Source organism: Cuculus canorus, chromosome 3 (genome assembly GCF_017976375.1).
Source record: "Cuculus canorus isolate bCucCan1 chromosome 3, bCucCan1.pri, whole genome shotgun sequence".
NCBI classification, from domain to species: Eukaryota; Metazoa; Chordata; class Aves; order Cuculiformes; family Cuculidae; genus Cuculus; species Cuculus canorus.
The window spans coordinates 101456189-101528277 of record NC_071403.1 but is presented as its reverse complement, the minus strand read 5'-3'; the positions used below and the strand labels follow the sequence as shown (position 1 = coordinate 101528277).

Sequence of the window (72089 nt, the reverse complement as noted above, 5' to 3'; positions counted from 1 at the left end):
GTCCTTCCTCACCCCTGTGTTTTTTTGTTTGCTTCTTATTACGAAACTCAATACACCAATCAGTCTGTTGTCAGGGTGCCAGCCATTGTATTTGGTGGTGGAAGGAGAGGATTATCGTTATCCCTGCATTCGTGTGCAGCTACCCCAAACAAGGATTAGCACAGCATTGTACTATAACATAACCCAGGCAGCACTGCCTAATCTAGGAAGCGGACAGCCTGGCCTTGAGACAATATATCTCACAGGTGAGTAAACAAAGGGAGGACAAGACAGACTGGAAGGCAGGGACTGGAGAGAGGAGAGAGATGCAAACACCTAATCCCAGACACAGCAACCTCAGAAGCCAGAAGTGGAAACCACAACCTGGAGTTATCTGCTTTGACCAGGTCTTATCCAGGAGCATCCCACATTTCCGCTGACCAGACTTTATCTGTTAGCACTCCCATGTCCTTCACTGTCCCAAGCTTTTTCAGGAGCTCCCTCAGGTCTCCATCATGCATCGACCAGAGCTTGGAGCAGAAGGCTACCTCTAGAAAATGTCTTTTTTTCTATGGATAATTTGGGAGCTCGGCATAGAGGAAAGGTTATTTTATCACCCTGCAAAAGCTAGGCCAAAGGGATCTGGCCCTTGTAAAATAATCCTTGGGATCTGCCATTCCTGTCACTATCTACTAGCAAGAACCCAATCATAAAGTAGGCAGAGGTGTCAATGTTCATTAAATTCCTCTGTTTATCAATCTATCTGTGGTCCTGCCAACCACCAGTGTCCCATTAGGTCTGTTGTTCTGAAAAGGCAGAGATTTTATGTAAGTATATTTTCATTGAGATTAAAAAGCCATTCTTCATTAAAGCTTTTTTTGTTATTGTTTTTTAATAAGGTGAGGGGAAAAATTTGACTGTCAAAATAGATGTTGCCTGCTATGATGGCAACATAGCACTGAAATCTGTTTTCAGGATTAAGCTGCTTGCAAGCAGGGGCATGGGACAGAAAAGGAATATTTTTTCCTTCCCCCTGTGCCATTTTTTTTCACAGTTGAACAAGAGTTGTGGAGCAATTTGAATTCATTTCCTTCTGGAATATCAAACACTTTCCAGGCTTTGAAGACTTAGTCTCTTGCCCTGATGATTTTATTTAGAGGACTGTTGAATCATGACAGACTTCCCAGATGAATGTTAAGGTATCTTCGCAGGACTTTTCTGAGGATACAGTGGCAGAACAGTTTCTACCTTCCCAAGAAGAAACTACACCAGCTATGGTGGGGTATGCTTCAGAAAATACCATGAAAGTAAAAATGCAACTGTGGAAAGCAGAAGCTTGGGGGAGCTCAGATTTTGAGGCTGATAGGGAAGCCTTGCAGAGGAAAGGGCGAGGCCGGGGAAGGTCTGTGGTCCCTAGGTTTAACACTTAGGTTTGGTAAAGAGGGACTGGTTTTGGGAACATTCCTGTTTACAGAGAGAAAATTATTTTTGCTTGCAGAACAGATAAGAATCCAAACAAATGAGGCTTATCCAAACCTTGCAGAAATGTTTGATATTCACTATCCTTTTGAGGGACTAAATTTAATCTCTGGCTTGTTTCTTCCAGATAAAACTGGCATTCATGCTGTACCAGAAAATAAGTCTGCCCCCACACCTCAATTTTTGTTTTCTCTGTTTGCAATGCTTTAGTTGAATATGTTTGAGTCAGGACACACTTTCAAATGCAAACAGAAGACACGATCCTGATTCCCTGTGAAAGACTGTGCAAGTTATGTACCTAACACAATTTTTTTGTGCTTAAGAGGTCTCCTTGCTATGATCAGTAAAACACCCTTTGTGCTACTGTTGTGTGAAAGAGTCTTCCTCTAGTTCTTTATTGGGTGAATGATGACTATTGATTATATATGGATAATACAGTCCATGGAGTGTCAGGTCCAAACTGTGACACAAAACAGTATTGAGAGAGAATGTAACACAAAGTTCTCAGTTTAAGTAAAAAAGGACATTTAGGTAAAAGAATGAAATAAAAGTACCACACTCTGGAATTGTCATCTGGCAAACAGTCACCTCTTCTGGTGCCTTTCAAGACCTTCTGGTGTGCCACAAAGTGGAAAGATTGCTTTCACTTATTCTGTACCAGATAATTAAAGGCAAAAACGTGCACACTAAAAGACATGTACACAATTCAAAATATATTTCATCCTGGATACTGGGCTTGTATCCTTAATTGGTGTAAATCCACATGGCTACATCATGAATCTGAACAGGCTGGACCGCTGGGCTGAGACCAAGGGCATGAGGTTCAACAAGGCCAAATGCTGGGTCCTGCACTTGGGGCATAACAACCCTATGCAGTGCTACAGACTAGGAGAAGTCTAGCTAGAAAGTTGCCTCTAGGAGAAGGTACTGGGGGTGTTGTTTGACAGCCGACTGAATGTGAGCCAGCAGTGTGCCCAGGTGGCCAAGAAGGCCAATGGCATCTTGGCTTGTATCAGAAACAGCGTGACCAGCAGGTCCAGGGAGGTTATTCTCCTTCTGTACTCAGCACTGGTGAGACCGCACCTTGAGTACTGTGTTCAGTTCTGGGCCCCTCACCACAAGAAGGATGTTGAGAGACTGGAACATGTCCAGAGAAGAGCAACAAAGCTGGTGAGGGGGCTGGAGAACAAGTCTTATGAGGACTGGCTGAGAGAGCTGGGGTTGTTTAGCCTGGAGAAGAGGAGGCTGAGAGGAGACTTTATTGCTCTCTACAGCTACCTGAAAGGAGGTTGTGGAGAGGAGGGAGCTGGCCTCTTCTCCCAAGTGTCAGGGGACAGGACAAGGGGGAATGGCTTCAAGCTCTGACAGAGGAGGTCCAGGCTGAACATCAGGAAAAATTTTTGATGGAAAGGTCATTGGGCACTGGCTGAGGCTGCTCAGGGAGGTGGCTGAGTCACCTTCCCTGGAGGTATTTAAGGGGCAGGTGGACGGGGTGCTGAGGGGCATGGTTTAGGGATTGTTGGGAATGGTTGGACTCGATGATCCAGTGGGTCCCTTCCAACCTAGTGATTCTATGATTCTATGATTCTATGATTTACAAGTGGACTTCACTGACAGTCAAGGTAGCACCCATTTTTTGCCCATAGCCCACTTTCTGTGAAAGTTTTGTGATTCTCCTTTTGGGAGTGCTCCCAGAAGTTAAATGCATTAGTAGTATTTAGCTGTCATAATTCCTCAGAGCTGTGGTACTACTTGGTCAGCCTATTTTTTTTCATCTGGGGGCAGAACAAAATGCAGCATCCTTAGCTGCTGAGCAATACCTTCCTGCTTCCAGCATTAGGATCACCCATTCCCAAGTCTCATCCTACAGCCCCATTTCTCCTTACTTCCACAATTAAATTGTTACCAGGTGGATGCACTCCTGCAAACTGCCTTGGGGTCAAGACCTCTGGTTTAGGAAGAGCTACGTTAGATGCCAGTTTAAACCCCCTCCCAATACATAATTTTCCAGTCCTTCCCATCTCAAGTCTCACAGTTCACATCAGCTCCAGAACTGTCAGCTCTTTTTAGTAATTCTACAAAATTTGTGGTTTACTCGCATAGTGTGTCATGGGGTTTTACAGGATAATTCCACCATCAATTACAAATCCACACTTTTTCTTAGTCTGAAGACAGAATGGCTGAGTTGAACTTCCCTGCCCCTTTCCATTCTCCATCGTCTAATCTCTCTACCATGCCTTTTTTATCGGTCTCATGTATAGCCTTTTTACCTGTGCATTTTCACCTGATAAGCAACATTAAGGCATTTATAAGTGTACTTATATATATTCACATATTTACATATTTCAAAAATATAAAAATGATCTAACCTCTCAAGAAAAGCCACACGCATGACTTTTTTTGGCTCGATTTTTACTCAACTTCATCTCAGTTATAGTTAGTGGTTTGGCAGATCTTCGTGTATTTTTGGATCAAACACTCACACTAGGGAACACAAAGGGTCCTGGTATGAAATTCAGAGGAAGACCTCAAAGAGGGGTGTTTATTTTTGTTAAAAATAGTTCAGCCCATCTCTATCTGTATTGAAATTGGCAAAAGAATGGGTATGATTTTCATTTTTTTGCAATGCTTCATTTTAAACATTTGATAAAAATAGTCAATAACAAAAAAGGCAGTTTATTTTTACTGCAATGCAAATTTTTTTGTCTGCTGTTCAAGTCCTAGATGACAAATATAGGCCATGGGGATAGCATGCTAAGAGGAAAAGCAGACTTTTCCTTCTCATTTCCACTAAACTGAGCATGTAACCAAAAGCCTACTAACCCCTTCATCTAGTATCTTTCTCCTATGTACAAGGCAACTCCAGTCTCACCTTTTTATGCTCATGTCTGTGCTAGTAACTTTCTCAATTACTCTGTGTTTCTTTCAGAAAGATTTACCTTTGAAAGAGTTCAATAGCTATCATCCCACCAAACGGCACAGTCCAAGCCATCATTTAAGAAGGACATGTCTCAAGTTATTAATGTGTTCCTAAGATCACATTTTTCCCTACTTAATGTGCTGCTACTGAAAACTTTGGTGCATGGCAAGAATCCCACGAAGCTCATGGTAGAGAAAATGGTCTTTCTAGCAATTGATAGGTGTGTGCTTGCCATCAAGGCTTCCTCATCTGCAAGGAAGGTGGAAGGCTAAAAATCCTGGATGCAGGCATTGGCTATCAAAAACCACGTAGGCCCCACCATGTGGCCATGCAGTTCTACACCTTTTAGGGACAAAGCTACCACTCAAAATGAAGTGGTGTTTTAACATGGTTCACAGTTTTTAAGATATCCGTATCTCACCTCAGATCCATAAGAAATTAGTAGTTCTGTCACGAACATCTAAGGAAACTCAAGCTTCACAGTCATCTGTGACCAGGAGCAGCAGCCCTTCAGAAGACCATGAAGGGTTCTGCTATATAGGACCATGAAAGATTGTGCTATACAGGACTGGGAAGGGTTGTGCTATATAGGACCATGCAAGATTCTGTGTAGTGCTGTACAAACACAGCAAAACAAAAGTTAATCCTTGCCCTGGAGGGTTTAGATGAGAGAAGAAAAGATTCTTTGCAAAAAAAGCCTCACCCCAGACATTCAAGTGTACAGGAATGAGTCATCTGGTCAAATGTTGTAGTGGTACCTGAGAAAGAGGTGGTTTCTCAGGACTGTGACAAAACTCCTCCTGCCACAGACCATTTAGAGCACTTGAACTACACTGAAGCACATCTTACATTTAAAAAATAACCCCTATGTTGTTGTTTTCATTTTTTTTCCTAGCAGGCTGCTGTATGCAGCATCACGTGCCTTGACCAGGACACTAGCACTGTACTGGTGGGTGTGGAGGACATCAGGAAATCACTGTGTGTATTTTAGGACACACTTGAGTTTTGGCAGTGGGATTTCAGCTCAGTCAACTTCCAGCTATGCTGTCTTAAGCCATGCTGAAGGAAATGGATATACGCTTCCATTTGATACTTCTCACAATAAAGCCAGGGAAATTCTCATAAACCACATCCTTTCTAGAGCAAACTGTGAGGCTGAAGAAGGTAAAAACTTTGATTTATTTTTCTTTGCCCAGCTAACATTTCTGAATTTCACAAAAGGCCTTAGGAACTGCAAAAAACTTTCCATAACGTAATGCAGTCATCCAGATACAAGAGAAACAAAATCCACAGGATCAGCAGAGAGACCCTGTCTTTCTCTGCTGTGCAAAGAGTTATTTCTTTGTGCCAGGAAGCATATTCAAGAGTAGACCATGCTCACCACACAAAGAGAAGATCACATTTCCTTCCCAGGTTCCTTCTGTTAATAATAATTATAAGCCAACGCTTAGTCTTGGAGTCACATGTCTACTGCTGAGAGATGGGCTAATCCTGGTCCTCCTCTCCCATTATTGTTTCATTGACTGCTATTGACTTTATAGTGTGGCTGGAAGCCAGAGAAGAATGGAAGAATTGGAATGGCAAAACTAGTGGGGCAGGTTTCCCTGGCGAATGTTGCAACAGGCAGAAAATAATAAATTAATTAAATAATGCCGTTTATCAACAGCCATGATCCAGGTCTTTCTAGGGTCACTGTGCACATATTTTGCGGCTTGAAGACAATGGCCTGGAAGACCTATTTGTGTCTTAGAAGTGCAATTACATTTTTATAGCTTCACTTTACATCTGAGGTTAGTCCAGCCTTACCTGGCCTAGACTCACCAGCAAATGCCCAGTGGAAAGTGATTGAACTTCAAATCTGTTTTTTTTTTTTTTCAAATTAGACCTTCAGATCACATCCTCAGATGCCACTAAATCAGCAGGACAGTGGAAGATCTCCAGGAAGGACTTCCTGATGTGAGGAAGTTACTGTCATGTTACATTCTGCATGGAAAAGGCAGAATGGGACACAGAAAATTATCCCATGCTGTGATCTTGCTGCCACTATCTGAAGGACCAGATTCTTAAGCTGTATGAATGGGTCCTTCATATCAGTCATTTAAAGGAATGAGCTGAGATTCTGTCCCAAGAACTTCCTCAGTTTTTTTATTGCACCATTCTTAGTATGATCTAATACATTCCCATCAGATGGTAGTACTGCAAAAGGAGAACAAAGAAATGTAATGCGTGCACCATGAGTGTCACTGGCTTTGCTCCACTGTGGATAGCAAAGGTGCCCCACAGAAGACAAGTAGAGGGTCTGTTCTGCTGAGGCTTCAAAGAAAGCTCTGAATTATCCCACTTTGCCTCCTTGAGACAGCCAGCAGCCACCCCAAGCCATCTACCGGCTTAGACCAAACCATCTAATGGTTTACTCCAAGCATGGAGTGAAGCTGATGGCAAGCATTTCCCTCTACTTTATTGGGTGACTTCCAAGTCTGGGTCAGAGAATGAAGAGAAATAGAGACAAGTAACCAACCTCTTTGAGAGTGAAGGGTCCCAGCAGGTATTCAGCCCCTTCCCTTACAGATGGAGTCCCGTGTATGGCACTGGATAGATAGAGAGGAGAGGTCACCAGTAAGTCAAACTAGTCATGGACACTACAGCTCCCAGGAGAGAAAGCAGCCCGGTGGAGACTGTGATGATACAGCTTTTAACAAATGGCTTGGGAAACAACTCTGATTTAAAAAAACACTCCTGCCAGACCGAGCAGAATTACTTCCAGCACAGTCTGGCTCTACCGTGCTCTAGAAAACACACCTCCTTAAAGGCAGTTGGAGCCACTTACTCAAAAATGAACTTACTTGAAGTTTCGTTTGAGATGTGAGGTTCTCGTAATAGTAACCAATGATCCCAGTAAATGCTTTGGGGTACTTCAATTAGAGTGACATAGAGCGTTAGTCTAGATATATAGCTATCCATGCACTGTTCAGAACTACAAGTGGAAGTCTGCCAATTGAGAAAGCGTTGCATGTTTCTGCATTAATGTCATATATGACATGATCTTGGCAGAGAAGAGGAACTGATCGATGACCGGATTAGTGGTTGCTTACAGCCAAATAATCATTATTTGACTGTACTTTCTATGTTTATGCAAATTAAATCAAAACTCCGTACTACATGTGAATGACTCAAGTACTGCATGTAGATACCTTACTTATGACAAGTTCCATGAACCTGAGGCTGGTTAGAAGAAAGAATTTCAAACACAACAAAATAGTAGTCAGAAACTTGTTCAGGGACTTGCTTCTGGTAACTCTGTGAAATGAACTAAGAGAGATTCTTGAACTCGCCAAGGAAATTAAGTTGCGAAATGAATGAGGACATTGGCATGAAGAAAATGGGGTGGGAAGTCATATCCCTGGAGAAAATAACAGGGATAACTGCAAAATAGGTACTGGATTGTGCATTCTTGTAGCAAGTCTCAATGGTGACTGTAGATGGGAAAACTCCTGATTTAACATCATGTGTAGCAGCACAGATAGCAGCAGATTTGGGGGACCCTTGGAAAGGATCCAAAGAAGAAAAAGCTTCAGATCTCACCTACTCACAATCCCCTTGCCCCTGTCAGTGACAGAATGCAAAGATGAACTAACTACTGGTTAGCTGAAGGAGGTGACATTAAAGGTCTGGGTTTTGCAAGGCACTAAGTCGCATTCCCTGTATAAACAGGATGACAGGCGCATTGCTGGTGAGGAGCGAGAACTAATCTTCCTAGCCTGAGACTAGGCAATCAAGGCATTACACAACACAAGAACTGTGGGTTAAGGAACTACAAACAAGCTTGGCATGTTGCAAAATGATTTAATTGTGTGACAAAGAATGTGAAGAGAAGACATTTTCCATTTGCTTTTATGGAGACATTAGGCGTCTGGGTAGCAGGCAAGAGGAATTGGAAATTCTCATTAGTGAGAAGAAATATGATATAATCAGCATTAGTCAAATCTGCTGGTTTCAATTTGCATGATCGGAATGTTAAAATAACTGGTTATAACCTGCTTAGGAAAGATAGAGTCAGTGAAAATGGACTGTGTGAATCATGCCATAAAATCAGACCATAGAATGGGAATTACTCCACAGCCTCCATGAGAAATGCATGGAAAGAAAGACAGCATTGCAGGGGACTTCTGTATACTAGAAGCTCGAGACAGCCACTGAAAAAACCAGCCTGATTTGGGGAAAACTATAGGCTGTTTTCTAACACAAGAATCCATCATGTGGTAACTCCTCTGGACTTCGTTCCGACAAAGATGAATTAATTACTGGGCTGAGAGTTGACGGTTGTCAAGGGAACAGTGAGGATGACCTGATTATGTTCAATATGGGCAAATAGAGGGCTATCCCTAACAGTTGTATATGCACTAGGACTTCAAAAGAGCTGATTTCTCAAACTTAAAGAAAATTGGGAATTAACTTGATTGTGGGGAAAAACTGAGACAGGAAAAACTGTGAATGAAAATAGGAACATCTAAGAAAATTGCATTTGATGACCAATAGCCGCAAGCCTACAAAAAAGAACTACTGTAGCATTAGACAAAAGCTGTCTGGCAAAGTTTTGAGTAGCAATAAGGAACAGAAAAAGAATTTTCTGTAAACGGATGAAAAAAAGAATTGGTTTTTAAAACTTCAGAGTTTTAAACTCAAAGATTTTAAATGATAAGAGTATTTAGGGCAAAATACACGGCCGGTAGGGTGCAACTAGAAGGACTTTCTCAAAAGAGTATTCAGAACAAAGGAAACTGTGATGAAGACAGTAAAAGCAGTAATGATAACATGAAGAGGCAGAAGAGGTGCAATAAATACTCCTGCTTTGAAAGCGTCTTGTACGATGGGAGATTCCAGAAAATGAAGGAACATTAGAATGATGCCAGTTCAAACAGGGCAAGCTGGATGAGCAAGGTAACTGTAGATCACTTACCCAAACCCCAGTCCAAGCAAAATGGAAAAACTGACATGGGACTCAACTGATAAAGAATAAAAGAACAAAAACAACAAAAAAAAAAAAGCAATTAATTCCTATAACAGATCCTTGTGGAAAGTATGTCTCATTGAATAAATATAATAGCACTCTTGATGAGTTTACAGGAATGGCCAGTAAAGCCACTAGTCAACTGCTACGTGATAGTCCTTGATGAAGTGTCTCCCTTAGCACTGTGCAACAGCCTGGTTGCAAATTAGCATAACCAATCATCAGGAAAGCACATGTGAAATGGCATGAAGAAAAATGTGACTGACAGATTTAAAGCAGCTGTCAACAGAGAGCTCTTACTGAAGGAGGATGCATTGCTGGTGAAAGTGGTAGTAAGCTCTGTGCCAGTCAACATTTTCATCGATGAAATGGGAGCTTAGAATTACAACTGATAATCATTTGTTGACTACACAAAGATTGGCAGATGGGTAAACAATGTTGAAGGCATGGCAATCACACTACCTGAATGTATTACTTGATGAATTAGGCCCTTCAAACAACACATGTCTAATTAAGCAAATGCTAATATATACATCTAGGAATAAGGAACACAGGTCATCCATACAGCCCAGGGATGACATTCTGGTAAGGGATGATTCTGAAAACAATTAAGGGAGAGGAGAGGACAACTGAACTTACCAGGTCTAGGGTTCTCTTAGGGCTAAAATATCCCTTGAGATATAAAAAGGCTTATAGAAGAAGGCAGCCTTTCACTGGCACTACTGAAAAAATGCCAGAATGTTGCAGTCAGTTCTGCTTGCAGTCTTTAGAAGATGTTAGAACTTTGAGGAAGGATGCTTATAAAAGAAACACACAGAAGTCTCTATGGATGTTGAAAATTCTCTTTTAGAGTGCAACTTGGAAAAGGGAAGAAAGGGACTGCAAGGGACTGCTTCAGGCCACTCAAAGCAGGACTGACTTCAAATCTAGCAGGTTACTCAAGGTCTTGTCTGCCCAAGTTTTGAAATCTCTGTCAATCTCCAGTGCTTCACCACACTCCAGAGTGAAGACTTTATGTTCATTCAGAAAATGCCCTTTCTGCAATTTGGGCCCACTGCTTCTCATCCTTCCATAGTGCCCCTCCAGCAGAAGTCTGTCTCTGCTGCCCATTAAGCAGTGGAAAACAGCAATGGAAACCCCCTTAGCCTTTGCTTCTCCAGGCTGAGCAATCCCAGTTCCCTCAACCTCTTCTGACACATCATATATGTCCCAGCTATTTTAGTGGTCCTCCGATGAACTCTTGCCAGTCTACAGGTATTTTTCTTGTTCTCATAGAGGTCCATTTGTTTTGCCTATCTAAAGCCAGAGTGAGAGAAGATTTAAAGACATTAGGCCTATGTTAGCCAGAAGGAAAGGAAGATCAAAGACGTACAACTGAAAACTGAAGCCAGATAAATTGGATTACAGTGCTGGTGCTTAGCTACTAAGCAGCCAGTGCAGGTGCTGGATTCTCTATCTCTTGATGTCTCCAAATCAAGGCCAGATGCTTGTCTGGACATTATTCTTCAAAACAGCACAATCTTGCCTGGGCTCAAAGCAAGACTAACGAGATGGAAAATTGTGAGTTGGTGATATGTCAACCCAGCTGCCTCCAAACTATGAATTGTTTTCAGAACAGTGCATTCAAGGTCCAAACCACCATAAACTCAAAAAAACCCAAACCCTAGACTGACTCATAGGAGAAATAAGATAAGCAAACAAGAAACCAAAGGTACCATATTTTGAATCAAAGAGAGAAATTTGTAATAATGAATGCCCATGATTGAATTCTCCCTGACTGGACACTCACTGAATTTTGGGGGTTACTGTCTCAAGGGGCTTTCTTGGCCTCTCAGAAGAAGATCCTGCTGCTGAACAGCCTTTGGCCCTGAGGACCAGATGCCAAAGACATTCCAGTTCCTCAAAAATTCTATCTTCTGTAATCAAGAACGTGATTAACATGAAGCCACAGTCTGTATTTTCAGGGTTATGTAACAGATGTAAGTACACAGCAACATGCTTTTGCCCATAGATTTTAAACACCATTTGTTTTTATACAAGCAGTAGAGGTGGCACATTCAGGCCTCAAAAGACAACTTGCTGAAAGGAGCACGTTCCCTTGTTGCTCACCCGCAGAGTCATGAAGTGGACCTGTGTCAAGTTAGACTGTAATCTCAGATTTAGGAGTTTGCAGAGTCAGTCAGTGGAAGGAAGAATTGATGTGATTTACCTAAGCTTCTGTGACGCATTTGGCTTTGTATCACACAATATTTTCATTAAGGAAATATGTAATACAAGGCACCCTTGAAATGATTAAGAGTCAACTAATAGCAGGATTTCAAGTATCATTCTAAATGGGGAGCTGTTTCTCACCTATTTCCTGCAGAATTCCCCCAGACATCAGCTTTAGACCCTCTGCTATTTAACATTTTTATTGATGGCCTGGAAGAATGTATAACTTCATTAATAATAAAGTCTCATCCATCCTAAGAGGGGTGTGACAAATGTATTAGGCATGACAAATTGCCCTCTGAAAAAAGTCTATATTTCTCCAAAGCTTAAAGGGAGGCCAGAAAACCAGCTCAGACCAGAGGTGTAATTTTAGGTAGTTGGCTAGGCTAGATAAATCTCATGCTTTGACATTGAGTTGACACTTACGGTGAGCTCCACAAAAAAAAAGGGATGTTTTGGTCAACATCTTTAGGGGGGAGAAAAATCCGACAATTATCCACGAGACTGAAAACCCTGTGAAGACGAAGCAAGATCTTATATTTGGCAAAGAAAGTGGCAAACTGAAAGACAGACCGCAGTCAGACAGCTACTGTGGCCATGGACTGAGGGTCATGATGAATTCTCTGCCGTGGACAATTTTTAAGTCAAGGTTATCTGTTTTCTAAAAGCTTATCTGTAATCAAAGCAAGTGCAGATTCAAGACTTCTCAGTAGTTTATGGTGTGTGTGAATTAATACTAAATGATCCACTTGCAAAACTAAGAATCTTCCTTTGCCATACCACAAACTCTGCAGTTCTTAGCTTCAGAAAGGGTCTCCTTCTGCTGCAGTTTTTATTGGAGGGATAAAAGTGTAACTGCCTGGCTGTTTCTCATGGTCTGGCAAGCAATGTTAACTCATGATGGCTCTGAAGAGGGCATCTTCTTGTGCAGTGATGGTGACTGAGAGCAGAGATAGCCATATAAACACAACAGCTTGACACTGTATTTAGTATGTTTTTCTGTTTGACATATTTGAGACTAAATTATACCTGCTTTGGCTGGCAGGTTGCTGTCTGGGAAAGAAGAATTGGAGTCTTCATCAAACTGTAGAGAAATGAGCACCCAGGACAAAACGCAGTCTGTAGGGACGGCAGGGGGAAGCTGGGCTTTTTATACGAGAGTTTAGAGCTCTGCTAATTGATTGTCTGGCCTTGTGCTTCCTACTCAACAAATAGCTGACTTTGAGAGATCTTCCAGTGATGGCTCACTGCAGGGATGTGATGTTCAGAGAAGAACAAAAAAGCTGGTGAAGGGGCTGGAGAACAAGTCTTATAAGGAGCAGCTGAGGAAACTGGGGTTGTTTAGCCTTGAGAAGAGGAGGCTGAAGGGAGACCTTATTGCTCTCTACAACTATCTGAAAGGAGAGAGGTGAGTGCTGGCCTCTTCTGCCAAGTGACAGGTGATAGGACAAGGGGGAATGGCCTCAAGCTGCACCAGGGGAGGTTCAGGCTGGACATCAGGAAAAAATTTTTCACAGAAAGGGTCATCAGGCACTGGCAGAGGCTGCCCAGGGAGGGGGTTGAATCCCCATCCCTGGAGGTATTTAACAGACGGGTAGACAAGGTACTCAAGGACATGGTTTAGTGGCAGATAGGAATGGTTGGACTCAATGATCTAAGGGGTATTTTCCAATCTAGTGATTCTATGATTCTATGAACTCTCCAGGAGAACAGCTGAGCATTACTGGAGTTTTATTTAACAAAGTAAAGTGGAAGTGAATACGAGCCATAGCTTACACTAATCCTGCTTTCTTGTACTTGGTGCTTGTGACTTTTGGTCCTTTTTTTGTGTTAGTTACAGGTCCTTTTCTAAAGGGCTGTTCTCAGGATGTTTAGGAGGTGTCTCATGGTCATACTATATCTTATGTCTGGTGGTGCACAGAGTACATATGTTCCTACTAGAGAAGGCAACAGTTGTCTAGCTGTTGAATGGTAAGCTTGATGACCAGAAAGACACTATTATGCTCCAGCTCTGTGGTGAGGCTCCCCCTTCCCAGAGCTGGAACTCCAGGCTGCAGTCTGACTTTGAACTGCCGGGGTGATTGCTGAACCAGCCCTTATCTCAGAGACACTCTGGAACGCGGCAGAATCAAATACATCGGAGAAATTTGATCAGCTAAAATAATAGGTTTGCATTGCTATCTCAAACCTTTGTGCTGGGAAGCAGTGACATACACAGTATTAAGAAGAATCATGCAAGGAAACCAGTACCCAGTGGTTCACAGACAACAGGACTAACTACACCTTTTATTTCCCACTTCATGTTAAAATTCCATCTTTCTCTATGAGAACAAGCACACGCATTCTTAATCCTGTCACGGCCACTCCACTAGGCTATTCAGCAGGACAATTCAGAATAGTAATAGCTGGAAAATAACCATTACAGCCTGAATTTACACAAAACTGTAAGCTCACTCTGCAAAGAGGTGACTTTGTTTTCTCCTCAATCTGGTTTTGATGTTCTCTTTCTCCTTCCTTTTATGCAAAGCTCTCCACCCCAGAAGGCAGGCAAGCAGCCAATCCACCTCTCTGCCCCACTCCAAAATAAATGTTAGATGCTAAAGAATGCACAAAAGGAACTGTGAAAGGGTTTGTAAAAAGGGTTGCTGTTTTGATTTTTTTTTTCCTAATTTTGCGAGGCTTTGTGTATTTTCCACAGTGCATTGTACTTTGTTCCAGTGAGGTTCTTAAACTGTGGCTTACCCTGACCATCTGACAGGTCAGAGGACATCTGCCTCACAGATAGGCCTGACACACTAAAATGCCACATGCCTTTCCTCTGTTACATTTCTCCTCTGACAAAAACAAAACACTGTAGGCTGATAAAACAAGCAGTGTGTTGAGAGATTTGTCCAAAATATTGGATAACTCTGTGGTAGATCTGAAATGTGGCTTGTTGGATGTATATCCAGGGTAATGCATATCTGGTATAGCTCCACCCAAGACCAGATTCTCAGCTTGAAATAGTCCCTTGACTGAACAGAGCTAAAATGTTTTACAGCACCTGAGGATATAAGCCTCAGTACACAAAATGGTGTGTGTACACTCTGGATGCTCTGCTCCTCCTGCGCAGTCCAAGGGAGTCTTTGCACTCTGGTGGTTATTCTGTATTGTAACCAGCATATCTCACTGTTATGTGTCCAAAACTTACACCATTATAAGAAATCTTGGAATTCCTGTGCTTGAGTGGTGATTGTTACAGCTCTTACAGCAATGCAGCCCAAAGAGCCTGCATTAGGAACACCAGCCTCCCAGCTAAGCAGGCACCATCCCAGGGCACAGCAAGGAGAAGGTGCGGAGTCCCTGCAGAGCAAGTTGTTTCTCAAAGCATTCTAAAGAGATATCATCGAGGCTGTGCTGTGAAGCATGCGGTCTGGGGACAGGAGGTATGTGTTCCACAGCCCCTCTGAGCTCAGATTGGCTCTTGCAACACTGATGTTACAGTTGCATCTGCAGATGGTCAGTGCCTGGATGGCTCGGATCCAGACTCCCTCACAAATAAAGCATGTGGAGATACTGAAACTCCAGCTGTTGTGCCCAAATTCCACTGTCTGCTGCAAGGAAAGACAGATAGCTCACAGAAGAGCAAGTGTGAGTGACTGGCCACAGAGATCTGTTCTCCCCAATTCATCAAATATTTCCATATGTTCCATTCCAAAATATTGATGTGCCGAGCCTTGAGAGCTTTATATTTAGCAAGGAACATAAATCACAAATGCAAGAGGTCAGCTTCTGTAATGTTTCCTGGCTTATCTACTGCACTACTAATAGCTCAAAGGGGCTTGTAATTTAGACTGTGAACACCACGGCACATGCAGGAAAACAATGTCTTTTACCTCTGGCATAGACTGGGGAGTGCTTTCTAGTGACAGGTTCTCTGGGCCCTCTCAGAGACCTCCTGGCAAGGCTCCCAGGGGGCTGCAAGAAGTCGGTGAAACAAACGAGACCCCACAACTTCACAAACCTGGGAGTGACATGGTCCATGGAATTTCCTGGATTTACACTGAGGATCTGGACATAGACTCCCTGTTACTGCTGCATCCAAAAGGGAGCCATAGGGCAGAAGAGAAGGAGAGATAGAGGGGCTGAAGCGGGCTCCTGGCACTATTTCACCTCCACTGGAGCCCTGACAGATTCAAAGGCATGCTAAGACACCTCAGAGGTGCACAGAGGTTTGCCACATCCTCCTAAAAAATATGGCACATGTTCAAAGGCTGAAAGTGATAAAGAAGTCAGAGGGCTTGCCTGTTTCTTCTTCTTCTTCCTTCTTTGTTTCCTTTGTTTTCTTAGCTAAGGAGCCTCACACAGGTCCTATTCTTTTCATTGGAAAGTGGCTTGTAAATTCAACATTTTGGATTAACAGCCCAAGAACTCAGGAACACTCATGTGAACTGCATCAGCTCTCCCCTGGCTAAGAAGGTCATCCCATCAATCTTCCCAGCACATTAAAAAAGTGATGCACTGGTGTGTTATTGCAAGGAAGGTTTGAGGCCTCCCCCTTTATAATTAATTGGTTTATGCCTCTGAATAACTCTGTGTTTGGTTTAATAATATTGCTTTGCATTCCTGTAGTTGCATCCATCTAAGGACCAAGAATTGGTTTACCAACATCAAAGCATCTGTCCTCTTGCATTGAATTTTGACATCAATTGATTTTCTTAAAATCAACATTCTGACACATTTTCCCTCTAGCAGCTTGTCCTGACCTTTAAAAATTCTTTTAAGCAGAATCTGAGCATGGCTTTTCTGCTTTCCTCTTGAGTTCACAGCAAAACTTGCCAAAAGGGAGAAAGTGTGCATCCAAAACAATGGCAGTAATATGCACGAGGTCCTGCCAAATGCAAGGAGTGAACAGCCTGAAGGAGATAACCAAATACTTGCTTATTCACAGGGCTTGTTCACTAGCAGCCAGATTATAATTTTAGCAATAGGAGGTACCCGGTTTTCGACAGATGGGAACTGTGAGTTGGCATGTCCCTCCCAGAGCTTCATTGTGACCCCATGCAGAGAAGCACTCACATCACTGAAGCTAACACAACTGTACCCAGCCCGAGGATCTGCCTGCTGGGATGGCTTCACAGGAGCTGCTCTGTGAGTATGCAGTGCCATGATATTATTGCATTCAGTTATCACAGATTTAAGCAAAGGCCCAGTCCTCTTTAAGTCCTCTGGGAAAAGAGCCTTCCCATAATTTCCCAAGTCTCTGGAGTTTCTCTGAATTCTCCTTCTTGCCTAAGACCTGTTTTGCCCCATGGTCCAGCCAGGACCATCAGTGGAGCTTTTCTAGATATGTGTGGATACTCTTTTGCAACTGAGTGCAATAATCCCCCCGGATCCGTGACAACTTGCCTGTGCCTATCACAATAAGGGTTTTGTCAAGCCCATTTTTCATTGTTCCTTTAATTGTGCCCAGTCCTTATCTTATTTTAGAGCTGGCCATGCACACAGCAGTAGCATCCACAGTACAAATGTCTATAGGGCACGGCTTCTTTGTCTGTAACATACCCAAATCTCATACTGTTGGCAGGCTGACAGGACTGCGCACTCTGGATACCCTTCTATTGTGCAATGGGATTTTACTCCATTTACTTTCCGTGAACTCTGTTAACATTGTGCAGGGCTATGTTTGCTCTCTTGTGTCTATTTTAAAATGACACACCTTGTGGACTTCTGTCATTCAGAATTTTACAAATACTTCACCCTTTTTATGACATGTTGACTGCTGAAGCTAACAACAACACTTAGTCGTGGTTTTCTCCTTCTCTGTTGCCTCTGGCAGAGCTTATTAAGCTCTTTCTGTGGTAATTGATATCTCCGTTGCAGACTTTCCTTAGCATAGATCTAGAAAGACATCTACCACACACCTATGATCTTATAGAACTTGCTGCTCTAATCCTTCTTCGCTGCAGCCATATTTTTGCCACCGGTGTCTTTCCTGTGGCCACCAGCTTTCCTGGATATCATACTCTCAGCTTGTTAGGCACGGTTTCTTATCTGTAGTATTGCTGTTAGAGGAACCTTAGGAGTTTGGACCCCATGGTGCTGAGAGCTGCATAAAAACAGTCTGGAACAGTGGTCCCTGATCCAAGATAGCTAACAAAGCTTTTTGGGGCTCATGTTATATTTTAATGCTTTGACATTACTTAAAAAAAATAAATGACAGCGACTAAACTAAAAACTTCCACTAGAGGCATTTCTCTGGGTACCTCTTGGCTCTATATTTATTAGAGAGCACAGTTTCATAATTCTGAGTGTCTTAGGGCTTTCAAGATCTGAAGGACAACTTGTCATTCAGAGCCTAACAAAAGGAAATAAGTGCTCCTCCTCTGTATTAATTTGTATTAATTTATGCTCTGAATTTACAAGCTTTTTCCAGGACAATCGCATAATAGAGAAAGTCATTCTCTGTCTATTGAGATTTCTTTCCCAGGAATCTATGTTCCTGCCACCCACAAACATCTAAAAAACATACCTCAGGCACTCAAAAACATAAGTCTGAGCAGAAATTGCAAGATTTCAAAAATGTGTTTGGAATGGAATAATTTTCTTCCTTCTGATGCTGATATCAAGCATTTAGGCACATCAGGTTCAAAGCATTAAACTTTCCTGTGGAGCTTCAAGCACTAGAAACATGCAAGTTGAGGTAATCTCATGATTTAGCAAAACTGTTGCCTGATAATACACCCAATGTCTTTTGATGATATAAAAGGAGCAGCTGGAGGGATGGAAGAGGGTGCTGTCAGCCTCAGGTGAGATGTGTTTAACAAAGATGGCAATAGCCCAGACACTCTGTAGATATAATCTCTCTTGAGGGTGGGGGGAAAGGAAGCAGAGCAAGTCCGTTCAGCTCCAAAGCAGGTAGTGAGGCAGATGGACTTCTTCCAATAACTGCCCATAGTGACTTAGCTGTAGTTCCACAGCCATGTTGCCTCCTCAAGAGATCCCTATCACATTTGAAATGCTCTGAGGCAAAGGAAACTGGTCACTGGGCACAGTCACCATCAGTCCTGCATGATGTTTAAAGGCCAAGGCTGACCCCACAGCTCCATGGAAGAACTTGCCAGAGTGTACAGAGAAGTCCACAAACAAGGCATAGCAGGAAACCCTTGTAGAGGGAGGTGGGAGACAGGCTGAGGACAAGACAGCCAGCCCCATCCTGGTAGAGGCTGCTTGTCCCACCCTGGTTTTCTGCTCTGAATTCTGCCCTGTGCAGCACCCCTGCTGCGAGCTGAAGGCCTTGCTTGGCATCAGATGCCCAGAGGCACTGTATGGCATATTAAGCATCATGTAGGCATGTGATCCTAAGTCTCTGGCAGCATTCCAGCAGAGTCATATTCCCATTGCATTCTTTGGATATCTCCCAGCCACTGGCTTGAGAAAGTCACTAACCTTAGTATGTTTCATTGTTCTGGCAGAGCGCCTCAGTCCAGAGGGTGTCTCATGATCTCTACCACCCACTACACGTGCACTTCATCCCAGAAACAGCTGAGCAGATTGATAGATCTCTTTGGCATCCGCTGGTCCTTAGCACCCACCACCAGGAATCAGAGCTGCTGTGTGACCAGATGAGTCTTTCTAGACTCAGCATATCACCATCAGTCCCACTAACACCTTCTCCCATGAGCGAGGAGAGTGGCAGTGGGCAGTCTAATGGAGTTTGCACCCCAGTATAAGAACTATTCAGAGAGAGGATCGCTTGGGGAACTAGAGTCACAGGAGAATGCTAGCAAGCTGATGGGCAAACCATCAATGCTTGCCTCAGGGCAAGCACTGTTTATTCCCAATGCTCCCTGCAGTCCTCTACCTCCAAAGGCACAAGGTGCCTGGGTACCATGGTGAGGACAGTAACAATACAACAGAGACTTTCTCCTCTTTGGTTCCCCTGCCAGTGGGGCTGACCTGGATGCAGATGCATCAGCCAGAATGCTTTTTAGGGTCTGTTTGCCTTGGACTAAAAGGCACAAGCACTCTTTGTAGCCTGCGGCTCTAACACACAACCATCCACATGCTTTTTCTCCCTAGGAATCCAGGCTGCTGATGTATTCAAGATCCTTCCGTAGATGTCTTGCCAGCATCCACACCCTTATGCCAGTGCACTTATTCAAAATAGGAAATAACCAGGCATGGGTCCTGGGCTGTTGCCGAGGCACAGATCTGCCACTCTGCAGATAGGGCTGGAGGGTTTCTCTTAAAACTCAGATGTGCAGGAACAAAATGCCCAAATATTGATCCACTTGTCTTTTCTCTTTCCTTGCTCTGGCCATGAAAATGTACTGATTCTTTCACCAGACTGAACAGTCCATGGTAATCCAGCACTCTGTGCTAGGGGATATGTTTGAGGACAAAAGGAAGACAGACAACACGAGATTTACAGGTGCATGCGTCAAATAGCTTGATAGACAGACCTTTTGATGAGGAGAGTGAAGAACACTTGAAGAAGAGACTGTAGGAAACACCAGCCAGTGGACAAGAAAGAATATGTTTGCCAGGGAAATGGTTAGTACAGAGGACTAGACCAGCTGCTCCCACAAGAACAAAAGCAATGGCAATGGGAAGGGATACAATCCCCCGGTGCTGCAAGAGCTAGAGCCAGGAAAACAACTGGCTGATTCAGCTTGGGTTGATGGACTGCTCTTCATCATTTACTCCTATCTAGCAGTTTTATTTGTTCTGACTTGGGTTAGGAAGTCAGTAAATGCTTCTCTTTTACAATTATTAATACATGTTTACAAGTGATTAATGAAATGGCTGTAGGCTCCCACGTGTCTGATACTGCTAAACTCTTCATAAGCTTGGAGAAGTAGGTGAAGGTTCAGTGACATTTAGACATTTAGGACGTAGCAGAGATTTCTTCTTTGCCTTTTTTAATGTTCAATAAGTAGCTATTATAATTATACCAAGAATGGAAAATTTCCAGGACACTTGCAGCAGGCAGGTCCATTTTAATTTTATCAAGCTGTTTGATACAAAATGAAACTCCAATATACCAATGATACATACTGCAAGATAACCCTCCAGCTTAAATGCAGTTACTGATACATCATGTTAAAAAGGATCTGTGCTGTCCTTGAAAATATGCAGAAACAGAGACACTAGCATCATCCATTTTCTGAAATACATGGGCTGGAAAAGTTCATATAAACGTCAGAGTCTGTTTCTTACATGCAGTAGAACAGAGAGGCTGAGACAGCAGGAGCAAAACAGCAAGTAGCCAACAAGCCAATCTGCAGGAGTGAGGAAGGTTAAGGCCGATTATTAAACACAGAACGGAGCAACATGATTTGGGATTTTCATTACTAAGCCATTTATTTGTGCTATGATTAACAATAAATAACATAGCACATGAGATAGGGAGGAGACGTGGGGAAAGCATTTATCTGGCGGGAAAGGCAATGTCTTTCCAACATTGGAAGTCTACCCCAGTTCACTTAGTCTTTCGGGGACAAACAACTACAGTAAACAAACATTCATCCAGTGAAGCCAGTCAAAAGTTTGGGTCTACAGACTTCATGTTTTCCCTACAATCTCCATTCACAGCCTTGAACATATGGCATTGTACAGCACTTAATTTCATGAACGTATACTGTTTTTCCATAGGATTTTGTCTGCTTTAAATGTACGTGTGGTTAACGAGCTCAGCTCTTTGCCCTCCTTACCCAGTGCAGGGCCTGCAGGCCTGTTTTCCACATGCAGCCCTGTAAACATCATTACCAAATTTCCTCATGGTCTTACCTTCAAATCAGAGAGCTTATAAAAATTGGTGCAAGTTTCTTCATAGCATGCATAGGATAGGGCATGGTGCAGCCCCATGATAAAAGAGAGAGATCAAAGCTGCCAGAAGTTCCTTGCTAATTGTGGATGCCAGAATGAAGTCTCTTAGGGCTTAATTTCCCAAAGCTGTTGGCAAGCTTACAGCATCTTAGACAGTCAACATGCAACTCCCATCGATTTCCCCTTCAGGTATGCGTGCTCAGCACTGCCACAAATTTTGTCTACAGGAAAAACCACAACACACAGTGAGTGATGAACAGAGAAAGTCTGAATAGACACCACTTCTGCCCAGGCAGGGAGGAGGACATTTGTTTCTCCAGCACACCATCCCTTTGCCTCAGCTATCAGACACTCCTTGTTGCTCCTGCCATGACAGCCACACCAGTGACATCAGTGACATTCAGGACAGTTGACCCAGAGCAGTTTTCTTCTCCACAGCCTGATTCCTTCCCAGATCATCCAGTGTGCTGCAGGAGGCAGAGGTCATACCAAAATATAGTATGTGCTCATGTAACCAGAGAGCAGCAGAATGTCTCTTGAGCACAAGGCAGAGACATTCCTCATGCTTGGCATCTCCTAACCAAGTGATCAACCCTGTAAATTTAACATGAAGTACTGCAACAAAAACTGAATCTTTTAAATAAAATATGGAAAAATATTTTGTCACATGGATTTCTAGTCATCACCTATTTTGGCTGCCATGGGATAGCTATTAATTTCAGTCAAGGGATAAAGGTCTCCAGTGCAGATTTGCTGAGTTCAATAAGCCAATCTGTTCTTTCCTTCATAGACAAGCCATAAGTTAAAGGGAAGGAGGAAAGGAAGTAGTTCTGGGGAAGCCAGAACTCCCATTCTGGCTGGGAGTTTCACAGCTATTTGTGGACAACAGACAGCTAGGAAGACTAAGGTCTCAGTGGTTCACTTCCAGGGTGCTGGTCATCATCAGGATAAGCAGTTGCATACCGTCCTGCTGTTAGGTCTTTCCTCTTCTCTTTGCTTCTGTAAACAAAAGAAAAGATTAAAAAAAGTATTAATAACAATCAAGTCCCCACATCCATCTAAATCCATAAATAAAAAGAAATAGAAACAGTCCAGTACCTCTGCTAAACAGATAATATATATTTCCAATGTGAGTCTGGCCATTGAATCTTGGTCATACTAACAGAAGTGTCTGAAGAAAGATCAGTTGCACATAAGTTTTAAACAGTAGCAGGTACTCTTGGTGTGAGCTTGATGTACAGCGTGGAAAGTAAAAATTGCAATTGATTTTGCTAAGTAGCTATTTCAAAGCGATATAGGTCTTTCCTGCAATCTTTGGACAGCATCCGTTTCAGAATGCCTCTGAGACGTTACCTCATTAATTTTAATGAGAAGCCCAGACGTGCGTCTGACACAACCATAAATTGTTCTTTCTGTGTGTGCATGTATAAGTGTATTTAAAAGAGCTCCCTGTGTTACCCTGTGAAGGACCTGACTGTGTTACATGCTGTCATCCGCTATTTAGGCACACACCATCCTGGCTCTACCACACAGTTCCATTTTCATGCTTTGGCTGCCCGTTGTGAATTGCCTTCATGCCTCTCCCCGCCATGCCTGCGTGCATAGACCCTCTTCCATTTCTCAGAGAGGAGCAAGATGTCCTCCCGTTCCAGACGCAACTCTAGATTGAGGTCATACCATCACTCCCAAAATACAAACACAGTCCCAACAGGCATATACTCACATCAGTCCCATCCTGTGCCCTGCACTGTCCTGTTTAAGTCTTGCAGCTTCCAAAAAGGCCCCTCAAACCCTCTTGCAAGGGACAAGCTTATTGTTGGACTCACGCTGGAAGGCCCTGTCAGCTCCAGGCAGAGGGTGAGGAAAGCGAAATACAGCAGCTCACTCTCCTGTTTTCCCCATCTGATTGCCCATCTCACTCTGTGGCTAACCTTATAGACACAAGCTACCAATGGAAACCACTGCTGCAGGAAAACCTCTCACTCGGAACATCTGTTGTGGGAGGGATCTGGCTTTGTAACTCTTATTAAGGAGTGCCATGGAAAACTGGTATCCTCAATGTAGCCCATTCACCAGTGACCATGAACTCAAATCCCAAGTGTCTGCTGTGGGCAACAGGTGCTGGCTGCTTAAGTAGCATTGCCACACGGTACAACAGCCATTTGTCTCTCCAGTGATGCCATTTTATCTTGCATAAGAAGCAAAACAAAAAGCAAAAGGTCACCTACCGTGGTACTTGTGCTCCTTAAGTAACTTGTTCCCAAATTCCTGCCTTGCACAGGTGACCCACTTCCCCTTCCAGAAAGATCTTTGTTTCTCCCCTTTGCACAGTAGTCTTATTTTGTGATATGCTTACTGCTCCTGGGGAGCAGCTCTGCCTGCATTTCTCATTGAAGTTGTCTCCCATTCTCTTTCCTCAGCTATTTACTATTCATTAGACCACCTCACCCAGCAACAGGGCTTTCAACCCATCATCAAATTCTGACACTAGCCTGATGACCTCAGACTGGGGAGGAGGTGTTTGATTTGGGTTTTGCAGGTTTCACTTTGCCTGACTGGTGTCTATTCAGTCAGCAAATATCCAAAATTAAGGTATATTTTATCATCTTCCTCTGTCCTTGTAGGACAATTCTTGCAATTTGTCAGTCACTTCGTTATTCCCACCAGTGAATATATTTATGTTGGTTTTAATCCATCTCAAAACATTAAAGGCCACCCACCAGCTCTTTAAAAAGAGATGCTGCATCTGTTCAATGAACAGTTATAGATCTGCATTGGTAAACTTTGATTCAACACAGATACTCATGTGACCTATGCTTCCTCCACTCTCTGTGTCCTGATTAGCATCTGCCCTTCTGTAAACATCCCGGGTAGCTTGGCAACATGGACTCTTCATACTGTGCGACCGCATTTGACTGCATTACCCTTTTGTCTTAATTGTAGAAGTGGAAAGTCTCCTCTGCTACTGACAATATCTCAGAATCCACGAGTGTCCATCTCACCCCAATATCAGAAAGCAGCCTCCTCTCCAGCCTGACTGGGTACATGTAAATGAAAATGTGAAGAACTGCAGTTTTTTGTCTCATCATCAAACCTATCAGTTCCAAGTCTTTGTCCCCTTAACAATATGTGCATAAATGCACTTTGGTTTTGCATGTCTTTGCCATTTGCCAAAAGCAGTATGCTTTTGTTAAATGGGATGCTTTTATTGAAAGTTTGTAACTAAATCTCCTGTTCAGACTCATTGTTTTCTGTTGCAATTGCTTCCATGTTTATTGCAAACTAATCTGTTCTCTACTTTCTGTTTACATTGGCACTGGGGTTTGTGCCATGGTATGCATCTTTAAGTAGATTCACCACCACTGTCTCACTGCTTATTAAAATTTCCAAGGGCTGGTTTCACTAGATTCCCAAATCTCTGGTGCTACTTGTCAACTCAAGTCCACTTCTAGCAGGAACCTCTGCTATGGTCAGTCACCATGAACTCAGATCACTCTCAGATCAGCAGTCAAACAGATGAGCAAGGTTTCAGTTTAAGCAGCAACCCATGAAGTGATCTGCAGCATCTCCTGACAGGAGAACCCTTGTACATTTGTTTCTGAAGGACTGGACAGTAACCTCTGTCATGCTGGTATGGGCTGCTGATTTCCCACGCCTCAGAGATAAAACCTTCTTGCTCCCAATTCTTCCCAATTGCAACCCAATTCTTCCAATTCTTCATCAGGCTCTTTTTGAGCCTAAGGACTGAATCTAGATTTAACAGGTTTACTTCCTTCTGACACTGTACAAGAAAGATGCTGCTGCCAGGGGTCCTGGGATGGAAGATCAGCCATTCCATGCCTGGCACACAGTGCGTGGCCGCAAACAAAAAGCAAACACCATGTGTGGCTCAGATTGGTCATGGCCAGGGAAGAAGTGGAAAAGCTTTTTCACTAAGAATTATTCTTTCTCTGATCTTGTTTTCCATGTTTTCTTCTTTCCTCCATTCACCAGTTCTTTGCCCTCTCCATTTCTTCTCGTGGCTTCCAATGTATTCTCTTTTCTTCTCACCTTCAGCCATGCATTTCTTTTTGTCTTTGGCTAACTGTGCAGCTAATTCCCATCCAGAGAACATCAATTCCCTACACTTGGTGAGTCGCTAACAGGACTCTGTCAACAAAACGCCCATACGCCCAGCATGATCTTTGCAAGCCCAGCATTTTGCATTTGATGGAGGGAGCTGCATTTCACAGAGCATGGACCTCCTCTGTAGCTGAGATCTGCTGTTTGAGTTTCCATCCCTCAGATGCAAGTGAATCTGAGCTTAAACGGGACATGGTCTCCGGTTCCTGCTTCTAAAAGTAGAACCCATTTAACTCATCAGATTGCCCAGCTGGAACAGGCTATTTACAGCTGTACCTGAAGCTCTGATAAGATAATGGATATGTTGTAAATACCTATCATATTATGTTGCCTTTGGTTAGTGTTTGGAATCACACATGAAACAAATGGCTCCAAGGACTGAATAACATCTCAGGGTTCCTCCTTGACGTGAGCTGGGAATCTCATAGGGTATTAAAAATTTGCTTATTTTACTGGAAATTTCCTAAGGACCTGGTAAAAATAATCTGGTTGTGTGGTAAAAAGCATGCATTGCAGCTCTGTTTCGAGGCAGGGAGTCAGGGTGGACCATTTTTCCACTTCATTTATTTAACAGGCGTACATTTCATTAAGTGAGATTGGACCTGACGTTTATTGGAATTATTAAGGGCCTGGGAAACGAGTGAAGTGGGAGAGCTTAGAATAAGAAAGCAAGTAGAAAACACATGTGCACATCATGGGGTGAAAGAGGACTTGTTCTTCCTTCCTCCCTTTGCCCTCTCCCCTTTCCAGAATTTAGTCTTCTGTCAGGGCAAAGAAGAAACAGGCTTCTGTGTGGTCACCCTGAAGTTCTCTTAAATTCAGCTGTTGGTTATGGATGTGGGAATAAAGTGCAGAAAAAGGCTGATGGAAGAGGATTTGTTCAGGCCAGGTAACTTCTATAGGCAAAACATAGATAACGGACATGTGAGGCAGGCTGGTTAGGAAAGGAAAAGGCTGACATAAATTGTCTGTGCTTTGTTCTTGTTAGAGCACAGGGAGGATTTCCCTATGGAATTGAGTAGGGGTAAGTGTGGCTCTTGGCAAAGGGTCAGGAGAAAGACAGCAATCTCCGGCTCTTGTTTGGGGACGGTAGATCTACCCTATTTCTTCCTCTGCAGTGCAGTCCTCACAGTTTACCAAGAAATGCTTGCAGACAGATATTTCCCTTACAAGTCCCATGTGGTAGGAGGCGGCTGAGGTACTACTCTCCACCAGTACTCAGTATGTCTGCTCTCATGTCCACTGAAACGGTTCACAGAAACCACCCCTTGAGTAAGAGTCCTTGCAGGATCCACACATCATTTTGCTCGCAGACCACACACGAGCTGCAGCCAACGCTGGATGGACCATTTGCTTCATGTTGTTCCTATTGGGGAAGAGGCAGATCCTGTTAAATGGGAAAGCCATGCTCTGCCATCTGCCCTAGTTTCCTCTCTATGTGACTGCCATAAGAGGCAGCCAATGTTAACCTTTGGGGTACCATGCAGAGCTCATCAGCATCTGTCCTGAGATCACTAATAAGGATGGCTTTTTTTTTTTTTTTTTTATTTACTTAAGCAAATTTTTATATTTAATTGCTCAACTCATCCATTCTTCGGCTCTGTGTGCCGCTGTGGTTATATTCACACGGGCACTCCCAACCTAAGAAGCTGGAAAAAAAGCATCCTCTGAATGATGTCTAAAGCACAGCAGAAGACGTGGTTCTCTCCCCCTAGGAAATCATAATGAAGTTCATATGTGTTACTTAAATCCGCTATTGTATCTGTGCATCCAGTAACGGCTACTTGAACCATTAGGTGAAACAACTGCAAAATACTAGACTGTTCTGGCGCCAGAGCTAGAACCACAGCAGAGCTGCCAGAAAGTCAGGAATATTTATAAGACAACAAAATCAGCAGCTGGGCTGTTACTCCAGTATTCAGGAGATATCAGCTCCCACCCAGATTCAGCCTCCATGCCTTCATTTTCACTCCCACCTTTTGTCCATCCTCTATGAGATACAGACTCTCTCCCTCATTAAGAGCCTGTACGTTGTCTAGCGTAACAGGGCCTTGACCCTGTGCAGCTCCGGGCCCTGCCTTCATAAATCAAGTATAAGAATGGGATTACAGCACTGTCATCCATAGTAATAACATGTGCTCCAGGTCAGAGACACTGAAAGGCAAGAATTGCTCATTAAGGAAGAGAAAAATATGGGATTTTTGGTGTGACATTATCAGGGAAACATGTTCATTCATGTTTACAGAGTAATTGTAAGAGCTTCCTGCAACACAGATATCCTCTGATGACAAAAGTGAAACTGTACATAGCTGCTTTAGGCTGATCTCCAAAACCGAACAAAGCCTGCAAGACAGAGGGAGGATTTGTGGCCCCAAGGAAAGCCCCAGGCAGCGCTAAGCTCTTTGGCTAAAGGGAGCTTCAGCACTATGCCAAACCACCAAGCAGTCAGATGTTCCCCAGCTAGACCAGAGATGATGGAAACAAGCTTCCAGCTCTTCTGCAAGCCTTCCAGCTGTCCTGCACCAGCACAAGTAACTGAGGCCCCGAGGCTGGATTCACAGGCATTTTATTCCCACCGCTAGACAGATCTGACCTTTTCTCACCTGGCTCAAAATGTAGTTCAGGGCCAGCAGCAAACCTTGCAGTCTCTGTCAGCCTCCATGGAATCCTGGCTGTGCTCACGCCCGACCACAGGCCCCCAAACTTCTTGGTTTCAGGAAGAAGTGACTTTCTTCTGTAGGTTTGCAGCCTGAATTTTGCTTTCCTAAAGAAGAGTTTTTCCATTCAAGCGAAGCAGCATTTCTAACCCACTCCTAAAGAAACCCGAGATCTACGTTTCTTCTTTTCCAAGAAGTAAAGGTCCTCTTGAACTTGCAGAGAAATTTTGAATTAAACAACTATTGGAGAGCCAAACAAGGAAAGAAGGCAGCCTGTGATGTAGTTTTTCAAGGCAAGTATACTCATACCAACTCCTCTTCCAGTACCCGGCATCCTGGTGATGCATTGAATGGTGGCAGGTATGGGTCAGGTGTGATCTCTGCAAAAAAAGGGGTGTGATACAGCTAAAGCAGACTGGCATTCCTGGAATACTGCAGACTGAGTCCTTCACCTTCTGAAATCCAGGAAATATTTTCCTATGCCTTGTTGGGAATTTGGCAACTCAAATAGTCTGGAGTTTGAAATTGCTCTGCAGTGGAGGAGAATGCTGCTTCTTCCTTTGCTGCCCTGCTCAAAATAAAGATCAAAATTTCTCAGGGCTGTAGGCAGGGCAGAAGGGGGGGCAAAATTAGAACCTAAAGTCCTTGCTGGAAGCATTTGTGGGGAACAGGTAATTTCATCTCTGGTTCACTGGTTGTAAAAGAGAAGAAACTTTTCCCTACCTCAGATTAAATCCCTTGGTTCTTGTCAAGCACTTAACTACTATAGAAGTGAGGGTCATATAAATTATAATTACACTGAGTGCCTAGTGCTGCTGCCCGGAAGTAACACTTCATTCCTTAGCACACAAAACTTCTTTTTGGTGGGGAAATTAGCTGCTGCTGCAAAGCTAATTATGTTCCTTTTCTTGAATGACTCATTTCAGCATATAGAAATCAGTTTTCTTTGACTCTAAAGGAAGTTTGAAATCATGTTTTGGAATTCAAACCAGGTTATATTTGCCCATAACACACAGCCCTCAAAGTCTGGTTAGGACAGGGTGGGGAATCAGGCGTGTTAAACTTAGAAATGGATTTAATTAACCTCTGCTGTTTATTGCTTGCTTCCAGAGTTCAGCTAGGTTAGGAAGAGAACAAGGAATGGGTCATCCAGTGTTTACACGGGGCTTTTGAAGAATGGCGCAGACATTTATTTTACCCCCTTGTTTCTTTACACATTCTGAGTGCAAAGTTGTGGCTTAATTTTGGAGACAAGGAAGGGGGATGTTGATTCAGAGAATGGTAAACAGGTGGTGGTAGGAGGCAATATGAACTTCTCTGTGCTACCTTTAATGCCAGCATACCCTTCTAGCTCCTCAGCTTGCTGTATGCAGGAGGCAGAAGGAGAACCTCAGCACAAGAGTGACAATTCATTTTCATGGTGTGTAGCCTTTTGGTTATCTGTCTTCATACTGTTCCTCTATGAAGGATGTTTTTCACTCATTGTTTGAGCTGTGAGCGTAACATATTAGAGTATCGTGAATATTTTGGTAAATCCCAGATGTACCTTTCCTTATGATGAGCCTCTCTGCACCCATGTCCGTGCAGGGCCTCTGTTCTCTGACTATACACTCATTTCCGACAGGAAAGGACAGATCTGCCACATCCCGAGTGCAAGGGTAAAGAAATGTATTAACACAGTGGACCATTTTGTTTAGGTCCTGGCAAAATCTTCCTGCTTCTCCACACCACATCTGCATGTATACTGGTACAAGCACAGCCAAGGAAGTGAGGAAGGACATGCTGGAGAGGCAGTTTTGCAGCCCCAGTGTCCTGTCAGGTTTTCTTGGGCTCAGGAAAGGGGAGGAGTGAACAGCTAACTGAAAGAAGATGTCATTTGCTTCTCTTCTCCCAAATGAGTCATCCTCAAATGGGTTTTATACTGAAAATAAAGTTACTGTGCACAGTGTCGCAGAGTGAAAAAAGTGTTTTCAGGACTTGATGATCCTGTCTGATGCTATGGAACAAGAAGCCACTAATTTAAATAGCTGCCATCAGACTGGCATAACAATGACAGGACGCTCCAATAGTGGCTCTGAAACTCAGAGTGACACAGAAAGGTTTGGGAAATGATTAAGCCAGAAAATTGCACTATGAGTGAGGGAAAAAGAGAGATACAGCACTTTTTCAGCTATTGATTTTTACTGTTTTTTTAATTGGTTACAGAAAAGAGGAGTGGAGATATGAGGAAAATCAAACACACATGAAAAAGAAATAAAGAGGAATTTTACACACTTCAATACGTAGTGGGTTTTATTCAATATGTGACAGATTCCTTCCCTGAAGACCTTATATTACATGTTTGGACGGTATAAACAGATTTACATTGACTTTGGTGAAATCACACTTACTTATATCAGTTGGGAAACTTTTCCTACAAACTAGTGAAACAAAAGAAGAGAAAAAGAACAAGGAGGCTACTTTGAGAAATGGTGAATACACAGGACAAAGTTTTAAATAAAATTTTGTTTGCAGTGGTAGCAGTGTCAGTCTGCAGTAACTCCCATTGGCTTCTACCACGAGTTTAACAACTGCAAGGGGTAATCTTAGTCTGAAAAATCAGAAGAGTGTAGGCATAAACACTGTTATAAAAAAGAAATGTCCTGCAAACACAGGAAAATGGCTATAGTGAAGAGAAAGGAAAATAATATCAAATATGAGAGCATCCACATGCCTTTCACAGGCTGCCAGAGTGTAATTCCCTCTAAGAATCACCCAGAAGACAACTCTTAATTTTGTAATGATAACAAGCTGCGTCTTGACCTGAAAAGTAGAAAACAGAGAAGGAAGGAAGGAAGGAAGGAAGGAAGGAAGGAAGGAAGGAAGGAAGGAAGGAAGGAAGGAAGGAAGAAAGGAAGGAAGGAAGGAAGGAAGGAAGGAAGGAAGGAAGGAAGGAAGGAAGGAAGGAAGGAAGGAAGGAAGGAAAGAGAGTGGATGACCTTTGTGTCAATCCTGAGCAGTGAAATGCCAATACTGATTGACTCAAAGAAAGAAAGAATGGTTTTCTTGCAAAGTAAGTTCAAAGAAACAGGGTGGAAAAATTACTTTATGATTACAGGACAACTTAAGAGGCAGTAAGCCAACACTTGCTCCTTCCACTGAAGGAAACAGAAATAGTTCATTTCTCTTTGTTAATCTGTAATGTAATGGAAGTAGAGATGGTCTCTCATTACGCTTTTGGACAGCATTTGGGAGAGTGAAACTCAGTCATGGCAAAGCACTCCTGGAATCCAAGTGAAGATGAAGATGTCATGGAAACTTGGATCCGGACAATCAAAAACATTCCTCCAGCCTTGCAGTGGAAGGCCATGGAGATACGGTATGACAGCAAGTGGCAGTATTTTCAAAACACAAGGGGATACATGCAAGCTTGCTCCTTTCTAATTATGGAGGAGAGCATAGTTGATTCAGCCTTAAATGGCCCCTGGAACAGGGACAAGCAAAAAGAAAATTTCCACTTGGGCTGAAATCAATCTTAGTCAGTCTTAGTTGGAGGAAGCCAAATTCTTCAGCAGATTAGATAGACTGATAAGGTTTTTCAGATCTCCTCTGGCATGGAAAGCACAGGATTGAATACCTTCAACATATTTATTATGTGCATTTCACTGCACAGATGCTACAAACTCTGTAAAAATTGAAGTGTCTGATGATGATATAATTGCCCAGGACAGAGCAGTCATTGAGTACCAGGAATTATTTCAGCATATGCTTACTGAACTTGCAAGTGGGGAAAGGTTTCAATTAAACAAAATGAAGTTTCAGTTGGAAAAAAAAAAAAGGAACAAGCAAGAGAAAGAAAGAAATACCCTAATTATTACAGATGATGAACTTAAAACGATAAATTTAAAGTTCATGACAAGATTTTCACAACATGTGTGAAGTGAATTCCCAAACACTGCCAAGGCAGAGTGACAACACAGAAGGTTTAACAATTTGTTGTATGTACTCATATTATTCTAGGCTGCATTTTTGGGGGCCTATTAAAAGCAAACAAGTTCCACACAGGTGCTTCAAGTGCTGTCTCAGGAGCTCTACTTTGCCCAACCTATTGCATGACTGAGTAGATGTCTGTGGTGCATGCAGAGAGCGATGGAGGTAAAGAAAATGCTTGCACAGCTTAAGAAAACAATGCTAAGTCTTGCACACGGTTGTCCTGATTTGCCCAAGTCTCCCAAGGGTTATAAACAACACAAGCAAACAACAGTTCCCTCTGAAACTCAAAGAACACATTGTGAGCCTTGAATTGATGACCCAGGATATGATTTAGTCACAGCAGACATACTGTTGAGAGCATATGCTCCACTTGTTAGAACATAACCTGATGATGTGGAACAAGCGAAAACTGCTCATGCAAGCACAGTAAAAGCATCCTGTGCTGCATCTCCTGAGACAAGGGAAGCCTCCAAGAATGAAATAGAGCAAGCATCAGTGCACACAACATCTGAAAAATCATGTACACCCTATATGTACATGTGCTTCTGGGATGAAAGAAGTAGAAAGCAGGTGAAGCGGACAAGGAGGGCATATATAGCTGTGTCTAGCTATTTCTGCATTCTTTTGGAGTCAGAGGTTGGCTTACCCTCCGACACGGATCAGCCCAGCCACACTGAAACCTGAGCTAACAAGACAGATTTTCTGCTGGTGCAAGCTGGCATTGGTCCACTGACAATAGCTGGTCTTGTGCTTGAGTGATATGAAGCAGTGTCATCCCACCAAAGTCAGTAAACTGATAATTCAGCCTCAGCTCCAGAGAAAGTCAACAGAGCAGCAATAATCATCAGGAGCTGAGATTTTGTCCGTCTCCCAGTTGTTTTACAGCAGATTAGGAAGATAGAGATTTCTCCAAAAGAACAGTGAGGTGTGCTGACAGCAGTGGAGAGGGAAGGCAGGGAGCCAAGGCAAGGATCTTTGTCAGGCTTATTAGTGTGGGCTCCAAGCTGATGCTGCCAAAGCCAGCAGTGAGACCGGCAAGGAGGAGGTGGCTCTGGAGGCTGAGCAGGCAGCTGCCACAAGGGGGGAGAAACAGGCACCAAGGGACCAGCTGTGGGGTCGGTAAGAAGGCACTGGGACCCTGCAACAGGGTGAGCAGTGGAAAGGCATCTGCTGTCCTCTGACACATTCATGATGTAATGGCGACAGCTACACCATGGGGCTTTTCTCACTCTGTCGTTGTGCTTCTTCAGCAAATTCACTGGTGTGCTGGATTTAGAAAAGCTATCTAAAAAGAGAAACAGGAAGACACGGTTTTAGTAGAGGTGGTACCATCTAATGCTGAAATTGCCTAATACTTCTTACTGAAAGGCTGTTTTCAGTTACTTATAACTTTGTCACAATAACCATCTGGCCTGCAATTCCCTATGCTGGGTGTCTGCCTCGAGCTAAATTTGTTTTGTTTGTTTGTTTTTGTGTTTCTGCTTAAGTGGTGCGGCTCTTTCTGAGAACAAGGAGGAGAAAAATCCATTGTTTCCCTCATGGTGAAACATCCTTATTGGCCTGTGGCTCCCATGCCTCAGAGCAGTCACCCAAATAAAGAGCTGCTCTCATATCAAGGGTGTTCTCTTGGCAGCCTTGTTACAATTTATTCGTGTTTGGCCACCTTATAAGCCTCAGAAAGGAAAACTTTTGCATTTTGTCTGCAGAAAAGGCTAGCAAAGCACTAATTTTCCCTGAAGGTATCCTGAATCTCTCCTCGTGGGTTTGTGCCCTATCTCTTCCATCTCCTCTGTGCCACCATGCAGGAGATGTCGGTGCACACATGTACCCCTGCATGGGGTCACGAGGATCAAGCAGAATTGCCTTTGCCATCACTCCTGCTGAGATCTCCGTCTGTGAGAGGACTACCCACTCTGCCCTCAGAGGAGGTGGGTGGAGACACAAACTGGAAGGAGTTGGGCAGCAGGAATGAAAAAAAAAAAATAAGGCATTCGCCAGAGCTGCAAGGAGATGAGGTACGCGAGGCAAGGAGTACCGTGGTGCACAGGGGTATCTCACTCAGAATCTAAGTGATAGAGCAGGAGCATTAAAGCCATAGAAAGATCGTCTTTGGAGAGTCTATGTCTCAGTGTCACTTGGCAACCAAGACTCTGACATCAAGCCCAGTGCGCTCCTGTCCCTACAGTCAGGACCTACTACCTTTCCATCAGCTTAGGTGGCAGAGGGCTGCAGATCTCCATGCTCCTGTTTCCTGGTGACCCTGTGCCAGGGTCAGCCATCTCTATGCTGTGCAATCTCTAAGGGTTATGAGAGAAAGCACTGAAACTTTGTTGTTGTTCCTTCCCATGAGCCTGTGCAATGGCACATACAGAACTATGTTAAAGGAACACTATGACTGCATAGCAGAGTGAGGAAGTGCTGGTCCAGAGGCTTTCCGTACGACATTAATTCATTTCCTTTGTGCCTGTGAGTACAAGATCACATAGCATTTTGGTTTTTTAATCCCACAGGACCCCTGCGTTCTTTATTGCCAAGCTGGAGGGTTGTGCAGGAAATGAGGAAGGGGATTGGAGGCAGAGAAGAGATGATCTGGTCAGTAATGCAGCTCAACGCTGCCTAGCCCTGCTCCTGCCACTGAGTCCTTGTATGCTACTGGCAAGTCACTTAAATAAGCTCTCTCTAAGTTGGCCACTACCTCCCATTCTGTTTGCCAAGCTACAGACAGCCGGGGCCAGACTGGCAAAAGTGCTGAGCATTCTGCATTGCAAGCAAAGTTGCTGGGAGCTGTATCTTCAAAGCGAAATTGTGGCAGTCGATGGCACTAGAGGTTCAATAAATGCTCAGAAATTCCCTGCCCCACACTTCCCGACTCTCTCAGCCAAGGATGTTTTTCCCCAGAGGTAGTTTGTATCAACCTATCAGAGGTTTGCCAATGATTTCCTCTCCACTTTGAGTGGCTTCAGCCACCCAAAACCTCATAGCAAGGATATTCTAGGGGCTGTTTTGCTCACCTTTTTTCTGTTGTCTCAGTTCCATACCCTCCCCAAGGAGGTTCTTAAGTGCTCATGTTATTCATTCATGAACCTTTCACAATATTAAACTTTCTTGTCCACACATCATCCTCACTCCCTGCTCTTCTCCCTGGTCCTCTCAACACTTACTTTTTGTTGATCTTCCTTTCTCAGAAAGTTACATATCTGCAACTCTGTCTTTCACAACAGTTATTGAAGGGTAATTTTTCTGCCAACACCTGAACATAAAAAGCACACGCACACAAAAATGCCATCCAAAAAAAGAAGCAAACTGTGTAGCTGTAAAGTGAACAGCTGGAGTTAGCGGTCCCAGCTCTAATATCTTTGTCTTCATCCCACTTTGGTAAAATGGAAGCTCCTTCCTCTTTTCATAAGGGCTGTGGTAAGAGGAAATCTGTTCATATCTGTGATCTGCTCAGATTTAGAGTGAAAGTGTCACAGTAAAGCCCACGAGGAAACGGAATCAGTTTCTGTGCTAATCAGAGTTTAAGTGGTGTTTAGTAAATAAGGTCTGAGGTCAAGTGATGAGGGTAAAAAGAAGTTCTGAGCAGTTACCCAGTGAGCACAGGGAAGATCTGTCTTATACAGTGACAATCTTTTGACTGTGACGCAGTGCAGATACATATAGAAGCTTGAATTAAGGCACAAAGGGCAATCATTATTTTAGCATTTTGGATTTCTAAGCATTTCATGTTTCTAATCTCAGAGGGTTTTACTGTCATTATTAAGAGGTTATAAGGACACTGATAATATAAAAATAAGTGCCTATCTAGCTAAAATAATATGCAGATAACACATTTAGAAAATAATTGCTTGATTATCCATTTGTCCTCCTTGACAGTATAGGACAAGACTTCATAAGATATATACTGCTACCTACTTTTCAAAGCCCTAGCCAAAGGGCCTGGGGAGATATTCATATTCTTGTGCATTTCACTGTTTAGTTTTTCCCCACAATTTTGAGGTTACATTGTTCCCTCAACCCCATTTCCTCCTCTTCTATACCTTTACATGCAAGCAAGCATTACGTTAAGGACTCATTGTCCTGCCTGCTCAGAAACCAGTTAAGTGTGAACAGGTACTAACTTGCCCCTACAAACACAGCCAGCCAATACATAGCCAAACCAAGCAGATCATACCGCACTCTTCAAAAGCCCAGAGAGGCTTGGATAATTCCTTCATGCCTTCAGTCCTTGCTATTGCTTTGCTTTGAAGACCTTCCAGATTATCACCATCTCCCTTGTTTGGTAGGCCACTGATTTCAGAGCAAGATCATAACTTCATAGCTCTATTTCATGCGTTCTTTGTGCCAGCATGACCAAACTCCACTGACCGTCCTTGTGGCCACACTGCATGCCAAGGTCTTATCAAATCTCCTCCATGTATTGGCCCTTCTACTTGTTGAGCCCCACATCTGGCTTTAACCAACGTGCTTACAAGCTCTTTCAGTATCACATCTGCCAAGGTTTTTCCTCCCTTCTCATAGGCTCTGTATTTGGGGTTGATAAATAGATGTTTGTTTTGCAGGGGTTTTTTCTAGATGAAACAAGCTATGTTTTGGCTGTCTTTCTGCTCCTCCAAAGTCACGTTGTATTTGTTCTCTGTCTAAACTTGCATTTGCAATTCAGCCCAGTTAAATAGCATTTGTTAATGCCATTAATGGGCTTTTAACTCCCCGCAGCCCGATTAATAGTGGAGATATTAAGTACACCCAGAAGTAATTGTTTACAAAAGCATTCACATGATTTAGAAGCATGAGTCCTGTCAAATGTCTCTGCGTCAGCTTTGCCTTTGAAAGTGAACTTCACAGTCCAACATGGACCCAGAGAGCTGTGATCCTGCTTCATTTCTTCTGTGGCTGGAGGCAGGGTGGGGGTGGGGTTGCAAGCTTATCCGTCTGTAGCAGGACATTGGAGTAAGCAGCAAATCAAAGCTGATTCGCCTACATTGACATTTTTCCTTCCCTCCTTGACTGCTAGCAGTTTTTACTAGATCTTGCATTCTGCCTTATGTTCTGTTCAACTGCTCTTCTTGTTTTGTTCTTGTGGTTCTAAAAAAGCAATGGGGACTCTCCATGACTTCAGTCTCTATCTCATTTATGCATGGAGAAGCTCTCCAGTACTACTTGTTTTCTCGACTCTTCTTTCTAAAATCCTTTCACCATTCCTTGGCAGTGAGAACTCCCTTCAAATTCTCCTTGCATGTACCCTTTCCCTGCAGCACATATGACCAAGCATTCAGACCTGGTTGCTTTCCCTGCAGCAATGGATATTAACATATATAAATAAATTCTTAGATTTATGCAGGAGCCAGTCAAGTATCCACAACAGACAGCACTTGCTGTGTCTCTCTAATGTTCTTTTTTTTTTCTAAAAAGCTCCACAAATGTCTTATCACAATTGAGCCACCCTTAGTTTGCTTTCAGATCCCTATATAGGTCAGTCCTAATTCTGTGGGATAATAAAGACAAGACACCTATTTTCTTTCCTTCAGGAAGAGGTTATTTAAACCTCAATACATCAGAATAAGTTTCCAGCCAGCAGCTTTGTAATTTACTGCAGCAGAAGCCATGCAGCTCTACCTCACTCAGTGCACAAGAGTACTGAAGTTCCAGGGTCACAAATCCTGCTCCAGCTGTGAGTTCTTCCCAAACATTCATCAAAGCAGATCTCCACAGAAATAAATTGCTGCCAAGTTCCCCATTGACATTCCCCAACATCAGATCAACACCGACTGCCTTAAAGAACAAAACAAACACAACTTCTGCGTCCATCCCGTTGTTGACACCCTGCAGAACGTTGCTCAATTGCATTGCATTCTTCACTTGAATGAGAGTTATGGAGCTACAGGGATATCTGCTTTGCTGACATACAGAGGCAGTTCCCTTACCAGCTTTGAAGAGCCAACTTCTCTTGTTAAAGACACGATCTTAAGTCTGAATGACATTCATCAATGATTCAGCAGAGACTTAATGGCTTTTGGCCATATCTGCTTTCTTGTTGTTTGCATGGCAAAGCAATGCCATCTGCCTTTGTTCGAGGGCCTGGCCCATGCTGGCTTGTTCTGAAGTTTGCTATTTGACACAAACTGAATTTTCAAGGGATGAACATGCTAGATAAATGCATGGTTTTGGCTCCTCACACAGCAAGAGGTGGTTTCCTGTCTGTAGGAAATAGCACCATGCCCTACTAGAGCTGCTTCCCTCTCCCACTGACAGATTTTAGTCACTAGACCACTTGTCAAGATCAAGGTACATGGATAAAACTAGTGGAACCTCCGATGATTCTTTGTGGAGCTGGGGAAGGATGGGATGTGACTGGACATTGCACCAGTTCTCTGCATCTCCCTACTACATATAACTAGATATTACAGAAGAATTATACTATTTAGAAGCCACAAGATTCTTTATCAGCAATTCACACAGATTGCAGTGATTGTCCTTTTAATTTTTTTTTTTTATTCATTTTATGTATCTAAAGCCCAGTGCAAAAGGAACCAGTCTCACTCAGATCAGGATCCTCTGGGTGCAACATGGTTATGAGCACTATCTCAGGTGCTGTTTTACAGTAATTTGACCCCTCCTGTGTCTCTGCAGAGAAGGAGACCACTTCAGTGAATCTTGCTCGGTATAAATCTAAAGTGTTCAAAGAAGCTTGAGGGGATGGTCATCTCAAGTGGCCCGTAGCGTATTCTTAGAGGATGGAATTAGACTTACACACATCTCATGGCAGGTTGCATGACAGAGAGAGACAAAGTTAGCCAGCATGGTTCAAGGGTCATTTGGTACCTGGCCAGTGTGAGACATGGACAGGTCAAAGGAGGAATGGAGAAGCAATGAATGCACCACAGGAGCAACCCTGCTGGACTGCACACTACTTCTCTATGGGTGCCTGCCAAGCACAGGCCTGCCTGATTTCAGACACCCTGTCATGGGTGTGTTTCCAACAAAACAAAAGAGAAAGTGGCTTTATTTCAAGAAAAAAAAGCACCCACAAACTTAGTAATAAACTCTGCATCAGTTATACAAAACTATCTAAAGAACAGATAGATACAATGGAGCAAGGATGTAGATCAAAGTATGGGGACTAAGGGTGGGAGTGGGAGAATCAGGAAGGTCAAAGTGGTTGGATGATAAAAAAGTTGGCACATTGGTCTCAAGGAGACTGTTTGTCTCTGGTGGTGCATAACTCACGTGCACATTGTCCCTATGGATAACAGCCAAGCATCACCTCTGTTGTATTCTCCTTTGGATGCAGAAGAATTATAACGTCTCTCATCATGACACCTATTGGAAGTGAAACTCAGATCACACCAAGATCAAGGAGAAAGCAAAGCTGGGTGTTTATGGCTTACCATGTTCACATCTCTGTCAATGTCCTAACCAGTGGTTAGGAGGACATCTGCCAATGTGTGCAACCAATGCTGAAGAAATTGGTCTTGCAAGTGGAGATATGATTTAAAAAAACCACAAGGGGTTCTGTAAGCAGGAAAGCATGGAGCTGGCTAGCCATTAGGAAAGAAGCAGGGCCCTGATAACCACAGCAAAACAGATGGAAGATCGTTAGCTCTTCAATTCATCAGAGTGTGTTGAGAAGAGACATCCCCTGAAAAGTCAGCACTGAAGTTGGTGGACCAGGGAAGTCTGCAGAACAGCCTTACTACCAAGGCACAATATTCTCGGGTGGTGCAAACCAGCGCAGTGTCACTAAAAAGTTAGATGATGATACGTACCAACATTTTTTTTTTTGCTGGTTCAGTGTTGTGAACTTTTACCACAAGTAGAACTCTACCCTGTGTTGTTTCGATAAGAGACAGAGGATGTTTCGCAAAACTTTGTGGCAGGACACATAGCACTGGCCAGAGGGCTGTCAGATTTGCAAAACTGGGGGAAATGTTGCAAACAGGCAGACTGGCGCCATTGGAGAGCAGTTCCGAAAAACAAACTCCCAGATACTTCCCACTTTCTGTCAGGCACCCAAACACCCTCCAGTTATGCTTTTAACATGCTCCTGCATCCAAAAGCTGTCTAGCCTCCAGGACCTCAAAGCACTGCCCCAGCATCTGTGAAAGGGTAGGAATAGTGAATATAGAAAAAATATATAAATATATTTTATATATTTCTGTATATAAATACATAATATAAAAAAAAAAGAATCCAGAGGTTCGACTATAGGCATTTTAAAAAAGTATTGGTTTTGCCCTCAATAGTTTTGCAGGAAACTTGCCATCCCATGATGCCAATGACCGAAAACGCTTCCAGTATGTCCCTCTTACGGGCCACCCAAAATGTTTGAGTAGATGGCCATGCCATTGTGTGATTCCTTAAAATAAAATTACTGTAATTGTGGTTAGGCTTTAGCTATCCAGGACCCACATGAAAGAACATAAAAGCCACAGAATAACTTAGCTACATTGCCTACTGGGGCTTTGCCAGGGCTATTTCTGAGATGATGAAATCTCTCTCTCTGTAGAACTTGTGCTCAATTTCAGGTTACCAGATTTGCCTCACCTGGAAATCAGCTCTATCACCTTGAATTCACTGGTGTTTGTTCTTCTGCTGCAGTATCCTATCGTGGAAATGTAATTAAGGATAAGCTGTTCTTTGGCACCAAGCTTGCTCCAGAGGCCCAAGTCCCACCCCAAACCCAACGCAATCTTAAGAAGAGGAGGTCTGTTCCAGGACATTGCATAGGAATGTATGGCTGTGCTGCTGAGTCACCCTGATGGAAGGAACCTCTGCTATGCAAAGGTATGCAGTTATTTTTGCTCGGTGCCTGATCACGTGCAAAGTGAAGCCAGTTCACCCAAGTGCAGGAAGGGGAGGCAGGGAAGAGCTACAGCTTGTGATGGGAGCAGCACAAGGAGATGGCCTTGCCAGTAAAACTGTTCCAAAGTCTTTAACCATCTGCTGCTGCATGGCTGGTGCGCTTGACTGGTTTTCAAATAAAGGAGCTGCAGCAGCAGCAGTACTAAGAATTATTACCCATAATTGCAATCTACGTGTTAGGAGATGTATCTAATGCAGAGAGATTCATAAATGAGAATAAACGTTTTGTCTTGCAAGGGGACTGGTGGGATCCCAGGAAGGAAACAGAAAAAAGAGGGACAGTACAAAAATCTTGTGTTTCTATATTGGGCACTTGAGAACTTACATTTACTCCTTCCTTTCCCCAGAGGATTCAAGCGACTATGGAAGAGATGCCATTTCCAGGACTGACAAAGTGATTTAGGACCCTAAACTTGCATTTCAGAAGTGGATTAGGGGGAAGGTTTCAACAAGAGAGGTTTCTAAGACCCATCAGGTTTTGAAAATAAGTCTTAGATAAGTCTTTGAAAATAAGTTTTAAACATATTAATAGTTTAAACAGCCTAATGCTCACTTTCTAAAGCTGCAGAAGTTCTCATTCCCACCACAATGTTTCTATCCTGCTCCCATTCCTCTGCAGAGTTATGCTGACACTGTAGTCCCACTAGGCAGTTGCCTTTGTGCCCTATTCTTTGCATATTATTCCTGTGTTATTAGAGCAAAGTCAGCCAGTGAGCAGAATCTAATTTAGTAGGTTTGGAGTTGGCAAGTACTATAGTGTAAATAGCAGACATTTCCAGAAGTTCCAGTGCTGTCCCCTCTGTCTCCAAGGCTCATGGTTCTCTGCTGTCCTGAATTTCTGAATACTTTCAAAGCTGATGGGAGCCCTGCACAACCCTGGCAGAGCAGATACAACCCTTTCACTAGCCTAAGAGTTTTGGTGGCTGGGGAAGGGATAGCCTGCACACATCACCTGCCCATGTCAGTAGTAAGACCTTCTTAAGCTGCCCCACTGACATATGGCCAGTGGTCGTAGTATCATACTATAGCTTGGGTTGGAAGAGACCTTAAAGACCATCTAATTTCAACTCCCCTGCCATGGGCAGGGACATCCCACTAAAGCAGGCTGCCCAAGACCCCATCCATCCTGGCCTTGAACACCTCCAGAGAGAAGAGGAGAGAGAGGCACCAAATGCCCTACCCTACACGGAGCACATTTACATCTTCCACATTTTGTTCAGCCATAATAGTCTCTAGTTAGAGAATTCATAAGGTACTTCTCAGATATGGTTGAGTAGGAGAGTCCCTGTCCCAAAAGGAGCTGTTGGGATCTCTAAGCCATTCAAAGAGCCTGATTGCATGTTGATCAACTATTCTCTTTGCCTCTTGAGTTGTGCTTTCATTCTCTTTTATTTGAGCTACAGGTGCTTGTGTGCTGATGTTTAAATTTCTCATACTGCCTGTTTCCGCTAAAGTAGTCTGATTCATTAAATCCTTTTGGGAAAATATGTTGATCTTGTAACACATTTCAGCATGGACCCTGCATACCCACCAGGGTTCCAGGCACAGAAGGGTAAGGGGGCAGGATCCCCCATTTCATGCTGCCCTGGCAGGCCATGAGGTCATGCAGCTGCACAGCTTTGCCCGCTGCTGCCCAGGGGATCTCTTTCTGCTTCCATCTCCCCTCTGCAGCCAAAGATAAATGTGCCACAGAGTAGCTGAGTAGGAACCTGCTACTACTCCCCTACCTGGGTTTTCCTGCCAACTCCAGCTCCAGTAGTCCTGCTGTAAGGCTGACACCTATGCTGATGAGAAAAACTTGACAATATGTTAAAGATAGCAGCTTGAAAACTGAAAGGGAAATAAATCACCCTGCCCCAATTACCTTTCTTCTCAATGCCTGTGCCCTTTAAGGCAAACCTCTAGGAGCCTAACCTGGGGACATAGGACAGCTGAGATTGGTGATAGCACAAAAGTAGCACTCAGGCACTTTGCTGTCCTGCACAGAGATGAACATGCTGGCAAATAGGAAGGCAATGCATTATGTGCTGTGCTATTTATATATATGCCTGTAACCAGGGAATGGCCTATGTATGAGCCAGCACCTTGAAGAGCATGGAAAGACAGGCATGACATGCAAAACTGCTATTCTGCCTTTCCCATCTCTTTTCCACTCAAGGCACTCACACAGAACACAGTTAAGGATGGCATTTATTCAGTTCTTTGAATGAAAAAGAAAAATTTTGCTTGTTATTTTGTAGGAGAGCTGCCAGAAGAGGAACTGGAGCCCTTCCAATACCTCACAGTCTAGTAGTTAAGCATTGCCTGAATTGGGCACCACGGAATCTTGAGTCCTGTATTCTTCCAGTCACTAGTTTATAACTCTTAGCATTTAAAAAGGCACCTTGTAAACATTTATTTCATTGTTCTTCATTATATAATTGAGTCATTTGTCGGCTTACCTTGTAAGAGGGAAGAAAGCACCCTGCAAAAGGAAGTTTTCTGTTTCCCCAGCTCTTCCTCACCTGCTGGGATGTAATGGCACCAGCAGCTTGGTGCCTTCTGCTTCCCACCAGCTGCTCTCTGGCTGTCTCTGAAGCAAGTGGATCACCTTGGTGAGGGTCCTGTCTCTGTATTACCAGATCTTCCCTCACCTGCATGGCACCTGCTTCGTCTTCCCACATTACTGGTGCTCAGCTGGCTGCTGTGCCAGCCAAAGCCTCAGTCTCACTTCCCAAGTGAGCCAAGCCAAGACCTTCCACGCAGCAGGTTGGTGTGGGGCTGGTGTGAAAGTGTGATAGCCTCCTCCCGGTCCTCCCTGTGAGTGGTTGCTAGTCTCAGTGACCGTGCTTTGAAGTTTGACCAGCTATTCAGCACACCCCTGCTATCCATGTGAAGGTGACATATGCATAATTCTGGCCCCAGCCTGCCTGGAATTGACTGGCATGCTCAAGTTAATACAATTTTTTTAAAACGTCTCATTATTATTATTATTATTATTATTATTATTATTATTATTATTAGCATTTAATGCAATGGCCAAGGTTTGTTAGATGGTATGGCAGAAGCTCTGTTTCTCTGTTACACCTTACGTACAAAGTTAGTGGAGATCTTCGCTGCATTCCAGTAAGGGACAGAGCAACAAATCTGCTGGTTAATAATTTATCGCTGTGTGAACCTGCTGAATAACAAGTATGCTAGAAAGGGGAAAGGAAAGGGCATGGCAAGAGATTAACTGAGGACAGTCAAAAGTCAAACAGAAAGGATCAGGGATGAGGCTGGAAAGGTCAGGTGGCAAACAGGAAGGCTACTGTAGTGCAAACACTGTCCCTCAGCAGCACAGAGGCCAGATGCACCATCCTGCTCCCAGTTCACCCTCTCCGCTCCACGACCAGAGGTACTGCAGGTTGAATAACCAGCTACCACCTCCAGCTGAATTTTATGGCTTGTCTGCTTAGCAGAGCCCTTTGGATTCACTACATTATTTCACCTTCCCAAGACTCATCTCTCAGCTATTCCCAAAGCATGTCCTTCTCTCAAGGAGACAGCAATAGTGATCCTTGCAGCCATGAAAAACACACATCCCTGTGCAAAGTGCTGTTCTCTCCACTGGCCTCAACTACCAGTCCCAGCAGCACTGGGGTGATAGGGAAGGCGACTCAGCTCAAGTTATAGAGAGAACTTTCTAGGAGCAGAGTTCTCCAATGCACCACTACTTCTGCAGCACAGTGAGGCTGGTGGGGCAGAGCACAACATGCGTCTGGTAGGACCATAAGTAGAGGTTTGTAAAACAAATGTCCCTCTCCTAGAAACCCATGAGGTATTCACTCTATCTCTGTGACAGTTGAAGACTAGTGGTCTAGAACAGCAAATATGACCACTGCCACCCAGGCTCTGGCTGTCACATACCACCTCAGCTAGATAGTAGTTAGCTAGGTAAGCACCAAAACGGTTTGTAGGCATAACCACATGGACACTGACAGGATTTACAGTGTGTTTTTACTAGTCAGTGGACAGTGGGATGCTCAGCCTCATGACAACAGTGCCTGGGCAGGTAGTAACCCCATGCAGATTGGCACAGGGTCTACTCCCATGCTAAGCACACCTCCAGTAGGGAAAGCTGATGAGAACAGCTCCTCAGAGCGGAGGAATGGGCTCCATTTCATCACCTGTTGACATAGAAAGGGTATGGCTTTACCAGCTCACTCAGAGCATGGCAGCAAAACATTATACCATGGGATATCTGCCCAGAAAGTAGGGAGTTGGTTTTGAGAAAAGTATAATACTGCGTGAGTGCCACAATTCAGAGATGGAAGAACTTTGGCCAACATAAACAAAGCAATTATTGATATATTTACACGACTGAGGTTAATGAATTGTCATCATCCATTGGACTCAATTGCCTTCTCTTTACTCTCCACCTCAAATTTCAGTGTTGACCCAGACACAGATTCAGCTCTGAAAAGTCTAATTGATCATCATACAGTTTTGTCCATTATGAAAGGGAACATTGGAAAAACCTGTGATGCTCAGAATAGCATTTCCATCTATGGGGCCATGGTACATCAAGAAATAATGCAACAGAGACACAGCTTGGCCTTTACTGTCTAAGTAACAGTCCTTACTCCAGCTGCAGAAAAACAGTATTTTTTCCTGCATCTGCTCATGCTAGACTGATGTGAGCTTAGCAACAGCAAGAAATTTGCCACATTTTTTTCTCCCTCTCCTGTAGAAGACCCTGGTTCAGTTTTCAGCCGGCTGGGAAGGAAGATAAGTGAGGAAGGGCAACAGGAACCCACTTACCAACTATCTGAGGACTCAGCAGGCTGGCTTTTCAGAAGCAGAGAGGAGTTTGTTACTCTTACTGCTTTTTAAAATAGTAAGAAGTGAAAGAACGAAACAAGCTATGGCTTTTTTGATGGCCTCAGCAGGATTCTATTGCTTCACAGTGTGCATGACAAAAATAAACAAATATGCCTACTAAAAACTCTCCTATATTTGCCTGCATACAAGCATGAATTGCACTCCAAAATATTTTTGCAGTCAGTGTTCTCATTAAAAGCAATTAAAATAAGCTGGAACACTTTGCCAAAGCTGAAGATATCTCTGACAGTCTGATTTGGGCAATTTACCTTGCGGCAGCTAAATATCAGCTGAAAATGAGGGCACTGATCAAACAGAAAATCAGTATCTCCCTTTTCTCTCCAAACTACAGCAAGGCATGAGCACTGGGGTGGAGGAGAAATCGGAAGTGGTGGCTTCAGAGAAAAAGGGATGGAGAAAAGAGGAACGGAAGTGTCATCACTGGCCAGTGATTTGATGCCTAACAGAAATAAAGTGTTCTGGCATTTCAGTTTTTCCATGGAACCAGCAGCAGAAGAAGGGAGGCATCAGCATGGTGCAAAAGCCAAGGTTCCTCACCACCGAGGCAGCAGCTGTGGTGCAATATAGCAGAGCATCCTTCTAGGAAGAGTGTTGCTCTCAGCATGCACAGGTTGTCTCTGGCTGAGTTTGAGGACCATTTATACGGTTCTTTTTGCATGTGACATGTCAGAAAAACTTAAATCTCCACAAGACTTTGCTGGATATCTTGAGTTACTCCATTTCATTTTACCTGACAGACCCTGCAGGCCTCTATAATCCTGCAGCTGCTGTTCTGGTACATCCAGACAAGTCTCTGTCTCCAAAAGCCCAGAAAATACTGGACTTCCCATCAAAGCGCAAGCAAACCATAGCTGCCAGTGTGCAAAACTGAACTAAGCAGGGACCTAAAGAACATGTTGCCAAATGACAGTCAGCTCCCTCCGAAGCGAAATAGTGAATGGGGAGTGGGATACTACATAACTGACAGTAGGCAGGTGAGGGAGGCAATCACCCAGGTGCAAGAAAGTAAGGCATTTTTGTTCCCCAAAATACTGATGTTAACCCCAACTTAATACATTCTTGTGCAGACAGGGCCAAAGAGAGAGGTTTGTTTTTTCAAATTGTATAAGAAACGCGAGGGTAATTGTGAACACAGTTATAAAAAGGTGAGTGCCACGTCATGGCAGAGCTGGACCTTCTGTTCCCCCATGCTGGTTCAGATCAGAGGGATGCGCTTCAAGCAGACAATGAACAGGCCTTCATCTCCACCACTGCACAGGATGGAATCTCAGCCATCCCATTCTTCAAAGCTGGCAGCCAAGCCATAGAAAATACGAAGATCTTTTCCTCCGGGACTTTCTAGGAACTCATTTCAGGCAGATTCCTGTTGCTGAAAAGGACATGCATCAAAGCATTATATATCCTGTGGGAGGAGAAGGGGAATTCTTTCACAGACATCATCTCTTCCTCATGTAATTAAAAAAAGTCAATGGGAAACAAATCCAGACATGAATATTTATCTTTGGCTTCCTGGTAAGAATTTTGCTGCACTAATTTCCTTGGCCTCCTTCCAATTTGCTTATAGAGAGAACCCAGATACAGTGGCTCCCCATAAGGATTTAGGCACCTGGGGACATGTAGCCTGGGAACCTGTTGACCCTCAAAGTATCTGACTGGACTGACATATGCATCTTCATCTAACGTATACCCTGAAGACTCACCCTTCAAAGTATTGTGTTCCATAAAGGGTAACACTACAGTTGTTCTATTAATGAGCAGTTCTGTGAATCTGCCTGCTGGTCCCTTCCCACACACCACCCTCATCACAGGGAGATGTCTGAAGGGGTAATATGGAAAGCGATCTATCAGCTCAGCTGCATCGGTTTTAGACATCGGCAGGACCCAGGCCTCCTGTGGACCCACTGCACACGGGTGACTTTCATTGTGTGAGGCCAAACAGTCAGGGCTTGGGAAGGGACTACAGACACACCCCAAAGCAGCATTAAAGATGGCACCCTACTGTGTTTCCTGCTTATCCATGTGCTCTTACCCCACAATGCTCTCCAGTGCAGTTCTTTCCATGATCTGAGCAAAGAATGAGACACAGCCTAGGTCTCCCTAAGAAGGCCCCATGTCCCTGCTGCCAGTCCTCCTCTGTCCAAGCATGTTACTCTGTACTCTGACTGTTTATGTGTGAGAGCCCCGGCCCCTACAGCAGAGCACTCCCTCAGCCCACTTCTTGTGCACAAAAAGCTCTGCTCAGAGCCAGGCAAACTTGCAAAGTCAAGGACCACCAGGTTACGAAGAATATAAGTTAAACTTCTCTGTATAACCCTATTTCCCAACTCCACCACTCCAAGGTGTAAACTCTATGATACAGACTTTATATGCAAAAGGCAGCCTGCTTTTACCCTATGAGTTTTTGGTCTACACAGAATGAACTATAATGTGTAATCTGTACAGGCTCAGCATTCCCTCCTGCTTTCCCCATATTTATTTACCACTCTCTATGCACTCTTCGCCCTGAACATACTACTATTCATTTCCTATTGTAGTACTCCTTCCATTGTAGTTGCTCCTTCACAAACATTAATGTAATTAAGTGTAACATGCTGCAATTAAGCCTCAAACTTTTAGAACATCCAGTAGTCTGGGCTTCTGCTCAGTCTGGATTCCCCCCATGTTACCTGAGGCCTCTGTGCTGGTAAACTGACTGCTTGACATTACATCTGTAGGTAGTGGGCAGTCAGAAACTCTCAGCAAGTGACTCCAACTACCTTGTTGACTGCAGGAAAAGACTCTCCCTTTTAAATAAGAGCAGCCTATTATGAGATGGCTGCTCCTTGTCGTCATTCAGTGGTTTCCTTCCATCTCTCATTGGCTTCCCTTTCCGGACAGGCATTGCTCAGCAGCTCAGGTAGAACATTCAGCCTCCAGTGCAGGAGGATGAAATGGTACAGGCTGCACACAGCATTAGTTCACCAGCAGTGCATCAGAGTTGTCTCTGCGCTGAGAGTGGGAAAGAGGCACAGCAGCAAGCAGGGGCATGAGCTCTGCTAGGATAATCCCTCCCCACCAGTGAGTCAGAGACTTTAACCTGCTCATATTACCTCACACAGAGATAACGTGACTCAAGTGCTACCTGATCACTTGATAACTGTAGTAATGCGTGTCTTATTGCAAGCCAACAATGTCCTACTGTTCCCTGAAAGTGAAAATACTGCATGCGGTGTGATGGAAAAGCAGAATGAGTCCAGGTAATGTCTCTTCTCTTCTCAGCTCCTAGACAGCCTGAGCTAGTGTGTGGTCAGCAGAGAAGGTAGGGACACATGTGAGAAAATAAGGGGAAACAAGAAGGGAAAGGAAGAGATTAGAAGGTACACGTGCAGAAGAGATGAGCTGTTTAGCCTTTTGGAGATACAGCCTATAGGAGAGAAGAAAGGAATAAATGTTCTCACTGTCCACTTGGATAGGAGAAGAGAAATGGGATGAAGCTGTAAGGAATTAGTGCTAGACACCATTAATTCAGGAAGCTGTTATCTACAGTGCATGGGGATGCTGTGGGAGATTGTGAAGCACATCTTGGTTCCAGCTGGTTTAGGTAGTGCTAACTCTGTCTTGGGACAAGAGAATGGAGCTGTTGACGAGGAAGATCCTTCCAGGACATTGGGCAAAGCACTTACATGCCCACTGGCTTTCCCTCCTAATTGGGACAGAAGAAGTTGGGCATCTCCCCCTGTACTCGAGCCTGGTGAATAACCTCTTGCTCTAGGACTATCAGTTGCTCTGTTCCAGTCACCTTTTCCTCCTGTGTCTCCCTCATCTCTACCAGCTCCTCATTTTCATCATCCTTTCCTGTTTGTCATACCTAGTCTTGTCACCCCTAGTCCCTGTCTGTGATCTTTGCTTTCTTCTCACCTTCCTTTTCATCAGTTTCTTCTTTCCTCCACCTCTTCACCTTGTCCTCCCTGCAGCCTCAATCAAACATCGCCCAAATTCTTCTCCTCTTACCTCCTATCTTTCTACATTAACAGTCAGGATGCTCCTCCCTTATGTCATCAGAAGTCACATCTAGCCATGATGATGTGGTAAAGAGACTCAACACAAGTTCCCACACATCTGGGGCTCAGCACCAGTGGTGCAACTGCAGAGAAAGCCTTGGTCAGTGAGGAGGGATCCCTGATACAGCAGCCCAGGCTCTCCTCTGCTCCAGGGCTATTGAAAGCCCTAGGAGGGTCTGGAGCAGAGACAATGGAGGCAGAATCCTGGGACAATTTAGCAGCCAAACTCTTATAAACCTTTGTCAAGCAACCGCACACCACAGCTTTTTGGAGCTTAAAGCCTGGTTAGCCCTGGATCATTTTTTTAGCAACGGTAGCAACCAGTAACACATCGACTCCTTCCTGGGAAAATGTCAAGGCCCACCTCCAAAGTACTCAGTGAAAATGCCATGAAAAAGGAAAGGTCATTACAGGGAAAATCAATGTCATTTTCCTAGACTTATTCTTAGAAACAAATGTATGATTTTAGTCAAAACATTAATAAAATAATTAATTAGTAAATTAATTCATCATGCTGAAGCAAGAGACCTAGCATGAAAAATTTAAAACAAAATACTGACTGGCAATGTTATTAGTAACTAAACGGGAAGAAAAAAGTCAGACAAAGTGCTGGTTAACCTTACCCATCGCTGCCCCTAATATACAGATGGCATTTGCACGACAGCATTATCCCTCCTGTCAATTTAATCGCCATGGTCATGCTATTACAAACTTAGTGGGAATTTTGCCTGAATAAAGGCTAGGAAAAATATTGAGCAAGGACTTGGGATGTTGCCTGATAAAATCATGGTGCAAATAAGAAAGTGCAATAGCACTAAGTGTTGTATCTTATGAGGACTTTACTTCCTCGTCAGTCAGGAAGCCCAGGTAGTTTACAGAGCACACGAGATCAGGAAGTCCATCAAGATGTTCCTGGCACAGATTAGTCACAGGACTGTCTATCCAAGGGTCAGTCACATGTGTGGAATATAAAAAAAATAAAAAAGTAGCAGCTGACAATCTGTTGGTCTATGGTCATAATTGATGTGCACTGTAATGCTCTATGGATTGCACAGCACACGCACACATGCCTGTTCTCAGACCGAACATGCTTCATGCCGGGAAGACAATTTTTGTGTAAAACTAAACAACAAAGTACAACCTGAACTACAAAGCAGAGAGGTGGGACCTCACTGAAGAGCTGCCAGCATCTTCTCCTTTTCAGGCAGATGGCAAAATCACCATAAAATGATACTTGAGGAGAAATTTGGCAGTAACACTTGTAGGAGTGTTAACAGACCATCCATCCAAATTGAGGAAGGAAATGTCAAACCAATAACCCCAGATTGTTATATCAGCATACAGGTTTATCCCCAGAGAAGGAATAAAATTCTTTGCAGTAGAAAATCAGCAGTTCTGGGTTAGATGATTGCAAAGTCACGTCTAGCAACCCAACTGTTCAGTCAGCAGGGAAGAAGATAGCACCACATCCACCATCCCATCAGCAGGAGATATATCATCTTCTGGGTGGACATGGGCGGATGACCCATGCTACGCATGATGAAAGAAGAACAGATATTTGGCACTACTGACTGCCATTTGATCTGCTGCCTCTCCCAGGTGCTTATGACTAAGTGATAGCCAGATCGACTGTTTTTTACCAGAGAGAACATTTGTTTCCTGTTAGTATGAAATTGGCTTTTATTGATTTCCCTACTTTTTTTACATCTTAAAGACAAGCCATCTAAATCACACTTGCACTTCTGCAGCAAAACTCAGAGCACAGGGCCATATTCACAACAAAGACTCAGAGAAGTGTGTCATAGGAAAGAAAAGGCCACGTGAAGAGGATGAAGAAAAGAGCTTTTCATGAGCAATCACAGAAGATGAGACAAACAATGGTAACCAAACTACAAATCTGAAAGCATGGGCCTATGTTAGGTAGCCCGGCAGTTCAGCCGTTTTCATATTCACTCCTGATTTCTGAGTGTTAATCCTTTTCAGTAATGGAAAATATTTCAAAATATCCCAAGCCCCATCACTGCTCAATGAGGCATTACATTCATCTGACTGTAGGCATTTAACAAAAGTATTTACAGGTCAGTCACTTGGATGTGGAGTGAGAATGATACCACCACAGGGCTCTTTCACAACCTGCTATTTCTCTTCCCAAGTGTAGCTGCTCGTGAAGGTGCTGCCTCTGCATTAGGATGCCATCTTGATTAGGATGCACATGAGAGCCGGGGTCAGTGCTGTCTCCACGCTGACAGGGTTTCAGTTCACATCCTCTAGGAAGGATGGAGCAAGAGGGCCTGCAGAGGTGAAGATGTTCTTGCTGTCACAGGGGCTCAGCAAGATTAGGAATGAGAGGTCTAATGTCTAATGAGAGGTCTATAACCAAACGTGCACTCTGCAATCCAGAGCATTGAGATCCTGTACCGCAGCATCTCATGTTCCTCCATTCCACAGCCCAGTCCCACCACACTCCTGCTTAGTCTGCCGAATGCAGATAGTGCAATGGGTATTCATGTCACCGTTTCCATAGGATTGCCCTGCATGGGATGACTTCCCCACCAATGTTATCTAGACGGTGGATCTGTGCCTTGCACTGTGAAGGAAAGATCTCTGTCTCATAAACTTTGTAGGTATTAACCACTGCCACTTCAAATATTGTCCCCACTATTTTTTGTGTCATCCATGTGATCTGTCAGGGAGCAGAAGCCATGTGAGGGCATCCTTACACATGATCGTCAGGTTCCCCTAGGACAAGAGATGAAACATTCACTGCAAAATATTAAAATAAAACAATCCTTCCTTCTTTAGAGACAGATTGTGAACATGAAAGGTGTGTGTAGTCAGATGAATGTCATTGCCAGATAACAACATCTCGCACAATAATGCAGTGTGCAGAGCCTAAGCAAATGCCAGTTACTGATCACTGCCACGTCAGTGCATTGCAAAATAGTGATTGCTCTGCCTGCTGTTGCCATACTGTGATTTTGCAGAACCTCAAACAGCAGATCCATGAGCAGCCTCTTAGACTGTGCACAGGGAATATGTCTCTGCTTTCCTTTGAATGTGACCATACCTTTATAGCGGGCGATGGCAAGTATAATCACATGCGAGAAAGGAATGGAACTAAAGCCACACACCACAAGAAGCCTGGCTTAAAAAATACTGTCTGGGGCATATGAAGAGAAAGTCTGTGGCCCAAGGGTTTATAAAGTGTAGCTAAACAGAGCAAAGGGCGACACTGTGGGGTTTTCTTCCCAGAGCTAAGGTGGATGCAGTGGGAACCTTCTGAGCTCTTTAGATTTCCTAGCGTCCTCCAGCCTCTGCTCTGTACAACCCTACCTCAGGCAGGCTCGGATGAACACAGAAGTGACCACAAAGAGTTAAAACTGTTAATGTAAATGGATTTATTTCTGAAGTAGAGGCCTATTTCCCGCCCTGATTTGCACCCTCATTTCTACATAGGGCAAAAAACCTTTTGTTTCGTATGTGTACATATGAGTGTCAAGCAATGTCCAGTGCCAGACACAGCCACCTGAGCAGTGGAGGAGGAGATTTAGCCCTTTCAAACCATGGGAGCTGCAATAGGAAAAGAGCTGGTTTCACATCATATGTGAGGCTGTCAAATGACTCCTCAAACTGGGAAAACACAACCTTTCTAGCATAGATTTAAATCCAAGAGAAATATTTATTTTAAAAGATAACAAAGGATTCACAGTTGCACTGTCATTAAAAAGATGGTAACAAGCAGGCCCATGCAAAAGGAACGTCTCACCCATTACCCACGTAGGTTCAGGGAGTGTCTCATCCATATCCCACATCTGCCCAGGTATTTCAGCAATTACTTCAGCAGAGATCAGCACTTGGTAAGCATCTCCTACCTGAGCTAGGGCAGCCTGGCCCAGACCTAGGGGTGTCATGGCAAGTGCAGGTTTAGGTTGCACCTACACAACAGTAAGGGGTCTTAGAGCAGCAGCCTGCAGCCAACTTTTGGCCAGCCAGTTTGGGTATGCAGAGCAGTGTTTGCATACTGGCAAGGACCCTGGCAGAGTCTGCCTTCCCCTATAGGAACCTGGTCTCCTTTGAGCGCTTGCTGCCTCAAGATTGAGTCATTACTGCTATCACTCAAGCCACTGAGAACATAAGCATGCTCAGACACAGTCTGCTATGCCCATTTGAGATGCAGTGTGCCAGGTGTCCTTAGCTTCTAAAATGAAGAGGCAACCCCTCTTGGTTGCATTCAAATTGGTGCATCAAATGATGAGGGAAGAAAGGCAGAAAAGCAGGAGATATGTGTCATGCCCTGGGCAGGGGCTGGAGGAGTGTCTTATGGAGAAGTCAGCAGACTGGTACTGGGAATATTGGTGCTTAATTCCCATTGCACAGGCCCTACATGACACTGAGACACACATTTCCTCTGTGACACATAGGAAACAGTTTCAGCTGCTTGCACTCCAATTCCCCATCTGGAAACAAGATCATCTGATGCCCACTGTTCCACTCATGTCACATAAGGACCAGTCCACTGGCATTCAGGGACTTGCCTAGGTGCTCTCATCATGGGAACCAACTAATCAAACCCTCAGAAGAAGGACACCTCAGTACACTGTGGCAGATGATGTCTAAAGAGAAAGCAGCCTGTGTTGGAGAAGCCTCAAGTCCATGAAAACGGAGCCTGTGCCATGCGCAGTGCTCCAGCTGGGAATGGCCTGATGAAAGCAGTGGGTACAGCAAGAAAGTGATGGATGGGCTGGTGCCTGGAGCTTCTCCGGTGGCATCTGGGAAGGATCCTGTTGCGGTTGTTACCGTGGCAGCCAGAGCTATTATCTGATGCAGGTGGGACTCTCTCATCCACTTTTTCATTTCTGATGGTGAACAGGCTGCCAACCCTAGACTTCTCTCCTCTGCTAAGCTCAAAATACTGGGTTGTGTCTCCCTATGTGCCAGATAAAAAATATTGCAGAAGGATTTATTCCACATACCTATAATATAGTTCACTATGAATCTCCTGTTTCTCAGAGTGTCCTCGAAGAATGCTTTTCTTATCAAGAGCACCGAGTGATGGGGTACCCAATACATCCTGCTTCTCTGCTGCAAGTGTGGTTAAATACCCACTCAGCTGATGAACTCTGTGTTATAAATCGTGAAAATAATTCTCCTGCCTTCAGCTGAGCACCTCCACCCCTGAGCATCCCTCTGTCAGTACCCAGGCATCACTTTTTTAGTTTCTGCAAAGCAAAAGTAACACATTTGCGAAAACATAACTATACATGATGGAGTGAGGGCTTTTGCAGAGTACAGCGTAGAGCAGGGGGGCAAATCCTCTTCTAGAGCAAAACAAGGTGGCCTCATTGACTTTGCCTTGCACTGACAGGGATATGGCTCCTGTGCCATGTTTCCTGAAATAGGGAGCTGCATGTCTGGCTCAATGAGAGCAGGCTGTCCTAGCAGTGTTTAGAAACTATGTAAGTGAAGAACATTTTTATACAGGCTAATTTGACATGCAGCATTTCAGGAACTTACAATTTATTCCATTCACATTTCTAGCCAGAGACAGCATCTTTATTTTTATGGTTTGTGAAAAAAAAAAAAAAAAAAAAGAAACCCAGCAGATAAAAAAAAAAAAAGAACACTGTGGAAATACTAACATGTGTGGGTGGTTGGTATGTAATACCCCAACCACAGGGCAACATTTGGTCCCATTGACCTTTTTGCTCAAATTAAGGTAATTACTCAACTCCTGACAATAGTCTACTGTGTTACGTCTGTGGATTAGCCCATAGAGAGGAACATGACAAATACTTTATAGTTTGACACACGCAGGTGACTTCAGACTTGATCCAAAGTCTAAGGACAGACCTTTTCTTATGAGCAGAATTATTAAACCTTGATTAGACTTCAAGATACAGAAAGACAGAAAGATGGAAAGGTGGATAGGTAGATAGACAGACAGACAGTTAGATAGATGATAGACAGATAAACTGTGTGTATCAAAGTAGACCTACTCAGGAAATTGCTGTTGTAATCTCTTTCTGAGGGTAACAGATTTTCTACAAACTGGTTAGAGTTTTTTTCCCAAGTTTTTTTTTCTTGGATTTTTCTACTAGGAAAATCCAACCCGTATGTTTTAAATCAAATAATTCAGTATGACTGACTGTTCGTTGTGCTGCTGATCTGTCCCAAAATACTCTCAAGTGTATTTGCATACTGTTATGCACTGTCTCCTAAGCATTTTCATTTCTTTCCCAATAGTCTTCTAGTTCACGTGAGGGGTTGTCATTCAATGCGGGTCCTGTACCTCCATACAAACATTCTTTGTAATACTGAATGGACTCCAAAGGACTCTCTTAAATTGAATGAATGACTCAGAACCTTGCCACCTGGAAAAGTCAAATAGTCCATTCCTTTCAGAAATGTCAATAACAGCAATTTACAGATGTAAAACTTTCACATTTTTTCATTCAGAAAAAACTTTGTATTTCAAATGTACTTTACATATCTGTCATAAAACAAATGCTAAAACATCTATTTCATTAAATAGAAATTCTGATTTTTATTCTGCTTTCCTGCTGCATAGCAGCAAACACAAAACCTCATAATATTTTCCTAGCTCAAGTTATGGAGCGGATTAGATATTATGTAAAAAAATTATGCCTCTGATGGGGAGACCTCTTAATTTACATACTTAAACAGTGTTTGCTGCCTTTAGGTGAGCATTAGCTTTTGCTGCTTGTGGTTGAATATTGCATCCATGTGCTATTTTTGCTTACAAAGGCAGAAGTGTCCACTGAATATGGATGATACAATTTTTCTCTTTACAATGAGTTAACCACCTGGGATGAGACACAGAAGACCTTGGGGTCACAAAATTTGTGGCATGCAAAAATGATGTTAAACTTCAGACTTCAGTATCATTGAGAACAAGCCCTAGGAACTCACTTGTCAAGCAGCAAGGTTCATCCCTGAAGCTGAGCCACCTGCAAACCCTTCTGGTGCTGAGCCATCTGGTCCCAAGGCTCATTTTGCATTTGCAGTTTCCCACTGTAATTTGCACATCCACTATTTGACTCCTCTTGGGAAAACAGGACCAGTATTATTTTAAAGATTTGAGATTTCATATTTTTACTTCTGACTCTTCTTCTTAAGGTTTAGGAGCACCTTCAAATCCAAAAGAGTTATGTGGAAATATTCACCAACTATGGTACAGACTGAAAGGTGGAGGTTTAATTGACCCACTGAATTTGAACTGTGTGTGGAGTAGGTCGGGCGTTATTTATTGTTGTATAAGAAGAAACAGATAACCCCAGGGAGAAGTAAGAGCTGGAAGGAGACCTATATACCTGGGGGTGAGAAAAGGAAGAATCTTTTGACACCTCAAGCAGACAGGTGGAAGACTGGAGGTAGATGAGGAACTTATCATTTATGTCTTGTTCACAGTGTGTTCACACCAGCCTTATCATCCTGATCCTCAGCTGAGAGATATCTGGGGACAAAACTTTGGCTAGTGTCAAGAAGTACATTTCCATGTCACAAGCCCTGATTTAGCAACAGAAGTGTCACAGGAACCAGCAAATTAATCCTCCCAATGGATTGCTTAATTAGACTTCAGCTATCCCTGAGCCACATTTGCACTAAGATCTTTCATACGCCCACTTTCTAGTCAATCTAAGGCAAGCTAAGAGACTAAATCTGTGGGCTAATTTGGTAAATCCACACAATAACACCGTAGCAGCACCACTTGATTGTTTGCTCCTTGAAAATGCATCCCAAAAATATCTGTGGGTATCTCGTTTCTGTGGTGGTTCTGGAGCTCTCACTTAAAAGCCCAGAACGCAAGCCCCTGATACCACAAAACTGCCTCCAGCTTTCTCTCTCAACACCATCAGCAAGCAGAAAAATCCAACAAAACAAAGCCAAACAGCTTCCCACCATTATTTTAAGACAGGAGAGGAGATGGACAGAGTGGGCAGGGGTAATGAACTACTCAGCCATACACTGGGAAATCATTTTGTTTTGGCCGATGGCCTCTTGTGGCTGCAGTTTCCACAACACCTCTGTATTCTGTCTGTGTCAAGACAGAACCAGCCTCCTGAAATAGACTGAACAAGCTAGACGGGAGCTATTTTAATACCTGGAGCTTGTTCCCTTTAGACTTTGTTGAATGAGGGGAGAGGGTAGAAGAGGAGAGACAACAAGCCAGGGTGATGTTATTTTAACACGTGCAGCAGAGCAGTCAGAGCGTAGCAGTTTGGCTGTCTCAGCACACATACTCATCTGCTCCATCACTACTACGTGCAAGGATGCACAGGGTGAGCTAGCACCCTCATCGGCCAGAATTAGCCTGGTCTGTGTATGTGCATGCACACATTTTATTGGAAAAGCATCACTGTTTTCTTCATGTCACACCAAGAGGGAAAAGTGAGTTAATGTCTCCAAATGAGTGTGTGCAAGGCATGACAGGTGAGTTGACAAAAAGCGAGATGGACCTTTGTGACCCAACGCACACACAAATCACTCCCCCATTGTGCCGTTGTAATAGGTTGCCCACCATAGTTCTGCTCAGAAGAGGAAAGCAACCCCTTCATGGCATCAGATATTGGAAAGCTGGGAAGGGTGGTAGGACAGCACACAAAGCAAAGTCTCCTGAATACCAAGAACTCTTCTGCACTTGCAGTCAGAGTTCTGATAATGTCTGCTGTTGTGTGATAAGAGGGTAGACTTTCCTAGACTTCATCTACGGAAGCAATACAGACCAGCCCTTTCCCCAGGCCTGCTTCCATCCTGGTTTCATGACAGCTGAGACCACAACTCCCTTTCAGTTCTTTACTGGATTTGCAGCAATAAACAGTATGTGTTGAAAATGTTCCCTCAAATTCCTAGTGTTGCCTTTTCAAATCTTGGTGCTGGAGGAAGCTTTAACATCTGTACCTAGTGTTTTCCTGCATTTCTATAAGGGAGGATGGCATTAGCTTTATCTTGGATAATATTAAATTTGTCTTATTTGGGGCACACTACATTGAGGGCTTCAGCCCTTCCATGGCAACCTTGAACTGAGTTATCCTGATTTATACTGAGCCTACTGTGATCTGGTATAACGCCACAAAACAACATGTCAGCTATACCTCTGATGCATGAGAGCGCCACTTTCTTCAACAGAAGAGAACAAAGCCATATAGCAGCTTATATCACCTCTAGGCTGGTAGGAGGAGAACTTGCACCAAGCAGCATATTCCTCAGGAGCAGATGAAGCTGGACTTTCTTCCTATTGCTGAAGTCACAGGGGAAAAAATTCTTGTGACAACTATTTGGATTCCTCTTTATCTTTGTATAGCCTCTGCATTGAACTAAAGCCTGAATCCCTTGTGACACTCCTATGCCACGGCAAATCAGCTTAAAAACCTATGAGAGGTATTATGCTGCTTCTTTCAAGGTTAACTCTAATTTCTTTGCACTTGCAACCAGACCTCCCTGACTCAGTCAGACAGTGAGGTCATCTTCTCTATCAGATGGAAAGAGCTAAAACGTGACAGAGATCTCAGCTCCATTGGCTGCTTATCACAGTACCTGCAGCCAAAACAGAAAACTTACTCAGGCTGCCAAATAAAAATACCTCTTGTGGGCACATTCCTTGCAGAGTATGTGAGAGAGCAAGCTGAGAAGACAGTGAGGGAGGGCAGCAAGCAGCGGCCAGATAGAAATAGAAGAAAGGATAGATAGATAGATAGATAGATAGATAGATAGATAGATAGAGACAGGACAGTAGGTGAGGGGGAAAAACATAGATGAAGAACTATGAACATGAATGAAGAGACAAGGACACAAGTGGTGCAAGGGGCACACTAATTTACTAGCAGTAAGTGCCATGTCAGAGAACACAACTGATGACACAGTGCTGTTTCAGGCATGCTCAGTGAAATCCTAGCCCTGTTGAAGACTGTAGCCCAAATCCCCTTCACTTCAGTAAAGCCAAGAAAAAAATGAGCTGCCCCATGTGTGTTGCCTCCCAGCGACCAGCTCTGGCCTCTGTCAAAATCCCTCTTGCAACCTGATTCTGCTTCTCCAGTTTCATCCATTACACTGCCAGAACCAGTCCCAAAGGGGCAAGCAGGGAATAGTGATGCACAAATGGTCTTTTAGTGTTTTTCTTATTTTCCATGTGTGACAACTAGCTAAGCAGGTAGCTAAGGGCCGAATTTAGCCCCTGCAGCCCATCCCATCACCCTTCCAAATGTTCTTCAGCCCCAGCAGGATTTGTTTCTCAGTGTTAGTGTTCCCTCGAAGAGCAAAGCATGCAGTGACATTGGACTGGTGTAGAGCGGCAGACATACTGCAGCCAGCAAAGCCAGCTCTCACAACAAGCTGGGCTGCAAGAGCTTGCTCTGTCTTATTACTCACCGTATTTTAATTATGCAGTGATCAAGCCTATGTAATGTGGCAGCACATAAAAAACGTTAAGGACTCCTTGCAGTGTAGAGCTGCCACAGGACAGGCTGGCCCCAAGACAGCTGAGATCTCTGCCATTCTTGCATGGCTTCCCACACTATGTCAAGCTAAGCTCAAGGTCAGTCGTTAACTTCAAGGCGTCCCACTGCAAGTGTCCAGATTACTGACGGACCATCTACCAACTGAGCTGAACATCATCGCTGACAGCTTGACTTGTCCAGCATTCGGGAAGTCTCAACTGCAAGACGAACATTTTTCCAGCTGGCTGGAACAGATGTAGGCTCATGCGTGAAGTGAGCTTCTACAAGAAGACACCTCATGTCTTTCTACTCCAAGTGTGAGGGCATTTCTTCAAAGGACCTTTTTTGTCCTTCAAAGATATAAACCAAAAGTGAATGGAAAAGACACAAAACCCATACTTTAGCACAGCGAGGCATTCCACCTTTCCTCTGGCAACAACCATACATGTCCTCAAGCTCCCCAGGTGTTCAGAAACTGGATGATGAAGGGATTGTGAGTATCCCTGTGCAGAACTAGCTCAAAGTTTCTCATCATGGTAGGGAAAAATTATTTTCTTTTCCTTGGAACAAACTGCTAGGGCAAATGGGTGAAAGGAATCCACCTCGCTGTTCTTTCTGCACCTGGAGTGGGGGAAAATATGCTCTCAAACTCTTTTTAACAGCTGCCCACCATAGCATCCTAAATCTACCCTCAGAAAGAGTGAACATCTTGGGGGGGGTCGTTCTATGGTGTTGGCAAGGTAGGCAATAGCTTACAGTGATTTTGCTGCAGCTGCAAAGCAGCTGCTGTGTTTGTCTGCTTTGTCAATGCTTATGGTGAGTCATATCTTCAGTTAGGAGAAAGAGAAAGGAAGGAAGGGGATCTACAACTAGTGCAATATGAAGCATTATTTTACACCCCTGTGGCTCTGGCACTTTAGTTTCAGTAGGTGCACTTGCACTCACACCAAATGATCTGTTGACTCAAATGTGGTCATGGACATAATCAGAATAGACATTGCCTAATTGTGAACAGCTGCCACCTTGTGAGGCACATACTCTCTGAATCAGGTGCGTGTCACTTCGGTAACATTGGAGGCTATTACTCTGACTTGGCTGTAAAAGGAAGGATGGCAGGGTGGGACCCAGGGAAGATATGAACTCTGCAGCAGATACTGGAAACTGTTCTTGGCTCCTAATAGTATTGTTTGATCTGTTCAGTAGGTCATGTGCCAGCCAGCCACCTCTCTACGTGTGTTCAGGCAGCTCTTGCATGTCTGAATTCTCCTGGCCAGCTGGTTGCTTTAACTCCTTCAGCTGCCTCAGCCTCCAGGAGGCAGGCAGTAGTGGAAGTAGCAGAGCTGGAAAGCAGTACAGGGCTTGAGTTAAGCAAAGATGCTTTTGGAGTGGCAAGAGAAACAGGGAATTTGCTGGGACCCCTGAATTAATGGTCCCCAGTGCTGTTGCTGTTGATAAAATGTCATGACCTTCATCCTCCTGAGAAGTCCTTCTTAATATGTCTTTACCAGAAAACTAACAGGGCTGTCCCTGCTTTCTCCAGCTTTGAAATCCTGTCATGGAAATCTGTAACACCGGATGAAGAGGCAAAAGTAGCAGCAGTATATAGCACAACTTGGTATCAAGAATTACTGGCAGGGAGAGGTTCGTATGCCTATCATGCCACCCAGTTTCAGTTGCATACACCCCTCACAAAAGCAAATGCTAAACCTACAAAGCCTGGAAAAGTGGCACTATTCATTGAAGCTTGTAGCAAGCCTTTGACTCCGAATCCCACACCTGTGACCCCCTCCCGTCCAATGCTTTACCCCATTATCAACTGATAGCTGTTAGAGTACAAGGTCTGAATATGTGCTGTAGGCATCCCGCGAAACAGGCTTTCATGGGCACCCACGCAGTGCACTGCACAGGGAATGGATTTCTAGATCTCCTGCCTCTCCGTGACTGCTTTCATTAGAAATATTCACTAATAGATCTAATACCGGTTTTGATGTAATGACCTGTTGCCTCTGCCACATATTGAAGCCCTTATACCAGCAACCCATCTCTCTGTTAGCCCATTCTGCTGTGCTGATCCAAATTCTCAGGTTACTAGTAGAGATCCAGAGTCATTCCCTGGGCCTTATTTCAGCCGGTCAACAGCACTGTTGAGGGCTGAGCATGCCTTGCTCTTCCTCATCCCTCCATCCAGGATGACAGGCTGGCTGCAAGGTGGACTGTGAAAACTCATACTTCAGGCATCATACTATTGTTTGCCATGTTGCAGCCTGAGGAGACACAGCTGGCATCCCAGGAATTTTAAACAGCATCCATGAAGACTTCATTGTTCCACTTCCTCCTTGCTTCTCCCATGGGGTTGATATGTTGCCCTTTTGTGCAGCTCAGTGAAAGCAAGGGCAGAATCTTGATCACAGAAGATGAGCTTGGAAAATCCCACAGAGAATGGGAATAAAAGAAGGGCGGAGATGTCCTTCCACTCAGCAAACAGGCCTAGGGCCACTATGAACATGCAGTGCCTGAACTCCATACATAACATGGGGAAACCATTTCAGTCTACTTTACTGGCAAAACCACAACACATTCTCACTGGTGTTTTCAGAAGCTGAATAATTTTCACCGTGCTGACAAGAAGGCTAATCCCATCCAGGGTGCCACTGAAGTTAGAACAGTCACACTGGAGTATAAATCACATACAGTGAGAGCAGAATAAGTCTGTCATTTTCCAGCAATAGTGAGAAGAGCAGCCTTTTGCCTTTCACCATCTCAGCCACTACTCCCAAGGAGGCATACTCTTCCCTCCCTGCTCCTATTATTATTCCATGGACCTGCTTTGCCAAAGGGAGGTCAGACGGATTCCCAGACAGAATGGGAACCCATGCTAACCATGGAGGAGGTCACAGGCTTGTTTCTGTGATGCCTAATCTTTCTCCTGAAGAGAATATGTTGGTATATGCAACTGGTTAGGAAAGGGAAGCAGGAAACAGGAAGGCAATGACATGACCCCTAGCCACCTGCTATGAAAAATCTTCCACTCATCTTCGCCTGTTCGGGGTAGAATATGCTGCTAATGCTACCCTTGACACTAGTCTCAAGCAGGGTTGTCAGCACATTGTCATCTTGCCTCACTTCTCTGCATTTGCCTGTTCCCCATCAAGCTGGACACCTTCCAGGGGCCTTGCAGAACCTGGGCCTTGTTTGCTCTCTGTTGCGTTTATACTGTTTTACACCAGCAGCTTCAAATGCCAAGTAGCATCTCAGTCCCCATTTACTATTATCAGTGAGGACTGCTGGTTCCACCAAGGTAGAAGATTAGTATCCAGCCCATTGCACTGACTGGGGTTTCTGGTGTGTAGGGGTGAGGGAACAAGCACCACTGCAACCTGCATCTTCCCAGAAATAAGCACTGATGGATTTTCTGGGCCTCTGCCACCTCCAGGCCAGCTCCCTCTGCCTTTAGGTCTGCCCTCAAAGGCAATGCCACCTCATCTCCACACTGCTTGTCTCCAAAGTAGATCCTAGCTGCTAGCTACACAGCCATGAGAAGTCCTGTCAGTTTTGAGAAGCAACCTTTATCTCTGTGTCTTCTGAAATGACAGGCAACTACATGGACTTCTCTGCCAGCAGAGAACTTCTGTGGGCCTGGAAGCATGTCTGGATTCCCATTTAGACTCTGCATCTGTGAAAGATGCTACAGCTGTTGGCTTTTTGTAGCTGGGGCTTTGGGACTTCTGAGCGCTACACGAAAAGGCCTTAGGCATTGCAGTAAAGGTATCTATCCACATGAAGAAAAGGACCTTCCCAGAATGTTGCACTGCGATATAAAACAAGCCGAGATGAGCTGGGATGCCAGACTCCCTGGTGGGCATTAAAATAGCAAAGACAAGCTAACCTGGAAGTTTAAATATCAGAGAACAGGACACAGTAGTGGAAAGACCCTTTTGCATCCAGTCCTTTGTTACAGCAAACAACCATGACACATAAATGTGCTCAAAAGCACCTTTGTAAATCAGGCTGACAGGTGCAGTCTATCAAAATACCCTCCTAGAATGTGAACTCTTCTAGTTTAGCCGGCAGCAATGAGCATAGTGGCAGGGTGAATCAAACTGCAGTCAGCTTCAGCAACCAGGATGGATTTGTTAGATCAGGACATTGGCACTGTTACTGATAAGTGTCTGGATAAAATATCAGAAGTATCATAAATAGACCAATTTTTTCATGGATAAATTGGTTTTATAAAAGCTTTAAAACCACAAGGAATTTCTATACTTGCTAACCTTTCATGCCCTAGCCTCATGTGCTACATGTAGAAGAGACAAGAAACACTCCCTTGCTCAAGCTTTCTATCTACATGTCAGTTAAAAAAAAAAACCAAAAACCTCATTTTTTTGCTGAGGGAGGCAAGTAGGAGAACATCAAGAGCTGAGTATTTATCTACCATGTTGAAGTTCACTTTAGGCTTGACAAAATTCCGCTTGTTAATTTGGAGCAGCCTGTAAGGAGTTACAAGGCAAAATCAAATATTTGAAATGCTTATTCATATTGTTACACTGCTCTGTTTAACTGCTCTGGCAAACCTGCTGTTAGTTGTAAATTTCTTTCCTGTGCCAACCCAACCCAGCAATAACGAAACCTGCATACTCCCAAGTTACTCCGGGTTTGCTGGCCTCTTGGCATCTATTACCCTTTCAGACTTGTGCCTGTGGCTGGGCAGTGCTCTGGAATGGGGGCATGTTTATGGAAGCTGCAGCTTGTGAAGGAAACACCTGGCCACATGCAACATCCTCACCCATATTCCACCAGCACACTGTACACTTGGACTTAGTATCCCAGGTGTCCTCATTCTTGGCAGCCAGGGCACAACTTCCCTAGTGCCTTTGTACCATCCTTTCCCATACCTCATCCCCCTTCACCCCAACCTGCCTGACCACCCGGGTCCCCACATCTAGCCCTAAGTGAATATTTAGGTCCAAGCTAGTGAGGCCGTCACTACATTCTTATGTGCTGTGTATGATCTGATAGATCTTATTTATTGTTTTATGTGAACATAAGTTCACCAGAAACTCAAATATGTCTCACTTGCCAGGTGATGACAGATCTCCCAAGATGATATGCCTTATGCACTAAATGCTTGCACAGCCTGGCCCTGGAGTGATCATGTGTTTGTCAAGATTACATGTTGCCCTGTGACTTCATCATTGAGAACATCCTTAAATGCCATGGCAGCCTGTTACATTCAGGGGATAACAATATGTCCACTGAACCCCATCAGCTCCACCACGACTGGGGGACCTTGACCCTGACTGGAAAGACAACAGCAGCCAAGCAGACCAGCATGGCCCTCCATTTTTGCCAGTATGCCTACGACACCATTGAGAACGTGCGATGAGCCCTGTGAGTGTGGACCCATGCCCTATGGACTCTGCCTGGAAATGCTGTACAGCCCCATGATCTGCCTACCTTGGCAGAGGTGGCGTTCAGGGAACCACATCTGAAGAGTAAATATCTGTCACAGTGAGCCATCCTTCTGTCTTGTTGGCTGTCAGGAAGACTCACACCAGGTTAGAAAGACACACCATCCTCCTTGCTTATCACCTGCAACCAAGATGATGTGTGCCCTGTGTCAGCAAGCAGCAGCTCGACTCCTCAAGCAGCAGCTCACCTCCTAATGTGTATGAAAGCAGTCAGCAAAGTGACATGCAGATCCCCTGAGAAAAATACTCAGGTCTCCTGCATCCCTACAGTGAAGATCACCTGCTGCTTGCAGGCAATGGCTGGTCAAGCATAGGGCTCTTCGCTTCCTTTGCCTGTGCTTTGCAAGAAGGCATCTCAGCACTGTTTCATCCTGAAATCTTGAAAGCTCTGTAAGACTCAAATAGGTTAGTGCCAAATGCTCCTCAGTGAAAACCAAACCCATTGGTAGAATTTGGACATACACAGTTTTTGAGCATTCCCTCAACATACCAGTGCAGTTTTCACTCGGTGCATGAATCCACAGGCAAGGGGAATGGTCCCATCCGCACAGCCAGAGAGACTCAGTGATGTCTTTACCCTGCAGCCTTCAGACAAAGCCATGTTTTCCAATGTCCTACTGGAAAGTTCTCAAAAGTGATACTATGGGTGGGATAAAAATCTCCAGAGATTAATTCTGAGCATAGCTCATTCCTGACTGTGGACATCTTTCAGAACAAAACTAATTCTATCGTTCCTTTAGGCATGACCAGAAATGACTCCCATAAAACTTTGGAATAAACATTTGTTTCATGTCAGCAGAGAGGAAGGAAAAGTCTGGCCTTTGCTCTGAGCTGTGTTGTTACCTATGTGGCTGCATGTCACAATGCTGCAAACTGGCTGTTCTGTTGGTGTACTCAGTGCTGCACTTGCATCCTGGATTCTTGTTCCGAGCTCAATGCGTCAGTCTCTTGTCCAAGCAGCTCCTGTTGTAGCTGGGATGTCCCATTGGGCCTTTTCAGAAACAGAGCATGCCCAAAGCTCATTAGCAACCCCTTGAGATCAAGTGGAGATGTAACACTGAGTAGCTGCAGAAAGAGAGATACATGGTCTTCAAAGGTTGTCCATGCAAATTACACAGATGTCCCAAGAATTGTGCACAATTTTGGAAATACTCTCCTGGGAGCACAGTGCACAATTGCTATCTCTAGTGTAAGTTGTTAGGTCTATCTACTCCACGTGGGGTTTGCTTGGTTAAATGACTTTGATTTTCTTTCATGGCTCAGGATGTTTCCTGTGTGTTCCCTCTGCTGGTACTTTGTAAGAAGGGTCAGGCATTAATTTGTGTGGTTTTATAATTGATGTGCCTGCACCTGGAGGTCACAATAGCAATTTGCACCAGGAAGAATGAAGCACTTAGAGGAAAGCCTTGCTCATTTTCTGCACCACAAGGGAAGTCTCTGGACCCTGCACATGACTCAGATGTGGTCCCCAGCAACTGCAGGATTCTGGCATCAGCCTGGTGGTTTTGCAGGGCTGCCTGTTGTGCTCTAATCACCTGCTCTCATCGGGCAGCTGCTCCAGCGTGACGAGTTTTCCTGCCTCTTCAAAACACAACGCTGGCCAATGGGCACGGGCAGAGTTTACTGTTGTCATTTTTCTGCATGGCAGACGTGTCCTATTTGTCTGTGGGAAACTGCTGCCAGGGAAGAAGTGGTGACTTCCTTGTATGTCCTGTGTGTTAACTTTCCATTCCATCTTTACTCTAAATCTCAGGACTGAGATTTTCAAATTGCCCAAAAGTCTCTGAAAGTCACATCTCCAGCATCTTCATGCAAGAACTGCAAGCTAAAATGCTTTTCAGCTCTTCAAACATTCTCAGTTGCTTCAAAGCATACTTCAAGGCAATGGGGATTACATCTGACAGCAATGACCAAAGAAGCCCACATTTGCAGCAGGAAGGACCTAGGGAATTGTTCCCTTCATCCAACTTTCAGTAAGGTAAGTTCTAAGAAGAATAAATCCTAACGCATATGTACAGCCCTTGGAGACCTACAGAGTCAAGCAAACCTCAGTGCCAAGTGCTTACTAGTCCTGGTCCTTCCCTTGTCTGTCACTGAACTTGAGAATGAGGCCCAAAAGAAAGGTTGGTAGGATTTGTGGCAGCTTCAACCTCCACTCACCAGGGTCAGCAAACGAACACTCTTCATGGGCCACACCATGAGCAATACTATGACTCAGTTAGCCAGCTGTGAAATATGTGGTGGTAAATTAAATTACTCTGGTCCAAAAGCCAGCCTCATTTCAGTGAGAGCAGATTTTTGCTGATGCTGGAAAACATGGGGAAAGAGATAAAAAATCCCTTTGGAGTCCTCAGGGAAGACCAATCTTTCTAGCCTGTATCTTGAGCTTCTCTGGGTCTGAATACAAATGCATGGTCTTCACACCAAAGTAGAGGTGTTATGGAGCATGGTGCTTTTGTACAAACAAGAACACCATGCTTACAAAGGTTATGGGTGTCTTTCTAATGGCCTGCTATTTTTCTGCACCTGGTGGAATGTGGAGAGGGGATCAGCAGCCCTCTGGGGACTGAAGAGCCAAGGAGGTTGTTTCACTCATTCCATCTTTGGAAGGACACAAAATGAGTGTGATAGTATCAACACAGACTCTAATTAATGTTTTGTCTGCTGGACAAAACCCCCCTGGTACTGAAAAGAGAGACCTGGGTACTTCAAATGAGGAGGATGATATAGGATGACAGCTGTAGAGGGGGAGAAAGAGAAGTCCAACATAGCATAGACTGTAGTCCTGATTTGTACGAGAATTGTACACATCCTCTACCTGTCTCCATCTGAGGAATGTGAGATTGTATGGGCTCCTGGTTCACCCAGAGGAGTCCTCAGTTCTTGCAAGTGCTACATTTCAGAAATATATTGAATTCCATCCTAAAAGCGAATAGGTATTTGCCTGAAGTAGAAGGCTGTTTCAGAGCCAAGTTACTGAATGCAATCCCTCCAGGGTCATGGCATGTTTAACAGAGGTCGTGATCTCACTGGAAAAGGGATTGCAGAAGTGGGGTTTTAGCTAGAGGTCAGTTAACCAACAGAAGCTGTATTGAGCCTCCTTCAAATTTCCCTCCTAATTCACTGTCCTTGCCCTCATGTGTATTACCTTCATGTCTCTTAAAATGGAAGAGGCAGCATGGATGCTTCAGTAGCTAGCATTCGTTTGATTGTTTTTATTACCTATTTGCCTTAAAGTGGTCTCAGTCTATTCTGCAATTTCTGGAATCCTTCACAGAGCAGCCTTAAAGTTACCACGTAAATCACAGCTCTTCTCATTCTATATACACAGACAGGGAGCAATAAAGAAGCTATAAAAAGAAATTTGGCACTTATTCAACTTATCATCTGAGTGTAATGTGGTTGTTCTTTAGACAGGAAAAAAGCTGACCTCTTGCCTATATTATTTGCCTGGAAGAGGAGAAGAGAGATGGGTTTTTAAGGTGGAAAATTCCTGCAAAAGCAACAAGTGAATGGCACAGAGAGGTCTATTGGCCCAGATGCCAGGTCTAGGTTTCACCCTGGATGACCCCCTGCGTGGAGAGGAAAAACATGTCTTTTCTCTGCATGGTGCCAGGTGAAGGAAAGAGTTCAGAGCAGCAGGGACTCTGATTTGCAGGACAGCTGTCCTCAGTCGGGGAACATGATCAAAGCACCCTGCAATTCCCCACAGGAGTGATGGGAAGAAACGGCCGACTGGCTATCTGCTTGGCATGTTCAGCTCTAGCATGAGGCCAGTGCAAGCGCTTTGTCTTCATGGACCAGAGCTTCTCAGAGTGGCTGCTGAGAGGAAGTGACTGAAAATTAATTCTCAATTAAGTTGGGGAAACAGTAGGTGGGAAGTTCCACTCAAACCTAAGTCCCATAATCTCATCTAGAGGTGACCTTGTGTTAACAAAGAAGAGGGTGTGAGATGTCCTGTCTCCAGATTTCCTGGTGTGCCCTGAAGGAGGTCATGACCCCTGAAAACATGTGCTCTTCTCCCATCAAAGGCTGATGCACCCACTAGACGCTGAACTACCAGAACATGCAGATCCCCAATCAGATGCACAAAACAGAGCAACATGGGATGCAGCCCTTCATGTGGAGGCACAGGACCATGCCATGGTCCTCCTGTGGTTATGTGATATGTGTGCACCCTCCAAGGTCACAAATCACTAGCCAAGGCTGAGTTCAGAGCAGAGATGCCTGTGGTCTTCTTGGTCCTTGGCCTTAGTATGGAGAACGAGGATGTTGCTCCACAGGGACAGACAGCATAGCATCCTGGAGGACCCTGCCACAGGGATGTGGGAAGGGCAGTGCCTGTGGCAGGTACTCCTTGGGTTTATTTGGGATGTAGGTAGTCCTACTACACAGGGTCAGCTTTTACTTTGGGCAAACCCTGCTACCCCAGCTGTGGTTCTTCAGACTCTTAAGCTGGAAAATACAGTAAAATGCATAATTCCACATCCAATGTGTTCCTATGGTTCCTCCAGCCACCTCTTCACCTTAACCTCTTAGCCCTGATCTTCCACATGCACCCCACACTGCCTGCCAAAAGGGCTGGCTCTCAACCTGCACAAGAGCTTAATTCTTCAGACCTGCTCTTGCCACAGGATTCAAAACCCGAAGCCTGAGCCACATGTGCAGCCACACTTCCCTAACAGCTGCCAGCCTGAGGGAAGTGGTTGGAATGCAACGCCCATGCCTGATGTTGACCCCCGTCATTGTTGCGATTTCCAATTTTATTCAGTATGGTTTCCTGGATAAATAGCAGGATTTTCCTCTCCTGACCCTTTGTAAATATTATTTCAAGAGTTCCTTTGAAATTGCATAAACAATCACCTGTTTTCCACCTTAACACAATATTTTTGCTGTCCTTTAATATGCAGATGGGTCTTCTTAGTCCCTGCCTAAGTTAGCACTCTCATCCAGTGGCTCCCACTTCTGTTCAACTCTTAAGCAACAGGTTATTGCCTTTCACTCGCAATCTTGAATTTCTTGCATCCCAAATAATTTCATGGTATTTCAGTCACAGGGATAGCAGAGGGATTCTTACAACATTAGCTGCCTGTGTCTACCTCACATATATATCATGGATCCTGTCAAAAAGGTGCAGCCCGCCAAGGTTTTCTTCTTTGAAGAACTGAAATGCTAAATCTTGATGTCTTATATCACTGTAGGATATGAGTGAATGAAGTGAAATCTCCCTTTAGGTACCTGAAAGCTTGTCTTCTTTCCTAGCTGTGCGATTTGGTCCAAGTAAAAGGCATACTTTCTCCCAATGGCACTTTATTAATTTAAATTACTTTATCTACCACTGCTGTAATGCAGACATGGGAGACTGTAATATGTGAAGGGTCAGGGTGAGACAGCAGAAGCAGTCATCCCATCTATCTATATTTCAGAATTTAGCTCAACCATAAAGAACATCCATGATATAATACTAGAATTCAAATCAGCAATGACTGCTGCATCACCATCATTGTCATCATCATCATCGAGGCACTGATAAATTAGCCAAAAATGACAACAAAGGAGAGTCTCAGAGGCTTTCAAATTTTGCCAACATACTGCTAAATGCTATCTTTTTTTGTACATATTATCTACCTGCCTATCCTGCCTATCTTGAGTAACCTCTCTGAAGCAAGCCATGGGCCAGTGTGGCAGCCAGAGGCTGTTTTTCATCTGCTTTCTTCTTCTGCTTGAAGACCTTTGCTCCCTCAGCAAATCCTGACAAACTATATGGCACTTGAATGAACAGTTTAACTGTAAACACACAGCAGGACCAAAGGTGAGATAAACAGGAGGCCGTGAAAAGCAAGCAGCATAGCCCAGCAGCTCGCAATGATCCGGGAACAAGGGGCAGAGTTGATGTCCAAGAATTGGACTGAGACTGATATTTGCTTGCCCCTGAGATCACAGGACACTGTTTTGAGGACCCTTTCCATGAGATTCCTGTAGGAAATTCACTGGCTGCTAACAGCAAGTTCGAAGGGAAGAACAAAATGAATCCTGCAGCTCAGACCGCTGATTGACCCGCTGACATGCTCACCCACTGCCTGGCCATCCATCACCCTGGCCTCATTAGCAGGAGTGAGGTCCTACTGTGGTTTGTGCTTCCTCCACTAGCCTATCTCCCTGGGACAGGAGTTTTCCTTCGCCAAGTTTGCACAACACACAGACCCAGGGAGAATCAGTGGAAACACTTACTAATAGATAACTGCTG

At 44.0% G+C, this 72089-nt stretch overlaps 1 long non-coding RNA gene across 2 annotated transcripts; it reads left to right on the top strand.

The window, feature by feature from the left end:
• The first annotated feature begins 16597 nt into the window (after positions 1–16597).
• On the top strand, positions 16598–43446 carry LOC128851856 (uncharacterized). Of its 2 annotated transcripts, none has more exons than XR_008449387.1 (3): positions 16598–16727; positions 40754–40939; positions 43258–43446. It is a non-coding gene; the product is annotated as an uncharacterized LOC128851856 (long non-coding RNA). The 2 variants fall into 2 exon arrangements; XR_008449388.1 differs by lacking the exon at positions 16598–16727 and adding an exon at positions 39832–40261.
• Positions 43447–72089: the final 28643 nt, after the last annotated feature.